The sequence below is a fragment of the Apium graveolens genome, chromosome 3 (genome assembly GCF_009905375.1).
Source record: "Apium graveolens cultivar Ventura chromosome 3, ASM990537v1, whole genome shotgun sequence".
NCBI lineage: Eukaryota > Viridiplantae > Streptophyta > Magnoliopsida > Apiales > Apiaceae > Apium > Apium graveolens.
The window spans coordinates 95,900,168-95,972,256 of record NC_133649.1 but is presented as its reverse complement, the minus strand read 5'-3'; the positions used below and the strand labels follow the sequence as shown (position 1 = coordinate 95,972,256).

The following is a 72,089-nucleotide window of genomic DNA, read 5'->3' as shown; positions in this document are numbered from 1 at the left end:
TTCTTTCCTTTAGGCTTGGGTACCAGCTTCCATACTTTATTCCTTTCAAATTGGTTTAGCTCCTCCTGCATAGCTAAAATCCAATCAGGATCTAATAAGGCTTCTTCTACCTTCTTTGGTTCTTCCTTAGACAGGAAGCTGCTGTATAGACATTCTTCTTGAGTTGCTCTCCTGGTTTGAACTCTGGAAGAAACATCACCAATAATCAGTTCAAAGGGGTGATCTTTTGTCCATTTTCTTGGTTGAGGTAGATTAGCCCTAGATGAAGAGACCTCAATGTTATCTTGATGTGTGATTGAGTTTTGATTGCTAGAAACTCCCCCTGAGTTTGTGGATCTTTGATTTGAAATTGGGGTGCTTTCCATGGGTGATCTGCCTTGACTTCCTGCTCCTTTTGATAACCCGACGGATGGTGAATTTTGAGTACCGACGGATGAGGCAGGTTGTCTTCCGACAGATAATACAGATTGCCTTCCGACTGATGAAGCATTATGTAGCTCGACGGATGTTGAGTTTTGTGCTTCATTTATAGTAAATTTGTCTGCATTATCCTTAGACACTATTTCTTGATCACTTTCATCATCACTTTCTTCACTGACCATCTCAACATTGTCGAATTTGAGGCTCTCATGGTAATCTCCATCTTTTAGTCCTTCAATCTTTTTATCATCAAACACAACATGTATAGATTCAACAACAATGTTGGTTCTTAGATTGTAGACTCTATATGCTTTACCAACAGCATATCCAACAAAAATTCCTTCATCTGCTTTAGCATCAAACTTCCCATTTTGATCAGTTTGATTTCTCAGAATATAGCATTTACAGCCAAAGACATGAAGAAAGTTCAGAGTTGGCTTCTTGTTCTTGAACAATTGATAAGGTGTCTTGCATTTTGCTTGATTAATCAGAGAGATGTTCTGAGTGTAGCATGCAGTGTTGACAGCTTCAGCCCAGAAATATGTTGGTAATTTTGATTCTTCAAGCATTGTCCTTGCAGCTTCAATAAGAGATCTATTCTTTCTTCCCACTACTCCATTCTGTTGTGGAGTCCTTGCTGCTGAAAACTCATGCAGGATCCCATTTTCCTCACAGAATGCTCTCATGACATAGTTCTTGAACTCAGTTCCATTGTCACTCCTGATTCTTCTAACTTTGAAATCAGGATGATTGTTAACTTGCCTTATGTGATTGATGATGATTTCACTAGCTTCATCTTTGGACTTTAGGAAATAGGTCCAAGAGAACTTTGAGAAATCATCTACAATTACTAGGCAAAATCTTTTATTTGAGATTGACAAAACATTGACTGGTCCAAACAAATCCATGTGAAGCAGTTGCAGAAGTTCTTCAATTGCTGAATCAAGTTTCTTCCTGAATGATGCTTTAATTTGCTTCCCTTTTTGGAAGGCATCACACAGTCCATCCTTTACCAGCTCATTCATGGTCTTGAAGTTCAAATGGGATAGCTTCTTGTGCCATAGCCAACTTTCATCTTGACTTGCTTTACTGAGAAGACAAGTTACAGATTCTGTTTTATTTGAGTTGAAGTCAGCTAGATACACATTTCCTCTTCTCACACCAGTGAGAACCACTTTGTTGTTTTGATTATTAATCACAACACAGGTTTCTTTGTTGAAGGTTACTGAGTTGCCTTTATCACAAAGCTGGCTGATACTCAACAGATTGTGTTTGAGACCATCCACTAAGGCAACCTCTTCAATGATGACATTGTCCTTTGAAATCAAGCCATATCCCACAGTATAACCTTTGCTGTCATCTCCAAAAGTGATACTTGGGCCAGCTCTCTCTTTAAACTCTGTGAGCAGGGTAGAATCACCATTCATGTGTCTTGAACAACCACTATCCAAGTACCAAAGATTCCTTCTGTTTCCCTGCACACGTCAAAATCAGATCAAGTTGATTTTGGTACCCAAGTTTCCTCGGGTCCTGCCTTGTTAGCTTTCTTCTTCTGTTTCTTAGGTTTTAACTCATTTGACTTAGGAATTTCAGATTCTTCCTTAGTCATTTGGGTTGGGCCTTTGAAACCACTAGATGCTACAGAATTATTATGCATGTTATGGCTAACAGGAAATGGCATGCTTGGTGCAAACATGTTATTCCAGTAAGGCATGCTAAATGGCATTTGAGGCATATTGTATGCAGCATAATATGGATTAGGTGCAAATGGCATATTAACATACTGTGCATTCATGTTCTGTGTAGGCATAGCATTAACAGGCATAGGAGGCATGGCATTCATGTTAGAGAATTGAGGCTGAACAGACATGGGAGTAGGCATGGCAGATTTGCAATTAACAGACAAATGATTTACACTACCACATTTGACACAGATTTTTCTAGGAGCATATTTGTCAGGTGTGTAGTTATGTTTGTTAATCCCTACTTTACCATTCCTATTGTTTTTCCTTTTAGTTTCTTTTTTTACCTCTATCTTCTCAAGTCTGTCACTCAACTGTTTGACAGTCATGTGACCAACATTAGCCTTCTTCCATTTCTTGGCTTGACTTGACTCCCCTGAAACAAAGTTCTTGGAAACAGACCCATACTTTTCATTTAGCTTGGTTAATTTGGCTTTACTAATGGGTTTGTTCACAGCCGACGGATGAGGATTTTTATCATTCGACGGATAACACATTTTGTTGTCTGACGGATAGTCCTCATCATCCGTCGAGTCTACATCTGTCAGCAATCCATCTACCAAAATAGGTTCTAGTTTCTCCTTATTCTTTTTCCAGGCTTCATCACAAAAGGACTCAATTCCTTGAACCTTGGTGATTTGAGCATGAACATCTCTCGATGTTTTCCATGCTTTAATCACCTCCTGTTCACGATCGAGCTGCTTCTTTAAAATTTCTTCCTTTTTCAAGGACTCAGTTAATTCCTCCTTAGCAATTCTACACTCAATTTTTAGTTTCTCAAACTCAACAAACTGAGACTCAAGCACATTATTCCTCTCACTCAAAAACAAGTTGTTTTCTTTGATTTTAGCATTTTCTTTAGTGAGGGACTTAAGTGTAACACGCAAATGATACAATTCTGTAGACATGTCATTTATTGCATCATTACACTCAGCTTTAGATAAATGTGCAAGGTTTGTAGTAATTACCTGATTGCTAGGTGCTCATCAATGTCCTCCATGTCATCTTGACTCAAAGAATCTTCACTTTCTGCAGCTAGCCCTTCACCCTTGCTTTCATAGGCTTTTGAAGTTGATTCCACAGCTTCCATCTTCACTTCCTTCTCCTTTTCCAGTTCAGCAACTAGTGCAATGGATCCTCCTTTCTTCTTTCCTCTCTCCATTCTTTCATCATGCTCTATTTCAAGCTCATAGGTCTTCAGAATGCCATACAGTCTCTCCAAAGTAAACTCCTTATAATCTTGTGAGTTTCTCAATGAGACTATCATTGGTTTCCATTCCTTTGGAAGAGATCTGAGAAATTTCAGATTGGAGTCTTTAGTCTGATAGATTCTTCCATGCAATTTAAGAGCATTTAGTAGCTTTTGGAATCTACTAAAAATGTCAGTGAGTGACTCACTTTCTTCATTGTGAAAATGCTCATATTGCTGAATCAGGAGCTGCATTTTATTTTCTCTTGCTCAGTACCATCACAGATTATCTGTATTGTGTCCCAAACTTCCTTGGCAGTCTTGCAGTTGATGATGTTATCAAACATATCTGCATTAACACCATTGAACAAAATGTTCATGGCCTTTTTATCTTTCCTGACTTGTTCAAGATCAGGATCAGACCATTCATGCCTTGGCTTTGGAACTGATGGTTCATTTCCTGTTTCAGCTCTCATTGGAACATGAGGGCCTCTTTCTATGCAGTCCACATAGGCCTCATCTTGAGAAAGCATATGAAGTTGCATCTTTACCTTCCAATGATGGTAATTATCTTTATCCAGAAAAGGAATCTTGATTCCAACATCTTTCTTGTTCATCTTGCTGAATTGTTTTGATCTTTAAACTCTTTGTAGATTAAGAGCTTGCTCTGATACCAATTGTTAGTCCCTTAACAATATAACAAGAATTACAGAAGGGGGGTTGAATGGAATTCTTTATCTTTTTCTTGAAATAAAAATGTTCAACTCGATTATAGATATATCTGTTTTGATTACCACAATGCGAAATATAAACTTTAATGAATCGAAACACGAGTAATTAAAAACAAGAGTCTTTAAAAACTTTCTGGTGGATTTAAACAATTCCACCAGAGATATATATTAATATATCGAGAGAACTCTGTGTGCTGAAATGCTCACAACTGCTTTTACAAGATAGAACAACTAAGAACACAGGAAATGCTAAAGATAGTGCTTACAAAGATTTCTCTGTGTTTGTTTCTAAGCTAACTTAGTTTTCTTAGCTATTTTATATTTGCTACTCTCTTGGTTTATATATATTACCAAGATTACAAAGTCAAAAGAATTGAATAAATATAAAATCTAACAGTCTTGATCTTTGCTGCTTTTCGTCCTCTATGACCCAGTTAATAGGCTTCCACAGTGTTTGTATCCAATCTTGACGGCTGTGTGTCAGCTTTCACTGTTCAACTGATGTTTGAATCTTGATATTATCATCATTCGACTTTCAGATCATCCGTCGATGACTTACTTGATCATTCGTCGACTGCTATTTTGAACATCCGTTGAAAGTCATTTGATTATCCGTCGAAGCTTTGTTAAGCATCCGTTGATAGCTATTTTGGCACTTGACTTCATTTCACTTATACAGAATTACAAGACATTGCTTATGTACAGTTAATCAACCTATTCTGCATATCTAGTTAAAGTCAACATGACTTATATGCTACTACAAATTCTATATAAAGGTGCATACAACACTGTGCTACAAACTTATCATTATATAAGCTACTCACTCGATGGATAATAAATTACTCATCCGTCGGTACTCAAACTGAGTTATCCGTCGGGACTATAATTCTTATCCGTCGAGTGCTACATTATTTCACTAAGTAAAATCTACTTAGATGTTTTGTTTAGGTAATCATCAAGTGCACAACATATTCACAACATTTTTATGCGACATCATGTATCTTTTTTCTTTTTCCCTTGTTTTTGCTAAATGAAAATTGATTATTATAAACTCGGAAACAACGTACGTCTGTGATTCTTGTCATTTTGCAAAACATGTGTAGGTTGTCATTTTTAGTTAGCAATTTTGTCCTAAATTTTTATAAATTATTTGTATTGAATAACAACTAGGGGTGTTATGCTAGATCCTTTCGGTAGTTTGAACAGGCTTCGGCTGCCTTGAAGGTGACTTCGGCCGTACCTGAAAGTGAAGAGAATGCGAGGGTTTGTACCCCCGATTCACCTCTGGTGTGGGAATCAGAATCTGGCTGTAAAGGTAGGGCAATAATACAAGAAAAGCAGAGTGTTTACGAGAATGTGTGTATGTTTTATCTTACTTTACAAGGGTTTTTATACCCAATTCCCTCTTGAATGTCCAGCCGTTACCAATCATTAAGGAGGGAGTGAAAATGGGGCGTTATGTCCCTTGTTTTGTCCAACGGTCTACAATTAGTGGGCCTCGGCCTGGGCTTCCGTGAGCCTTCGTTATGCGGTCCTAGAGGTCCTTCGTCTCAGTAGCTTAACCGCTTACTGGGCCTTCGTTCGATGGGCCTTGTTGGGCCTATAACCAACATGTCCCTGTCCTTCGGCTGGGCCTTCGGGCCGGCCGACGGACACCGGTCTCGGCCCATATTGGGGTGAAGAAACCCTAGGGCGATCGCTTCAGTTCCGCCTCGATCTCCGGTCGTACACGTGGCAAGCTTGTGGAGACTTGCAGTGCATTAATGTGACAGCTGTTGGCACGTCGTTCCATGGCTCAATCTCAGTCGTTGAATATCAACCATTTTAATCTGGGACGTCTATTTCAAAAACCCCCAAACGTCGCTTTTCTGAATTCATTTTAGGCGCCTATATAAGCCCATTTGTGCATTTTCTTTTCTTTTCATCACTTTTAGTTCCTCCATACACAATGACAAATTGCGGTGAATCTTCTAATCACGGGTAACAGCAACTCCGTCTTCCCAGATCTTCCCATTTCAATCCAAGAACATTTCCAGATAAGTAAGTCCCTTTTCTTGCTTTTCAGTTTTAAATTTGCATGCCAGTTTTCTGTGTTTTAGGATGTTTGCATGTGGACTTAGTGGTTTTGTTCTGGGTTCATGGGGTTTTTCTGGGTTTTGTGCGTGTGCCATTGTGTTTTTTGTGGTTTTTGGGCATTTCCGGGTAGGTAATAGAAGTTTCTCTGGGTTTTACCAATTTTAGGGGGCCCCATGGGTTTAAAGATGGCATGCGAGGCGTTTTCTGACCAAGAATGTTCTTCGGGACTTCTTGGTTTTAGAACGTCTTTCGGGAGCCGACCCAGGGCGTAAATATTCGGTCCGGAGTTTGAGATGTTTGCGAAAGGTTCTGTAGGCAAGAACATCCTTCGGGCTGGCTTGCCCCAGGAGCAACCTTCGGAAACCGCCTCCGGGTTTTTGGTTCGTTCGGTCCTGGGATGTGTACTCGGTTTTTTATTTTTTCTTTCCTGTCTGCTAATCCGAGTACATGGACTAATGTCTCTCTGTTCCTGATATAGGGACATGGACCGAGCAAACCGCCCCCCAGATTCTTGGGACCCTTTGTCGAACATCTTGGCGGGAACGTCTTCCATTCGCCTCGAGCGGACGGGACGGGCCCTTTTTGGTTCGGCTGCGGACTATCCCTCATCCAATAATCGATCAGAACTGTCGAAGGGACGCGTTGTGGCGCCCTCCAAACCCGGGTCAGAAGTTTGGGGTCCACACACACACCTTAATTATAACCTGCTTATAACAATAATAAAGATAATAATAATATATGCAATGACCCTACTTACCAACCACCACGGACCGCAACAGGTTAAAGTATGCACACAAGCCAAACACACTAATATATTATAAACCGTTCAAATCCCAACTATTTCAAATTCAAACTGAGTATTAAACATTATTACAAACTTTTACAAACTTAAATTATTCCAAAAGAAGCCTACTAGCTCAGCTTTCTCAACCTGAACCCCTAGCTCTCGCACTGGACTGGGGATCCTCTTTACCAACTGGTTCCTTTTTAACTGGAAAGAATATAAACAACATCGCACAAATGAGCTAACTAGCTCAGCAAGTCACAATGACAAAAATGAGAATAATGATCATCAGGTGAATATGGTTATGATATCAAGTGAACAATGGATTATGATTTAGAATTGGATATTATACTTTTAATTTAAAACCAAGGTTAGGTTGCTGATCAGTCACGCACTAACCCCGAGCAAGGCACACAACATTGCTCTAACTACTGGATCCAAGGCACACATTGGCCTAACTTGACCATTATATGGTCTGACCACGAATCTGGTCCACAATTTTATAAAAACAATCCAATTCTAACATAATAACAGAATATGCAATAATAAACAATAACCGAAATCATTAACAACAATAAATGTTTAACAATGAAAGGGTTTCAATCCTTGTAAGGATCAACAAGGTACTTTCAAAGCTTGAATGCTGGGTAATGAAAGAATTGGATAACAAAGGAAACAACGTTTCAGGGTTTCAAGGATTTGGTCTTTCAAAGCATAAGATATCATGGATTGAGTATATAATAATTCAGTTCAGTGTCTGGTATTTAGTTTGTAAGTATTTATGGAGTAGTATCGTAGATTTGTGGTTCGTGTTTGGGTATACAATAATCAATGGCTTAGAAAGAATATGGTTCATAGCTCAAGAATAATAACTGAAATCAGGATTTAGGTTTCCGTGCTTCAAAGCACTTGCAATGTCAACAACACTATCAAGAATTACAATATCTCGAGAAAGTTCAGAACACTTGCCTGATATTAGCTTACTATCCTGCACTTGCTTTCAATCACAATCGTCTTACTCCTCAACTACCTGTTTCCCTTTCCTATGCCTTGCCTCTTCTGATCACATATCATAAGCATCTATCAATCATCAACTCACAGGATTCTATTCAACACATACTTCTATCTACCCTTCGTTTTACCCAAATCCGATTAACGGATTGAAATCTATGCAATAACCAAGTAAACACCGAATATATAGACCGATAGTCAAACAACAGGTCACGTATAACACATAATACATCACGTAATCAATGACATATCATCTATAAAGAAGTCTCGGGTCATAAATATGCTTTCGGGTATTTAAAATGATTTTTAAAACATTTTTCGGAATTAAAACGGGTCGTTGAATCAATTTCGGGTTAATAAACAGGGTTCGGTTGGCCCATTCTGGCTCCGAAATAATTTTAGAATAATTATCGAGCCTTGGAAATAATTTAGAATAATATTTTAAAGCTCGAAACTATTTTTCAAAATTTTTAAATCATTTTTAAATAATTAAATCTAATTAAATAACTAATTAAAATCAATTAATAATTAATTAAATCAATTAATCAATTAATTTTCGAATTAATTGACTAATTAATCAATTAAAAATTAACTGAAATTAATTAACTAATTAATTCAGATTTATTTGTGAATTAAAAATAATTTTCGGAATTAAAATAATAATTTTTAGAATTTTCAGAAATTAAAAATGAATTTTTATAATAAAAATAAATAGGAAATATGATTTTTAAACATTTTTAAAACAGAAATCCAATTTTTGCAAAGTCTGGAAACTACAGGGACCAAACTGCATCGTTTTCAAAACTATAGGTACTAAACTGTAATTTTCCAGGGGGTCGCTGGAAAACAGTCGGGGATGGCCGGAGAACACGTTCCAGGGATGCTCAGGCCACCATCACCTCCAGATCACATCTATACAACACCAGGAACACAACCATGCAATCAATTCATCCTAACAATCCCTGAGTTGGCCGGAATTTGGCCGTGAAATTTTCCAGTTTCCGGCGAACATCGGAAAACTTCAAAACACAACTCCCTTCTCTACAGACCTCGTTGGTTCATGAAATTTATACAACTAGATTGCAAATTTCACAGAGAACACAACCCACTATAACACAACATCAATCTATCACAGAATAAGAAACCCCCAAATTTCAATTAAGAACATTCATACGGGTTATAAACCCTAATTTTGAAATTCGAAAATTAAACTCAAATTTGAACATGTTATTGAACTCCAAATCAGACGTATGACATATGAAAATCATCAGGAAAACAAGCTCTACAACATGCAATCATCAAATCATACAAACAATCATCCGAACAAAAATTCATATTTTTAATAAATTAAATTCGAAAATAAATAAATTTTTAGAAAAATAACCTTGATTTCTGCAGTGAAATAAAGCTCAGAATCTGATAGAACACCTCAAATCCTTCGTTTTGGTTACTCAAGCTTAAAAAACAGAGATCGGTAACGCCTTCGTTTTGCTGTTTGATTCTTAGAACAGTTTATGTAATTAGGGTTTTTCTCTGAAAATTATATAATTAACTATCTGCAAATGATTTTGATACGAAATAAAATACGGTAAAAGGCTATTTATAATTACGGAAAATTTGTATCCCGTTGGATCATTCCGGATATAAAACAGTACGTTTATCTGTAAAAACTGATCCAAACGGTATCGGTTTTCGGGATAATTATCCAAATCAGTACAATTTGTACTGCGGTCTTGGTCTCAGCGCCTGGTTACACGTATTACGAAGTGATAATTGGGATAGTTTAATAAAAAGCTCCCGTTTATCGAAAATACGGGTTTTATTGATTTACCGAAACGAATATTGTATCGAAAATGTTGCGTCGGGACCCGCGCAGAACAAACCGTAAGCCGGATCGAAAAAGTCGAAACATGAAAAATACTAGGAATATTACAATTAGGTTAGGAAGGAGTTCTCGGAAGAGTTTCGGGTTCCAAAAACGTAACAACGGTTGACGTCGGTTGGTTCCCGTTTTTATAAAATAGATTTTAATTACCCGGAAAAAGATTTTAGAAATTTCATATGATTCTTATAAATCCATAAATCAACATAAAAATAATTAGGAAGATATGACAATTATCTATATTTTATTTTGGACATATAAAAAATTAAAATACTCAATTAATATTATTTTTGAATATTCAAGTACGGATAACACTTACAATTAACTCACAGAATAGATACTGGGCACACATAATAATATCAAAAATAATTACACGATATATCCCGGATATTACATCCTTCCCCTCTTAAAAGGATTCTGTCCTCAGAATCTCCTAAGAAAACAAATGAGGGTATTTTTCTCTCATATCATTTTCTAACTCCCAGGTTGACTCTTCAACCTTTGGGTTTCTCCACAATACTCTTACTAACTTTACCACTTTATTTCTCAATACTTTCTCTCTTGCCTCTAGAATCTCTATCGGACTCTCTACATATGATAAATCTGCCTGAAGCTCTATTGGCTCATATTCTATTACATGCCTGGAGTCTGGATTATATTTCTTGAGCATCGATACATGAAAAACATTGTGAATGTGCTTCATGTGCGGAGGTAACGCCAATTCGTAAGCTACTTTGCCAACACACTTTAGGATCTCAAAAGGTCCGACATATCTTGGGCTTAGCTTCCCTTTCTTTCCAAACCTCGTTAGTCCTTTCCATGGTGATACTTTCAGTAATACCAAGCTTCCTTCTTCAAATTCCATGTCTTTCCTTGATTGGTCTGCATATTTCCTCTGACGATTTTGAGCGGCTATTAATCTTTTCTGGATAAGTTCAACAACTTCCTTTGTCTGCTGTACCAGTTCAGGTCCAAGTATCTTGCGTTCTCCTACTTCGTCCCAATATATAGGAGATCTACATTTGCGTCCATAAAGGGCTTCATAGGGTGGCATTCCAATGCTGGCATGATAACTGTTGTTGTAAGCAAACTCTACCAGAGGTAAATGTTTGTCCCAACTTCCTTTGAAATCAATAGCACAAACACGTAACATATCCTCGATTGTCTTGATCGTTCTTTCACTTTGGCCATCCGTTTGGGGGTGATAAGCTGTACTCATATTCAGTCTTGTTCCCAAACATTCTTGAAAACTCTTCCAGAATCTTGAATTAAACCTTGGATCTCGATTAGATACGATAGACACTGGAACTCCATGACGAACTACAATTTCTTTTAGGTACATATGGACCAACTTGTCGAGCGAAAATCTTTCATTTATAGGCAGAAAATGAGCTGACTTGGTAAGTCTATCCACTATAACCCAAATGGCATCATGATTAGCCCTTGTCCTTGGTAATCCAACTATGAAATCCATGGTAATATGTTCCCACTTCCACTCTGGAATCTCCAATGGCTGTAGCAATCCGCTTGGTCTTTGATGCTCTGCTTTAACTCTCTGACAGGTATAACATTTTCTAATCCATTCCGCAATTTCCCTCTTCATATCTGGCCACCAATAATTTTTCTTTAAATCTCTGTACATTTTGGTACTCACTGGATGGATGGAATATCTTGAACTGTGTGCTTCTTGTAAAATTTCATTCTTTAACTCCGTCACTGGTGGAATCCAGATTCTAGATGAAAATCTCAAAATGCCTTGTTCATCCTTCTGCGTGCATAATTCTTCACCTACCAAATGATTTATATCTTGATCCATTACATCTTTCTGACATTTCTTTATTTTCTCCAACAACTCTGGCCGGAAAGTCATACTGTACACTTTCGCTTCCTCAGGTTCGCAAACTCTAATTTCCAATTCCAATTTCTGAAATTCCTTATATATATCTTCAGGTACTGATAACTCATTTAACTTTTCCTTCCGACTTAATGCGTCTGCCACCACGTTCGCCTTACCGGGATGATAATTAATCGAGCAATCATAATCCTTGATCAATTCTAACCATCTCCTTTGCCTCATATTAAGTTCCTTCTGGGTAAATATATATTTCAAACTTTTGTGATCCGTGAAAATCTCACACTTTTCTCCATACAAATAATGTCTCCAAATCTTCAAAGCAAAAACTATAGCTGCTAGCTCCAAGTCATGAGTAGGATACTTTTGTTCGTGTGGTTTCAATTGCCTTAACGCATACGCAATCACCTTTTCATGCTGCATTAAAAAACATCCTAATCCTTTATGAGAAGCATCACTATAAATTACGAAATTCCCTTGATCGTCTGGAAGTGACAAAACAGGTGCCGTGATTAATCTCCTCTTCAACTCCTGGAAACTTTCTTCGCACTTGTCGTTCCATATAAACTTTTCATTCTTTCGTGTAAGCTTTGTTAATGGTGTGGCAATCCTTGAGAAATTCTGAACGAATCGTCGATAATATCCTGCCAATCCCAAGAAACTTCTTACCTCAGTGGGTGTTCTCGGTCTCTCCCAATTCGTAATTGCTTCGATCTTTGTCGGGTCCACTTTGATCCCTTCGTTACTGACTATGTGTCCTAAGAACTGAACTTCTTGTAGCCAAAACTCACACTTCGACAATTTAGCATATAACTTCTTTTTCCTTAAAATCTTCAAAGTTGTCCTTAAATGTTCCGCATGATCCTCCTCCGTCTTTGAATAGATCAAAATATTGTCTATAAATACTATAACGAACTTGTCCAAATATTCCTTGAAAATTCTGTTCATCAGGTCCATAAACGTTGCTGGGGCGTTGGTCAATCCAAAAGACATCACTAAAAACTTGTAATGTTCATACCTTGTTCTGAAAGCTGTCTTTGGTATATCTTCTGGTTTGATCTTCAGTTGATGATATCCCGATCTTAAATCGATCTTGGAGAAATACTTGGCTCCCTTCAATTGGTCAAACAAATCATCAATTCTGGGTAACGGATACTTATTCTTGATTGTCAACTTGTTGAGCTCCCTATAGTCGATGCACAGTCTCATGTTTCCATCTTTCTTCTTGACAAATAATACTGGGGCTCCCCACGGGGATACGCTGGGTCTGATTACTCCTTTCTCTAACAATTCCTGCAATTGCTTTGCTAGCTCTTTCATCTCAACAGGCGCCATTCTGTACGGGGCTTTGGATACTGGTTCTGTTCCAGGTGCTAAGTCGATCGCAAATTCAATTTCTCTATCTGGAGGAAGTCCTGGCAATTCGTCGGGAAATACGTCTGGAAATTCATTCACTACTGGGATATCTTCAAGTTTTGCTGGCTCCTGACTTTTGTCAATCACGTATGCTACGAAATGCTCGCATCCTTGCCGTAGTAACTTCTTGGCTTGAATCATCGTTAAGAACTTCTTTACTTATTTCTGACCTTTGAACGTTACTATTCTTTCGTCTGGCGTTTTCACCATTACTTTCTTATTTCGACAATCTATCTGAGCATCATGCTTAGATAACCAATCCATCCCTAATATCACATCAAATTCTCCTAACTTAAATGGTATCAAATCTACACAAAACTTACTACCAGAAATCCCAATCTCACAATTTCCACAAACTTGGTTCACAGTTACACGTTCTTGATTTGCTAATTCCACAGTCATTATTTCATTTAAGCACTCAACTGGACAGTTTAATTTACTAACAAAATCTTGTGAAACAAACGATCGAGTTGCTCCCGAGTCTATTAACACTTTGGCACATAAAGAATTCACATTAAGCGTACCTGCCACGACATCCGTATCCTGGATAGCATCCTTCACTGACATGTCGAAAACTCTAGCCCTTGGAGTCTCATTTACTGCTGGGGTAGATCTCATAATTCTCAATGCATTACTAACTGGGGCTGGTGTCTTGCAATCCCTGGCCATATGTCCTGGCTTTCCACATTTAAAGCATGTAAATCCAATGGCTAGAACCTTTACTGCTAGATTCCGGATAGGCTGATCCTTATTTGCTGGCTCTCTTGCTGGCTGATTTTGGCACTCCCTCGAGTAGTGCCCTTTCTGGTTGAATTTAAAACATACCACATTCAACTTGTTACAAACTCCTCCATGCTTCTTTCCACATACGTGACAATCTGGAAAAGTTAATCTCAACTGATTCGGCTGATTCACATTAGCTGGACGATTGCCCTGGCCTCCGTCTCCTGCATTTTGTCTCTTGAAATTAAAATTTCTCCCTGGCTGAAACTTGCCCTTCTTAAAATTTGGAAACTTCCCTGTTTGTGACTGACCCTCACTTCCCTCAACTTTTCTTTTCTTGCTTTCCTTTTCTTTCTGGAACATCTCACTCTCTGTCTCTGCGATCATAGCTTTCTGTACAACCCCGACATAGGTATCCAATTCAAAAATAGCTACCTTCCCCCTGATCCATGGCTTCAAGCCTTGCTGGAATCTCTTAGCTTTCTTTCTATCAGTATCAACATACGACGGCACATACCTTGACAATTCCTCAAACTTCCCCTCATAATCTGTTACCGACATGTTCCCTTGCTTTAATTCTAAAAACTTCAGCTCCATTTAATCCTGAACAAACTGAGGAAAATACTTTTCTAAAAAGAATTCCTTAAACCTTTCCCAAGTAATAATATCTGTGCTTTCCAATGTCTTCACCATCTCCCACCAATAGGTGGCCTCATTCTTCAGATAGTAACTTGCAAATTCAACCTTCTGCTCCTCTTTCACTTTTACCAAGGCAAATGCCTTTTCTATTTCCTTTAACCACATATTTGCTTCAATTGGCTCTAAGGAACCCTTGAATTCTGGTGGGTTTATTGCCTGAAAAGTTTTGAAAGTTATCTGGGGATTGGTCTGTCTCTGCTGTTGTTGTGCCAGGTGAACTATTTGTTGGGCCAAGATTTGAAGAATCTGGGCTATTGCTGGGTCCATGGGTCCTGGGTTCACATTCTGGTTTGTATCATCTTGGTTGTTATTGTTGTTGTTGTTGGTTTCTTCATTCTGGGTGTTGGTGCGGGTATTTCTTCTTGGAGGCATTTTCTGTAAAGAATCAATCAATTTATTTAGCTTTTGAATCAAATCTTTTACATAAAAGAATAGTTTTGCAAAACAGAAATATTTCTTTTTGAAAACAGTTGTGACTAAATAAATTGCATGCTTCTTTACAGAATATAAACAGTTATGGAAAATAGGGCACATGGTATCACAGGGTATACTGGTGCAATAAATAAGGTAAAGTAAAACAGGTGCGATAAAGTAAATGACAGTGTTGGAAAGGAAAAAGGTACTGATATATATAGATCAAAAGTTTTAGGGTAGTACAAGCGTAAAGACGCTTCGAAAGTAAAAGCAAAAGGGTACAATAACCTACTCACTAGTTAACATCGCTAGTCTATAAATACAACTCAAAAGTCTATTGATACACACTACACACTACTATACATACTACATAATCATAACAACACTGCTCAGCATCTCCATCTCAGAATCTCTGGCTCATGGCAAATCTGGACCTCCTATCTCCTCAAGCTCCTCTAGAACCCACTTAGCCCACTCCACTAGGAAATCAGGGGTGATGTCCTCATGTGTAGCCTCAGCAATCCTCACAACAGCTGCTCTACGAAACGCCTGGAGCCTCTCCCTAAGTCGCCTCTCACCACTCCCCATCTCTCTGGTACGCATGATATGCAATAACTCCTGGATCTGACCCTGTAGGAATCGCTGCTCCATAAGGCAAGCCTCAAACTGATGATATGGGACAGGATAGGAAGAGAACTGGAAAGGTACTCCTGTGACTGAATGACTAGTAAAGCCTGAATCAGCAGGTGGGGGTCCTCTGACAGATGGCCTCATGCCTGGAGGTGGAATAGCCTGCAATGGTACGGGCTGCAATACCGGTGGAGGTAGAATAGCCAATACTGGTGGAATCACAGGACGTGGATCCGATGCTGGTGCTCCAACTGAAGGCTCTGAGTGATCAGCTGATACGGGAATAAAATAGTCGGCCATCTCTGCTATCTGAAATCATATCATAATATAAGAATCTCGTACCATAACGCAATTTACACTAATACCTGATATACCGAAACACTCAACCTCTCAACATTCTATCATCCTATGCCTTACTTATAATCCTAACCCTCTACCCATTCCCGTTAACCTAGGCTTGTGTCAGTGACTTATAACCTGTAGCTCTGATACCAAACCTGTGGCGCCCTCCAAACCCGGGTCAGAAGTTTGGGGTCCACACACACACCTTAATTATAACCTGCTTATAACAATAATAAAGATAATAATAATATATGCAATGACCCTACTTACCAACCACCACGGACCGCAACAGGTTAAAGTATGCACACAAGCCAAACACACTAATATATTATAAACCGTTCAAATCCCAACTATTTCAAATTCAAACTGAGTATTAAACATTATTACAAACTTTTACAAACTTAAATTATTCCAAAAGAAGCCTACTAGCTCAGCTTTCTCAACCTGAACCCCTAGCTCTCGCGCTGGACTGGGGATCCTCTTTACCAACTGGTTCCTTTTTAACTGGAAAGAATATAAACAACATCGCACAAATGAGCTAACTAGCTCAGCAAGTCACAATGACAAAACTGAGAATAATAATCATCAGGTGAATATGGTTATGATATCAAGTGAACAATGGATTATGATTTAGAATTGGATATTATACTTTTAATTTAAAACAAAGGTTAGGCTGCTGATCAGTCACGCACTAACCCCGAGCAAGGCACACAGCATTGCTCTAACTACTGGGTCCAAGGCACACATTGGCCTAACTTGACCATTATATGGTCTGACCACGAATCTGGTCCACAATTTTATAAAAACAATCCAATTCTAACATAATAACAGAATATGCAATAATAAACAATAACCGAAATCATTAACAACAATAAATGTTTAACAATGAAAGGGTTTCAATCCTTGTAAGGATCAACAAGGTACTTTCAAAGCTTGAATGCTGGGTAATGAAAGAATTGGATAACAAAGGAAACAACGTTTCAGGGTTTCAAGGATTTGGTCTTTCAAAGCATAAGATATCATGGATTGAGTATATAATAATTCAGTTCAGTGTCTGGTATTTAGTTTGTAAGTATTTATGGAGTAGTATCGTAGATTTGTGGTTCGTGTTTGGGTATACAATAATCAATGGCTTAGAAAGAATATGGTTCATAGCTCAAGAATAATAACTGAAATCAGGATTTAGGTTTCCGTGCTTCAAAGCACTTGCAATGTCAACAACACTATCAAGAATTACAATATCTCGAGAAAGTTCAGAACACTTGCCTGATATTAGCTTACTATCCTGCACTTGCTTTCAATCACAATCGTCTTACTCCTCAACTACCTGTTTCCCTTTCCTATGCCTTGCCTCTTCTGATCACATATCATAAGCATCTATCAATCATCAACTCACAGGATTCTATTCAACACATACTTCTATCTACCCTTCGTTTTACCCAAATCCGATTAACGGATTGAAATCTATGCAATAACCAAGTAAACACCGAATATATAGACCGATAGTCAAACAACAGGTCACGTATAACACATAATACATCACGTAATCAATGACATATCATCTATAAAGAAGTCTCGGGTCATAAATATGCTTTCGGGTATTTAAAATGATTTTTAAAACATTTTTCGGAATTAAAACGGGTCGTTGAATCAATTTCGGGTTAATAAACAGGGTTCGGTTGGCCCATTCTGGCTCCGAAATAATTTTAGAATAATTATCGAGCCTTGGAAATAATTTAGAATAATATTTTAAAGCTCGAAACTATTTTTCAAAATTTTTAAATCATTTTTAAATAATTAAATCTAATTAAATAACTAATTAAAATCAATTAATAATTAATTAAATCAATTAATCAATTAATTTTCGAATTAATTGACTAATTAATCAATTAAAAATTAACTGAAATTAATTAACTAATTAATTCAGATTTATTTGTGAATTAAAAATAATTTTCGGAATTAAAATAATAATTTTTAGAATTTTCAGAAATTAAAAATGAATTTTTATAATAAAAATAAATAGGAAATATGATTTTTAAACATTTTTAAAACAGAAATCCAATTTTTGCAAAGTCTGGAAACTACAGGGACCAAACTGCATCGTTTTCAAAACTATAGGTACTAAACTGTAATTTTCCAGGGGGTCGCTGGAAAACAGTCGTGGATGGCCGGAGAACACGTTCCAGGGATGCTCAGACCACCATCACCTCCAGATCACATCTATACAACACCAGGAACACAACCATGCAATCAATTCATCCTAACAATCCCTGAGTTGGCCGGAATTTGGCCGTGAAATTTTCCAGTTTCCGGCGAACATCGGAAAACTTCAAAACACAACTCCCTTCTCTACAGACCTCGTTGGTTCATGAAATTTATACAACTAGATTGCAAATTTCACAGAGAACACAACCCACTATAACACAACATCAATCTATCACAGAATAAGAAACCCCCAAATTTCAATTAAGAACATTCATACGGGTTATAAACCCTAATTTTGAAATTCGAAAATTAAACTCAAATTTGAACATGTTATTGAACTCCAAATCAGACGTATGACATATGAAAATCATCAGGAAAACAAGCTCTACAACATGCAATCATCAAATCATACAAACAATCATCCGAACAAAAATTCATATTTTTAATAAATTAAATTCGAAAATAAATAAATTTTTAGAAAAATAACCTTGATTTCTGCAGTGAAATAAAGCTCAGAATCTGATAGAACACCTCAAATCCTTCGTTTTGGTTACTCAAGCTTAAAAAACAGAGATCGGTAACGCCTTCGTTTTGCTGTTTGATTCTTAGAACAGTTTATGTAATTAGGGTTTTTCTCTGAAAATTATATAATTAACTATCTGCAAATGATTTTGATACGAAATAAAATACGGTAAAAGGCTATTTATAATTACGGAAAATTTGTATCCCGTTGGATCATTCCGGATATAAAACAGTACGTTTATCTGTAAAAACTGATCCAAACGGTATCGGTTTTCGGGATAATTATCCAAATCAGTACAATTTGTACTGCGGTCTTGGTCTCAGCGCCTGGTTACACGTATTACGAAGTGATAATTGGGATAGTTTAATAAAAAGCTCCCGTTTATCGAAAATACGGGTTTTATTGATTTACCGAAACGAATATTGTATCGAAAATGTTGCGTCGGGACCCGCGCAGAACAAACCGTAAGCCGGATCGAAAAAGTCGAAACATGAAAAATACTAGGAATATTACAATTAGGTTAGGAAGGAGTTCTCGGAAGAGTTTCGGGTTCCAAAAACGTAACAACGGTTGACGTCGGTTGGTTCCCGTTTTTATAAAATAGATTTTAATTACCCGGAAAAAGATTTTAGAAATTTCATATGATTCTTATAAATCCATAAATCAACATAAAAATAATTAGGAAGATATGACAATTATCTATATTTTATTTTGGACATATAAAAAATTAAAATACTCAATTAATATTATTTTTGAATATTCAAGTACGGATAACACTTACAATTAACTCACAGAATAGATACTGGGCACACATAATAATATCAAAAATAATTACACGATATATCCCGGATATTACATCCTTCCCCTCTTAAAAGGATTCTGTCCTCAGAATCTCCTAAGAAAACAAATGAGGGTATTTTTCTCTCATATCATTTTCTAACTCCCAGGTTGACTCTTCAACCTTTGGGTTTCTCCACAATACTCTTACTAACTTTACCACTTTATTTCTCAATACTTTCTCTCTTGCCTCTAGAATCTCTATCGGACTCTCTACATATGATAAATCTGCCTGAAGCTCTATTGGCTCATATTCTATTACATGCCTGGAGTCTGGATTATATTTCTTGAGCATCGATACATGAAAAACATTGTGAATGTGCTTCATGTGCGGAGGTAACGCCAATTCGTAAGCTACTTTGCCAACACACTTTAGGATCTCAAAAGGTCCGACATATCTTGGGCTTAGCTTCCCTTTCTTTCCAAACCTCGTTAGTCCTTTCCATGGTGATACTTTCAGTAATACCAAGCTTCCTTCTTCAAATTCCATGTCTTTCCTTGATTGGTCTGCATATTTCCTCTGACGATTTTGAGCGGCTATTAATCTTTTCTGGATAAGTTCAACAACTTCCTTTGTCTGCTGTACCAGTTCAGGTCCAAGTATCTTGCGTTCTCCTACTTCGTCCCAATATATGGGAGATCTACATTTGCGTCCATAAAGGGCTTCATAGGGTGGCATTCCAATGCTGGCATGATAACTGTTGTTGTAAGCAAACTCTACCAGAGGTAAATGTTTGTCCCAACTTCCTTTGAAATCAATAGCACAAACACGTAACATATCCTCGATTGTCTTGATCGTTCTTTCACTTTGGCCATCCGTTTGGGGGTGATAAGCTGTACTCATATTCAGTCTTGTTCCCAAACATTCTTGAAAACTCTTCCAGAATCTTGAATTAAACCTTGGATCTCGATTAGATACGATAGACACTGGAACTCCATGACGAACTACAATTTCTTTTAGGTACATATGGACCAACTTGTCGAGCGAAAATCTTTCATTTATAGGCAGAAAATGAGCTGACTTGGTAAGTCTATCCACTATAACCCAAATGGCATCATGATTAGCCCTTGTCCTTGGTAATCCAACTATGAAATCCATGGTAATATGTTCCCACTTCCACTCTGGAATCTCCAATGGCTGTAGCAATCCGCTTGGTCTTTGATGCTCTGCTTTAACTCTCTGACAGGTATAACATTTGCTAATCCATTCCGCAATTTCCCTCTTCATATCTGGCCACCAATAATTTTTCTTTAAATCTCTGTACATTTTGGTACTCCCTGGATGGATGGAATATCTTGAACTGTGTGCTTCTTGTAAAATTTAATTCTTTAACTCCGTCACTGGTGGAATCCAGATTCTAGATGAAAATCTCAAAATGCCTTGTTCATCCTTCTGCGTGCATAATTCTTCACCTACCAAATGATTTATATCTTGATCCATTACATCTTTCTGACATTTCTTTATTTTCTCCAACAACTCTGGCCGGAAAGTCATACTGTACACTTTCGCTTCCTCAGGTTCGCAAACTCTAATTTCCAATTCCAATTTCTGAAATTCCTTATATATATCTTCAGGTACTGATAACTCATTTAACTTTTCCTTCCGACTTAATGCGTCTGCCACCACGTTCGCCTTACCGGGATGATAATTAATCGAGCAATCATAATCCTTGATCAATTCTAACCATCTCCTTTGCCTCATATTAAGTTCCTTCTGGGTAAATATATATTTCAAACTTTTGTGATCCGTGAAAATCTCACACTTTTCTCCATACAAATAATGTCTCCAAATCTTCAAAGCAAAAACTATAGCTGCTAGCTCCAAGTCATGAGTAGGATACTTTTGTTCGTGTGGTTTCAATTGCCTTAACGCATACGCAATCACCTTTTCATGCTGCATTAAAAAACATCCTAATCCTTTATGAGAAGCATCACTATAAATTACGAAATTCCCTTGATCGTCTGGAAGTGACAAAACAGGTGCCGTGATTAATCTCCTCTTCAACTCCTGGAAACTTTCTTCGCACTTGTCGTTCCATATAAACTTTTCATTCTTTCGTGTAAGCTTTGTTAATGGTGTGGCAATCCTTGAGAAATTCTGAACGAATCGTCGATAATATCCTGCCAATCCCAAGAAACTTCTTACCTCAGTGGGTGTTCTCGGTCTCTCCCAATTCGTAATTGCTTCGATCTTTGTCGGGTCCACTTTGATCCCTTCGTTACTGACTATGTGTCCTAAGAACTGAACTTCTTGTAGCCAAAACTCACACTTCGACAATTTAGCATATAACTTCTTTTTCCTTAAAATCTTCAAAGTTGTCCTTAAATGTTCCGCATGATCCTCCTCCGTCTTTGAATAGATCAAAATATTGTCTATAAATACTATAACGAACTTGTCCAAATATTCCTTGAAAATTCTGTTCATCAGGTCCATAAACGTTGCTGGGGCGTTGGTCAATCCAAAAGACATCACTAAAAACTTGTAATGTTCATACCTTGTTCTGAAAGCTGTCTTTGGTATATCTTCTGGTTTGATCTTCAGTTGATGATATCCCGATCTTAAATCGATCTTGGAGAAATACTTGGCTCCCTTCAATTGGTCAAACAAATCATCAATTCTGGGTAACGGATACTTATTCTTGATTGTCAACTTGTTGAGCTCCCTATAGTCGATGCACAGTCTCATGTTTCCATCTTTCTTCTTGACAAATAATACTGGGGCTCCCCACGGGGATACGCTGGGTCTGATTACTCCTTTCTCTAACAATTCCTGCAATTGCTTTGCTAGCTCTTTCATCTCAACAGGCGCCATTCTGTACGGGGCTTTGGATACTGGTTCTGTTCCAGGTGCTAAGTCGATCGCAAATTCAATTTCTCTATCTGGAGGAAGTCCTGGCAATTCGTCGGGAAATACGTCTGGAAATTCATTCACTACTGGGATATCTTCAAGTTTTGCTGGCTCCTGACTTTTGTCAATCACGTATGCTACGAAATGCTCGCATCCTTGCCGTAGTAACTTCTTGGCTTGAATCATCGTTAAGAACTTCTTTACTTATTTCTGACCTTTGAACGTTACTATTCTTTCGTCTGGCGTTTTCACCATTACTTTCTTATTTCGACAATCTATCTGAGCATCATGCTTAGATAACCAATCCATCCCTAATATCACATCAAATTCTCCTAACTTAAATGGTATCAAATCTACACAAAACTTACTACCAGAAATCCCAATCTCACAATTTCCACAAACTTGGTTCACAGTTACACGTTCTTGATTTGCTAATTCCACAGTCATTATTTCATTTAAGCACTCAACTGGACAGTTTAATTTACTAACAAAATCTTGTGAAACAAACGATCGAGTTGCTCCCGAGTCTATTAACACTTTGGCACATAAAGAATTCACATTAAGCGTACCTGCCACGACATCCGTATCCTGGATAGCATCCTTCACTGACATGTCGAAAACTCTAGCCCTTGGAGTCTCATTTACTGCTGGGGTAGATCTCATAATTCTCAATGCATTACTAACTGGGGCTGGTGTCTTGCAATCCCTGGCCATATGTCCTGGCTTTCCACATTTAAAGCATGTAAATCCAATGGCTAGAACCTTTACTGCTAGATTCCGGATAGGCTGATCCTTATTTGCTGGCTCTCTTGCTGGCTGATTTTGGCACTCCCTCGAGTAGTGCCCTTTCTGGTTGAATTTAAAACATACCACATTCAACTTGTTACAAACTCCTCCATGCTTCTTTCCACATACGTGACAATCTGGAAAAGTTAATCTCAACTGATTCGGCTGATTCACATTAGCTGGACGATTGCCCTGGCCTCCGTCTCCTGCATTTTGTCTCTTGAAATTAAAATTTCTCCCTGGCTGAAACTTGCCCTTCTTAAAATTTGGAAACTTCCCTGTTTGTGACTGACCCTCACTTCCCTCAACTTTTCTTTTCTTGCTTTCCTTTTCTTTCTGGAACATCTCACTCTCTGTCTCTGCGATCATAGCTTTCTGTACAACCCCGACATAGGTATCCAATTCAAAAATAGCTACCTTCCCCCTGATCCATGGCTTCAAGCCTTGCTGGAATCTCTTAGCTTTCTTTCTATCAGTATCAACATACGACGGCACATACCTTGACAATTCCTCAAACTTCCCCTCATAATCTGTTACCGACATGTTCCCTTGCTTTAATTCTAAAAACTTCAGCTCCATTTAATCCTGAACAAACTGAGGAAAATACTTTTCTAAAAAGAATTCCTTAAACCTTTCCCAAGTAATAATATCTGTGCTTTCCAATGTCTTCACCATCTCCCACCAATAGGTGGCCTCATTCTTCAGATAGTAACTTGCAAATTCAACCTTCTGCTCCTCTTTCACTTTTACCAAGGCAAATGCCTTTTCTATTTCCTTTAACCACATATTTGCTTCAATTGGCTCTAAGGAACCCTTGAATTCTGGTGGGTTTATTGCCTGAAAAGTTTTGAAAGTTATCTGGGGATTGGTCTGTCTCTGCTGTTGTTGTGCCAGGTGAACTATTTGTTGGGCCAAGATTTGAAGAATCTGGGCTATTGCTGGGTCCATGGGTCCTGGGTTCACATTCTGGTTTGTATCATCTTGGTTGTTATTGTTGTTGTTGTTGGTTTCTTCATTCTGGGTGTTGGTGCGGGTATTTCTTCTTGGAGGCATTTTCTGTAAAGAATCAATCAATTTATTTAGCTTTTGAATCAAATCTTTTACATAAAAGAATAGTTTTGCAAAACAGAAATATTTCTTTTTGAAAACAGTTGTGACTAAATAAATTGCATGCTTCTTTACAGAATATAAACAGTTATGGAAAATAGGGCACATGGTATCACAGGGTATACTGGTGCAATAAATAAGGTAAAGTAAAACAGGTGCGATAAAGTAAATGACAGTGTTGGAAAGGAAAAAGGTACTGATATATATAGATCAAAAGTTTTAGGGTAGTACAAGCGTAAAGACGCTTCGAAAGTAAAAGCAAAAGGGTACAATAACCTACTCACTAGTTAACATCGCTAGTCTATAAATACAACTCAAAAGTCTATTGATACACACTACACACTACTATACATACTACATAATCATAACAACACTGCTCAGCATCTCCATCTCAGAATCTCTGGCTCATGGCAAATCTGGACCTCCTATCTCCTCAAGCTCCTCTAGAACCCACTTAGCCCACTCCACTAGGAAATCAGGGGTGATGTCCTCATGTGTAGCCTCAGCAATCCTCACAACAGCTGCTCTACGAAACGCCTGGAGCCTCTCCCTAAGTCGCCTCTCACCACTCCCCATCTCTCTGGTACGCATGATATGCAATAACTCCTGGATCTGACCCTGTAGGAATCGCTGCTCCATAAGGCAAGCCTCAAACTGATGATATGGGACAGGATAGGAAGAGAACTGGAAAGGTACTCCTGTGACTGAATGACTAGTAAAGCCTGAATCAGCAGGTGGGGGTCCTCTGACAGATGGCCTCATGCCTGGAGGTGGAATAGCCTGCAATGGTACGGGCTGCAATACCGGTGGAGGTAGAATAGCCAATACTGGTGGAATCACAGGACGTGGATCCGATGCTGGTGCTCCAACTGAAGGCTCTGAGTGATCAGCTGATACGGGAATAAAATAGTCGGCCATCTCTGCTATCTGAAATCATATCGTAATATAAGAATCTCGTACCATAACGCAATTTACACTAATACCTGATATACCGAAACACTCAACCTCTCAACATTCTATCATCCTATGCCTTACTTATAATCCTAACCCTCTACCCATTCCCGTTAACCTAGGCTTGTGTCAGTGACTTATAACCTGTAGCTCTGATACCAAACCTGTGGCGCCCTCCAAACCCGGGTCAGAAGTTTGGGGTCCACACACACACCTTAATTATAACCTGCTTATAACAATAATAAAGATAATAATAATATATGCAATGACCCTACTTACCAACCACCACGGACCGCAACAGGTTAAAGTATGCACACAAGCCAAACACACTAATATATTATAAACCGTTCAAATCCCAACTATTTCAAATTCAAACTGAGTATTAAACATTATTACAAACTTTTACAAACTTAAATTATTCCAAAAGAAGCCTACTAGCTCAGCTTTCTCAACCTGAACCCCTAGCTCTCGCGCTGGACTGGGGATCCTCTTTACCAACTGGTTCCTTTTTAACTGGAAAGAATATAAACAACATCGCACAAATGAGCTAACTAGCTCAGCAAGTCACAATGACAAAACTGAGAATAATAATCATCAGGTGAATATGGTTATGATATCAAGTGAACAATGGATTATGATTTAGAATTGGATATTATACTTTTAATTTAAAACAAAGGTTAGGCTGCTGATCAGTCACGCACTAACCCCGAGCAAGGCACACAGCATTGCTCTAACTACTGGGTCCAAGGCACACATTGGCCTAACTTGACCATTATATGGTCTGACCACGAATCTGGTCCATAATTTTATAAAAACAATCCAATTCTAACATAATAACAGAATATGCAATAATAAACAATAACCGAAATCATTAACAACAATAAATGTTTAACAATGAAAGGGTTTCAATCCTTGTAAGGATCAACAAGGTACTTTCAAAGCTTGAATGCTGGGTAATGAAAGAATTGGATAACAAAGGAAACAACGTTTCAGGGTTTCAAGGATTTGGTCTTTCAAAGCATAAGATATCATGGATTGAGTATATAATAATTCAGTTCAGTGTCTGGTATTTAGTTCGTATGTATTTGTGGAGTAGTATCGTAGATTTGTGGTTCGTGTTTGGGTATACAATAATCAATGGCTTAGAAAGAATATGGTTCATAGCTCAAGCATAATAACTGAAATCAGGATTTAGGTTTCCGTGCTTCAAAGCACTTGCAATGTCAACAAGACTATCAAGAATTACAATATCTCGAGAAAGTTCAGAACACTTGCCTGATATTAGCTTACTATCCTGCACTTGCTTTCAATCACAATCGTCTTACTCCTCAACTACCTATTTCCCTTTCCTACGCCTTGCCTCTTCTGCTCACATATCATAAGCATCTATCAATCATCAACTCACAGGATTCTATTCAACACATACTTCTATCTACCCTTCGTTTTACCCAAATCCGATTAACGGATTGAAATCTATGCAATAACCAAGTAAACACCGAATATATAGACCGATAGTCAAACAACAGCTCACGTATAACACATAATATATCACGTAATCAATGACATATCATCTATAAAGAAGTCTCGGGTCATAAATATGCTTCCGGGTATTTAAAATGATTTTTAAAACATTTTTCGAAATTAAAACGGGTCGTTGGATCAATTTCGGGTTAATAAACAGGGTTCGGTTGGCCCATTCTGGCTCCGAAATAATTTTAGAATAATTATCAAGCCTTGGAAATAATTTAGAATAATATTTTAAAGCTCGAAACTATTTTTCAGAATTTTTAAATCATTTTTAAATAATTAAATCTAATTAAATAACTAATTAAAATCAATTAATAATTAATTAAATCAATTAATCAATTAATTTTCGAATTAATTGACTAATTAATCAATTAAAAATTAACTGAAATTAATTAACTAATTAATTCAGATTTATTTGTGAATTAAAAATAATTTTCGGAATTAAAATAATAATTTTTAGAATTTTCAGAAATTAAAAACGAATTTTTATAATAAAAATAAATAGGAAATATGATTTTTAAACATTTTTAAAACAGAAATCCAATTTTTGCAAAGTCTGGAAACTACAGGGACCAAACTGCATCGTTTTCAAAACTATAGGTACTAAACTGTAATTTTCCACGGGGTCGCCGGAAAACAGTCGGGGATGGCCGGAGAACACGTTCCAGGGATGCTCAGGCCACCATCACCTCCAGATCACATCTACACAACACCAGGAACACAACCAAGCAATCAATTCATCCTAACAATCCCTGAGTTGGCCGGAATTTGGCCGTAAAAATTTTCCAGTTTCCGGCGAACATCGGAAAACTTCAAAACACAACTCCCTTCTCTACAGACCTCGTTGGTTCATGAAACTTATACGACTAGATTGCAAATTTCACAGAGAACACAACCCACTATAACACAACATCAATCTATCACAGAATAAGAAACCCCCAAATTTCAATTAAGAACATTCATACGGGTTATAAACCCTAATTTTGAAATTCGAAAATTAAACTCAAATTTGAACATGTTATTGAACTCCAAATCAGACGTATGACATATGAAAATCATCAGGAAAACAAGCTCTACAACATGCAATCATCAAATCATACAAACAATCATCCGAACAAAAATTCATATTTTTAATAAAATAAATTCAAAAATAAATAAATTTTTAGAAAAATAACCTTGATTTCTGCAGTGAAATAAAGCTCAGAATCTGATAGAACACCTCAAATCCTTCGTTTTGGTTACTCAAGCTTTAAAAACAGAGATCGGTAACGCCTTCGTTTTGCTGTTTGATTCTTAGAACGGTTTATGTAATTAGGGTTTTTCTCTGAAAATTATATAATTAACTATCTGCAAATGATTTTGATACGAAATAAAATACGGTAAAAGGCTATTTATAATTACGGAAAATTTGTATCCCGTTGGATCATTCCGGATATAAAACAGTACGTTTATCTGTAAAAACTGATCCAAACGGTATCGGTTTTCGGGATAATTACCCAAATCAGTATAATTTGTACTGCGGTCTTGGTCTCAGCGCCTGGTTACACGTATTACGAAGTGATAATTGGGATAGTTTAATAAAAAGCTCCCGTTTATCGAAAATACGGGTTTTATTGATTTACCGAAACGAATATTGTATCGAAAATGTTGCGCCGGGACCCGCGCAGGACAAACCGTAAGCCGGATCGAAAAAGTCGAAACATGAAAAATACTCGAAATATTACAATTAGGTTAGGAAGGAGTTCTCGGAAGAGTTTCGGGTTCCAAAAACGTAACAACGGTTGACGTCGGTTGGTTCCCGTTTTTATAAAATAGATTTTAATTACCCGGAAAAAGATTTTAGAAATTTCATATGATTCTTATAAATCCATAAATCAACATAAAAATAATTAGGAAGATATGACAATTATCTATATTTTATTTTGGACATATAAAAAATTAAAATACTCAATTAATATTATTTTTGAATATTCAAGTACAGATAACACTTACAATTAACTCACAGAATAGATACTGGGCACACATAATAATATCAAAAATAATTACACGATATATCCCGGATATTACACGCGTGGTTCAGATGTACGATGGATATTCCGTCCCTCGAGGGTTCTGTTGGTTGTATGCGCCGAGGGAGGGCGAAAGGATCTATGATACCCCCGGGGTGCCGGATGGATACGGAGGCTGCGCCGTAGGGGTTTCGGAAGCGGCCTTTAAGTGTGGCTTAAGGGTGCCTCCGTTGAAGTTAATCAAGCATCTTTTCTTCCAGATGGGCATCGCCCTCGGACAGATAGACCCGAATGGGTTCATCCATATTAACTGTTTCCAGAACAGATGTCTTCACGCCGGGATCGCACCCAACACTCGCATATTCTGGTACCATTATGACTTTCGGAAGAACCCGAAGAGTCCCGGTTTTTACACCATCGCCCGTCGAGCAGGGCGACCTGATTGGACGGCGACCAACTCAAACAACAAATCCACTCACACTCATTGGTATTATGTGAGCGGTCCACGGTTGGCCGCCATGTCGGTTTGGCGAGATGTGAATCCCTCGCTGCTTCTTATGCCGATCTTGACCTTGGAGGAGAAGGCGAATTATACGGCGTTAGTGGACGTCAATGTGAAGAACTTGGGTCCCGGAGAGTTTCGGGACAAAGACTGGCTCTTCAGCTTGTGGGGTGGGGGTAACAAAACTTCTTCCTTTGTTTTTTCTTTCATTAGTTTTGTCCCATCATCGGTATATTTGTTTTTCCTTGTTATGCATTCGATTATATACGTTTGGACTGACTTGTTTCCCCTTTATATTTCAGTGTCTTCGAGAGAGGCTTTAATCGAGAGGAAAAAGGCCAGGGCGGCTGAGGAGGCGGTGAAGAAGGTCTCCGACCGGAGGGCTAGCCAGATCCTTCGGAGGGCACAGGCGAGAGGGCTCAGACCGAGAGGGCTTCGTCGCCCCGCCAATCTCTTGTGGCTTCTGAGGCCGAGGAAGGGGACGACCTGGAGTATATGGGAGAGGGAAACCCTTCCAAGCGGACCCGGAGCAAGGAGGGGATTGTGCGCTCTTATCTCCCAGGATGGGGCGTGCTCACATCCGACCACATTGTGTACCCGGCCCGGCAATCCACAAAGGAGGTGGCTTCGGACCTATGCCATGACCTCCAGCTTCCGGTCGATCTTCCGACCTTCGCTTCAGCTTCTACTACCGAGGCCTGCACGGAGCTTCTGTCCTTCCTGTCCCTGGTACATTTTTAAATCTCCCCTTTTTATCTTTCGCCCATCTTTTTCTCTTCGGCACCTTTTAGTAATGTTTTTTGTCTTCTTTTTGCAGGTTGCTCCTTGGGCCGCAGTCGTGGAGGATAAAGTTAAGGACATGGAGACTCGGATGGCCGAGGTGAAGGAGTTGGAGAGGAGGGCTATAGCGGCTGAGGAGGAACTCGTAAGGGTGAAATCCCAGAACGAGGTCGAGGCCACTGCGCTGAAGGAGGACAGATCCCGGCTGGAGAATGAATTGGAGAAGGTGAACCGGAGGATCTCCCACCAGAACGTCCAGCTGAAGAGGTCCCGAAAGGAGTTTCGGAAAAAGCAGAAGCAGCTGGACCGGACGGAGGAGCGCTGCTTCCAGTTCGGCGCTGACTATGTCCTGGAGAAGGCTCATGGCCTGAAATAGGATTATAAGCAGTTGCTGGACGACAGCCTGAAGGATCCTATCGGTCGGCCAGCAGTCGAAGTCCCTCTTGTCTCCTCCGGTGAAGATGAAGAGCTCTCGGATGAAGACCCTCAATCCTAAGCCTTTAGCACTGAGGTGCTTGACATGACGGAAGATGATCTTGTTGCGAAGTTTGTCGTTGGTGTTTCCATGGTCATACCCAACTCTTGCAGCGGCATTCTTCGTTCATCTTTATGACTTGTATTTTTATTTTTTATAATTAGTCCTGCCTTCGAGCTTTTGTAATTTAACTAGCCTTCGGGCTTTTATATTTTAATACATCTTTCATCTTTCATCAGCATTGTTTTATTTACTGCTTTTAATAGTTGTATCTTTGGCTTCATTCGCCTTAACAATTGAAAAGAATCGCCTCTTCGACATTATTGATACCTTAACGATTTTAATGAGATGAATCGTACCTTCGGCTTATTCATTCACCTTAACGATCTTTTTTAATAAAATGAATTGTATCTTTGGCTTCATTCGCCTTAACAATTTTAACAATTTTAATAAAATGAATCGTATCTTCGGCTTATTCATTCTCCTTAACGATCTTAATGAATTGTATCTTTGGCTTTGTCTGCCTCAACAATTTTAACAATTTTAATAAAATAAATCGTATCTTCGGCTTATTCATTCACCTTAACGATCTTAATGAATTGTTGCCTTACTACCCCCTATGGCCCCAAGGGTTAAAGGTCGAAGGTGACTTCGGGCTGTTAATTCTTTTTACTCAATTTAGGCGAAAGAAGAGGGATGCTGATCTTTCAGCGATTGTCCCTAGATCAGCATGTCATGGTTCATTCATCCAAGAGGAGTTCTTCATCGGAATTGCCCCTAGACCTAATTTTGGGTCCTTTTTTGAACACATGATTGAGGCGAAGGACCATGTTCTTTTGATTACCCCGGGACAGGGGTTCCTTCGGCCTTCCTGGTATCAAATGAATGAGGGGAGACGAATGACAGGGCGTTATTCTAGGATCGCTCCTTAAGGCCCTTAATTCGTGTGTACCATGCTTAATTTGAGTCATAATAGTGTAGTGAAGGATGTTCGAATTTTGGGCGATTGCCCCTTACGTCGTGTTCAATTAACAAACTAGACAAGGGCGGCGGCCGAGGGGTTTTATCTTCTTCGGGATCGCCCTCAAATAATACTCGGCGGCCGCAGCACGTGCAAATAAAGAAATTTGACATGAAATGCATCTTTATTTATAGTCCAATTGTTTACATTCTTCTCATATAATTCAAATACAAACTTTCAAGAAATTTCTTACTGATAAAATTTTTGAAGGCGACTGGCATGCCAAGTGTTTTTTATTGCTTCGCCTGACAATGTTTCGAGCTTGTATGTACCGGGACGAATGACCTCGATCACCTTATAGGGCCCTTCCCAGTTAGGCTGGAGTTTTCCTTGTTTGGCCGGCATGGATGCGGCCAACTTCCTTAGGACTAGGTCTCCTACTCCGAAGGACCTTTTCTTCATATTGGAGTCATAGTGTTGTGCCACTTGTAGTAAATACCTCATGTTCCTTTGATGTGCAGCTTCTCTTTCCTCCTCCAGTAAGTCTACGTTCGCCTTCAACCCGAAGCTATTAGTTTCCACATTGTAGGTCTCGATTCGGTACGATTCCAAGCCCACTTCGACAGGAACTAGGGCCTCAGTTCCATAGGCCATTCTGAAAGGAGTTTCTCCCGTTGATGTCCTAGGGGTGGTTCGGTAAGCCCATAAGATCCAAGGGAGTTCTTCCGCCCATCTTCCTTTGGACTCGCCCAACCTCTTTTTTATCCCTCGAAATATCACTTTGTTTGCCGCTTTGATTGCCCCATTTCCTTGTGGGTGGGCGACTGAGCTAAATTTCTATTCGATCCCGAAATGGTGCAGAAACTTGCGGAATTTGTTCCCAACAAACTGAGTTCCATTATCTGAGATGCACGTTTTCGAAATGCCAAATCGGAGAATGACCTGTTTGAGGAAGAACTTTTTCGCGGCTTCTTCGGTTATAGATGACAGAGGGCAGGCTTCGACCCACTTAGTTATGTAGTCAATGGCGATTATGCAGTACTTCGCTTGCTTCGTGCTAGTTGGTAGTATGCCGACTATGTCCACGGCCAATACTGCGAATGAAATAGGGCTTAATACAGAGGTCATTTCTTCTGGGGGTTATTTCGGGATAGTGGCAAATAGCTGGCACTGTACACACCTTTTTGCATAGTTGCTAGCGTCGGCTTTCAGAGTGGGCCAGAAGAATCCCTGTCGGAGAATTTTAAAGGCGAGCGACCGACCAGCCAGGTGTTCGCCGTAAATCTCTTCGTGCACTGCCTCTAGGGCTTGTTGCTGTTCTTCGTTGTTCAAACATTGTAGAAGGGGTTGACTGACCGACCTGCGATACATCCGTCCATTAATTATTGTGTAGTTTGATGCTCTGTATTTAATTTTCAGTGCTTCCTTTCGGTCGGGTGGTAGAATGCCTTTCTCCAGGAAGTTCCTGAGGGGGTCATCCAGTCGCTCCCCTGGTGGATTTCAAGACATTCTTTCTTCTCGATCGAAGGCGTCTTGTCTTCGGTGAGGTAAATAGAACCAGTTAAGTTCTGTGTCTCGGCCGAAGCTAGCCTGGAAAGGGCGTCTACCGTAGAATTGTTTTATCTGCCAATTTGACTTAGTTCAAAGGTTTCAAATGATAAGGAAGCATCACGTACCTTGGAAGCATAGGCTTTCGTACGGGGATCCCCTTGCTCATATTCCCCCATAAAGTGCTTTACAACCAGCATGGAGTCACTGAAGGCCCTTAGGTGCTTCGCCTTGAGGCTTCGGGCCAGCTTCATCCCTGTGAGGAGGGCCTCATATTCTGCCTCATTATTTGTCAAAGGGAAGTCGAATCTTATGGCTTGGCATATCTCGAATCCTTCGGGGCTGGAGAGGATCAAGCCGGCTCCACACTTTTTTCCGGCTACCGACCCATCGACAAAGAGTTTCCACTTCCCTGGGATCCGGATTAGTTGTTCGTCAAGTGAAAGATCCTTCGGGCCCGAGAATGTGCATCCAACCAAGAAGTCGGCCAAAGTCTGGGCCTTAATTGCTGTTCGGGGAACGTACTCGATATCAAATTCCCCAAGTTTGATGGACCATGCTACGACTCTTCCAGAGGCTTCGGGCCTAGTCAAAATCTTCTTCAGAGGTTGGCTGGTGACAACTTGGATCGTCCGGCCTTGGAAATAATGTCGCAATTTTCGGGAGGTCATAACCAACCCATATGCGAATTTTTCGGCGTTGGGGTACCTTGTCTCTGCATCCTTGAGGACATGGGACACGTAGAACACGGGATGTTGATTACCTTCGTAGTTTTTCACAAGGACGGCCCCCAGAGTTCTGTCGGACACGGCTAGATAAAGCTGAAGAGTTTCCTTCGGATCGGGCCTCATCAAGAGTGGTGCCTTTGTCAAATATTATTTTACTTCTTCGAACGCCTTTTGACATTCGGGCCCCCATCAAAATTCTTTGACCCTTTGAGCACGGCGAAGAAGGGAAGTGCCTTTTCGGCTAACCGGGAAATGAAACGTCGAAGAGCGGCGAGCCGGCCCGTCAATTTCTGGATGTCTCTGACGCATTTGGGAGGCTCCATATTAATAACTGCTTCGATCTTCTCTGGATTCGCCTCTATTCCCCGGGCGCTGACCATATACCCGAGAAACTTTCCACTAGAGACTCCGAAGGTACATTTGTTCGGATTGATCCTCATGTTGTTTTTTTGGAGCGTTTCAAAGCATTCTTTTAGGTCTTCGGCATGGTCTTGGAATATTGATTTTACTATCATATCATCCACATATGCTTCCATGTTCCTTCCGATCTACTCTTTAAAGATCTTGTTCACCATTCGCTGGAATGTGGCTCCAGCGTTCTTCAGTCCGAAGGGCATTTTAATATAAGCATAAGTCCCCTTCGGAGTTATGAACGCTGTCTTGGGCACATCCCTGTCATTCATAGAAATTTGATGATAACCAGAAAAAGCGTCCAAAAAACTGAGTACCTCATATCCTGTCATCGCGTCTATCAGTTGGTCGATATTAGGCAAGGGGTAGTGATCCTTCGGACATGCTTTGTTGAGGTCCGTGTAATCCACGCACATCCTCCATTTCCCGTTTGACTTCTTGACAACTACCACGTTGGCTAACCAGTCGGGATACTGAATTTCCTCGATAAATTTGGCTTCTAACAATTTTTCCACTTCGGTCTCTATTACCTTCTGTCGTTCGACTGCAAATGTCCTCTTCCTTTGCTTTACCGTCTTGGCCTCGGGCTGCACATTCAAGCAGTGCATTGTTGTCTTAAGATCCAATCCGGGCATGTCTTCCGGCCCCCAGGCGAACACATCATGGTATTGCCGAATGACAGCTATTACCTTTGCCTTCAGATCCGCCCCCATATTTTTCCCAATCCGAACCATCTTTCCCGAATGGCCCGCGTACAATTCCACTTCTTCAGTCTCGGCTGCGGGTTCGGCAATTGGGCTCGAGAGATCGGCCCCAAACTTTTCCAACTCGATGTTTAATGTTTCCCGGCTTCCGCTAGGTTCAGACTCTGCCCGCTTCCTCTTCCCGGTTCCATCCGGCCCTTCGTATTCCTGATCCCTCTCAAGGTCTTCGAGCATTATGATTCGGGCGGTTTTCTGATCGCCTCTCATTTCTCCTACCCCTTTCTCAGTGGGGAACTTAAGTTTAAGGTGGGGTATAGACTCCACTGCTTCAAAGGCCGATAGGAAGGGCCTGCCGAATATGGCATTGTACGGGCTTTCGATCCGAACTACATAGAACTTCACCAGCTTTTCAACGGTATACGGCAACTTGCCAAGGAGGACTAGTAGAGTAATCGTTCCTTCGAACTGAATGGGATGCCCTCCGATGGCATAAAGGGGAGCCTCGTTGCAAGGCTCTAGTTGCTCTCCAGTCAAGTTCATTTTGCAGTAGGTTTTGTGGAACAGTATGTCGGCCGAACTGCCTGTATCCACCATTACTTTCCATATTTTATTCTGCCTGATAATAGGATTGATGATTAGAGGATCCTCGTGCGGGAGAATGACATCCTCGTAGTCTTCGGTGCTGAAGGTCATGGGCATATGGGGCTTGGCTTGTCCGAACTGATACAGGTTGTACACCTGTCGGGCATACTTCTTTTTTGCTGTCTTACTATCCTTATCCAGGATGCTCCCCCGGATATAGTTTTTACTTTGCCCCTTATCATGTCCCTTCGCTCTGGCTTATCGGCCTCTATTTCCTCCTCTGGGTTCTCCTTTGGGCCCAACCTATCTCTCAGATCTCGGACGAACTGATTAAGCTCGCCATCTTTGATCATGCGCTCAATGAGCTTTTTGAGATGATAACACTCATCGGTGTTATGCCCCTTGTCTCTGTGATAGTCGCAGTACTTATCGGGGTTTTTCTTGTGGTTCGGGACCTTCATCTTGGCGGGGCGAACGAACCCTGGCTTGCCCTTTATTTCATGGAGAATCTTGGAGATCGGCGCATTCAAAGGAGTGAACACGGCCGAATCTCTATCTCGACGCCGTTCGGCCCCACGATCTACTTCTTTCCTTCCTTCTTTCTTGCTATCCCTCCGGTCAGATCCTGATCTTGAGCCCTCATATCTGTCGGCTCGCTTTGATCGGTCATCCCTCCTTGACTCTTTATACCCCCCAATACTTTCCATCTTTCGGCGAATATTCTCGCCTCTCACATATATATCATTCAAGGATTTTGGGGGGAAATCGTAAAGAGATGAGCGAAGTTTTTTACCTTTATAGGGGTCTAGCCCCGCCGTTAAGAAGCCCATTGCTTTAATCTTGTCCAGGTTAGTGACCATCCCCGCTTCTTCCTTGAACCGAGCGAGATAATCCCCCAGCTCTTCATTCGCCCTCTGTCAGCAGTGGACCAGGGCTTCAGTATCCTTCGCCTTTCGGCATAGGTGCGAGTAATACTTCAAGAACTTTCTCTTCAACTGCTCGTAGGACCCGATGGATCGAGGTTTTAGGGACTTATACCACATCGAAGCAGACCCTTTGAGATAAGTTTTGAACATTTTGCATAACATAATATCATTGTGGCCCATCCCAGCCATCAGGAGTTCATACTTTTCACAGTGGTCCTCGGGGTCTCCTTTCCCGTTGAACTCGCTCATCTTAGGGAATTGTCTCTCTTCGCCCGGAGGGGGTCAGTATAGCTCAATCTCTTGTGTCACAACAGGTTCTCGATCGGGCCTCCTATCACCGAACAGGGCCTTCTCTAAGCGATTGAGCCTGAGGCGGGATCCATCGGGCTCCTCATCTGAATCAGAAGAAAAGGGTTGTTTGGTCCTTTTCCTTCGGGGATGCGAATCAGAGTCAGACTCATCTTCTTCGTCATACGCCCTACGTTTCCTTCTATCTTTATGCGCTCTGCCGGTCTCGTCGGCCCGCATCGTCTCCCTCAAGGTTCGCTCTTGCAGTTCAATTTCCTCCATCTGCAGTTGCAGGGCTTTCAACCGGAGCGCATCAGCTTCTCTTTTCTTGGCTCACGCTTCCGCTTCTTTGTCACTCTGATCAACTTTGGTCTTACCCTTCTCCGCGGCCTTTTCCGCCCGGATCTTTAGGAGTAAGGCCTCTTCTTCAGGGGTTAGTGTAATAACCCCGTCCTCGTCGATTAGGGAGGATGGTTGTCCTTTGTCGGTGAAACCAGACGGCGGTGAATGTTCATGAATTATTTCTGTCATAGTCTCGCTCTCAGCTTGTAATTCTTGTATTTCCCACAGACGGCGCCAATGTTGCGCCCACGTCCTTTCGGTAGTTTGAACAGGCTTCGGCTGCCTTGAAGGTGACTTCGGCCGTACCTGAAAGTGAAGAGAATGCGAGGGTTTGTACCCCCGATTCACCTCCGGTGTGAGAATCAGAATCTGGCTGTAAAGGTAGGAAAATAATACAAGAAAAGCAGAGTGTTTACGAGAATGTGTGTATGTTTTGTCTTACTTTACAAGGGTTTTTATACCCAATTCCCTCTTGAATGTCCAGCTGTTACCAATCATTAAGGAGGGAGTGAAAAGGGGGCGTTATGTCCCTTGTTCTGTTCAACGGTCTGCGAGTAGTGGGTCTCGGCCTGGGCTTCCGTGGGCCTTCGTTATGCGGGCCTGGAGGTCCTTCGGCCCAGTAGCTTAACCGCTTACTGGGCCTTCGTTCGATGGGCCTTGTTGGACCTATAACCAACAAGGGGAGAGCACAGTTCGGTATCATCAGTTTCGGTTTCTGTTTTAAAAATCGCGGTTCGGTTTTAATTTTTCGGTTTCGATTTTAAAATCGACAAAAAAAATTATTAAAACTTCCATAAAAATAGTTTGCTTGAATAAAAAAATCAACAACATTATATCAATTTTCACAAGTATTGAAATAAAAAGTGATATATTATAAAATAACATTGTCTGGAAACCAAAAGAAGTGCAATTAAATTCATTATACATGATCTATTTCCTGCATTCTCTCTCCTCCCCTCTCTGGCTCTGTCCTTTGCATTCACCACGAAGCATGACCTACTTGGAAATATAGCACTTGAATTCAAAATATTAAATTGGACAATATACACATAATACAAACTTATCTACTAATTTAAGTATTAATATAGCCCCTGTTGTTTCATTCGGACTAATCATGAGTTCAACCATTATATTTTTAGCAATATAGTTCCAACAACAGACATAGTCTTTGCACCATATTAAAACAGGGAGGCAAGAGTGGTAATACAAAACGAAAATTACCACCACCAGCATTTCTATTTCTCATAAGCAATTTATAAACCCTGCAATCTGCAATCTGAGATAATATATATACTGGCCCAAATTAAAAATTCTTAAAATATATATTAATATCTTTTTAATTTATATATCTACAATTATATATATTTATATTAATATATAAATTATTTTATTAATCTATTATAATTATCAGTTTCGGCTTCATTTCATTGAAATTTTTTTTGTTCCATGCTCTTTCGTCGAGTGCGCGATCATGACAGGACTCGAGGAAGAAGCCCGGCTGTTTTTTCAGTTCGGTTTAACTCTAAAACCGGAACCGAGCTTCTAGTAACTGTTCGATTTTTCAGTTTCAATTCGGTTCGATTTTATTCGGCTCAATTTTAATCGGTTTCGGTTCGGTTTCAGTTTCATTCAATTTTTCTGCTCAGCCCTAATAACAACCGCTCGAGGTACCAGCGGAAAGCTCATATTATTTTACTATATTGTCATCTTCAGTAAGATATTATAAAATCAATACAATCTGAGATATAACGAGACCTCTGATTTCCAACTATCATTATTCATTTGTAATTTCAGAGTTTTAATTTATTCCTTTGAAAACCTTTTTGTCCAATTCTTATTTTTTCAAGAATAACCTCGAACAAATATATATAATCCTAAGTAATCCAAAAACTCACTAAAACATTATTCATAATTTACATAACCACACGTACACAACATCAAGGCATCAAAAAAAAATAAAGAATTCAGCAGCTTCTTTTCTCATCTACCACATAGAACCTTCTAGATTTTCGGTACGCTCCTCTACCAGAAGATCCAATTCGCGTCAACTCCATTCCTTCTCCTATAGGCAATGTCACCACAGATGCAAGTACTGATCTATTCCCCTTAACAACTTCACCAAAAGTTCTCTTACAAAGTTTACTATTCACTACCACAACTGACCCTTTTAAATTCATTTCTATACATTTAAACACTCTCGTATGATCTTCAAACTTTCCGTCTATTACAGCAAAATCAATTTTCTTGTATTGTTTAATCACTTCACATGGATCTCCGATCACAAATCTCATCACTTTCTTTATATCAACAATTATGTTGTCATAGTTTTTAAGTTGATTTTCTATGATTTTTTCGGTGTTTTCGCGGCGAGGCACAATGCAAATCACCCTGCCTCCTGTTTGATTTGCAGCCACCGCGAGCGCGATTGTGAGGGAGGAAATGCCTGTTGTAGTGATTTCTACTATTAGTTTGGCCTTGTTTCCGGCTGCTAAGGCTGATATCAATTCCATGCATTCGGGTTCAATGAGTGGTTGTGTGTTTTCAAGACTGCGCTTCTGATTCTTCTCCTTACACTGCAAATACATAAACAAAAATCAATTAGGAAATAAAATCTACGCCGAGAGAGAATAAGGTATAGATAATTTTGAAATTCTGGTTCCGCAACTGTATACGTGTAAAGTAAGACTTACGAGGTGAAGAGTGTTCAGGTAAGCGTTGGTAGCATCTTGAGCAGACCACTCCATGGGACAAGGAATTGATACGAAGGGATGTTATTATGTAATTTGTTGTAAGCAAGTTGATTTATACAAAGAGAGACTGCAAAAATAAGGATGTTATGAGGTTTAGATTTGTAGGTGGGCAAAGGGAGATGGAGAATATATATGTATATAGGAAATTGTGTATAGTTAAGAGGATGACGCATGATCAATTGATACGTGGCGTTATATTTGCATGTTGGTGAGGATTCGTGGCAGTCTAAAAAGAGTTGCATGTGAGACGGTGTTAATTTTATTTATTATTTTACACAAGACGGGGGAGATGTTCGTTTTTATGTTAACTTTTTTGGGATGCGGTCCTCCAGGAAAGGGACAGCTCCTGCTCCTGCTCCTGCAATGTCTTGATTTTTGTTTTCACCAAAAAATCAACTTTTAATCATATGCAACTGAATGCAGAGCCAAAGACATTAATCAAAATTCAATCAACACTACAAGCTGCATCAGAAGGTTCAACTTTTAATTATAGCGTGCGGCCATGCACACATGTTTAGACCGGAAAAGTGAAATTATAGTTTTGCCGGTTTCTAGTAGTAATTATAAACAAATTAGTCCATCTTATTTGGATTTGGGTGTAATGACTTCAAGCCCACCCATAAAAGGCCTTAATGGGTCAGGAATAATAACAGATCCATCTTCCTGCTGGTAGTTCTCCAGCAAACACACTATCATTCTTGGAACTGCACATGCTGTGGCATTTAGGGTGTGCACAAACTGCGTTGGAGCATTTTTCCCTTTCCCCTTACTAGGACTTGTCGGTTCCGGACGGTACCGGATCCCAAGGCGTCGGCTTTGATAGTCCGTGCAATTGGATGCACTTGATATCTGTTAGAAATGCGTAGAAAAACAAAAGTAAAATAGCCAAAATTGCTTTGACGCCACAGTGAATAGGCTTCAAATATCAGTCCTTATTGTTCTTATTCCACAATCTACATACCTCTCCATATCGTCCAAGGCCTGGCATCCATGCTTCTATATCAAATTTGCGGTAAGCAGGTGCACCTAAATCCCATGAAGCCATGTCCAAAGTTCTGTCAAGAGATTTAACATTGTTTTAAGTTGAGATAAGCATGAGAATATGAAAAAGCAAACATGGTGAAAAATAACCCACTTGAAATGAAGCCCCAGTGATGAGTAGAGGTCCTCCTCAATTCCAATTAGCTCTTCATGGTAAGAATTGCTTTCCTCTGGTCGACACAGTATGAACATCTCCAACTTGCTAAACTGGTGGACACGATATAGACCCCTGTACCCCATAAGTACCGCCAGTTATTCTCAAGATTTTAACTAGTTCTTACTCCATTTCAAAGGTAAAAGTAACATTTTGTGTGCGAAACTATGAAATACAAGATGGAGGATGCAGCATATGTTACTGTCAAATAATCTTTTCAAAGAACTAATACTTTTTTCTTGAAATTTAATTCAAACAGATCACACAAAATGCAGAAAAGTTGGAGCTCTGTTTGGAGTAATTAAGTGCCAATAAGCTATTTTGTGGTGCTATAGCAGCTGTGACATTACACTCGTTTGCAGTTGTCAATTCTGAACAGATAATAGTTACTAATAAATGTGCACAAAATCATCTTGCAATCAGTCACCAACAATAAAACTCTGCAAACTGAGCCTTCAAGCTTACTATTTAGAAGAATCTAAATAAAACTGCATAACATTACTTCGTTTTCTCATGGTGTCAAACTTCATTATTCATTAATGACTTTTAAGCAAAATTTAGATACCATATACTTTTACAATCAAGTTACCTTGTTGCGGCGCCAGCTGCACCAGCTTCTGTACGAAAACAATGGGAAAAGGCAACATACTTCAAAGGTAAAGACGAGTCATTAAGAATGGATTCCATATGCATTCCCCCAACCGGGATCTCTGCAGTGCCGATAAGGCATTGATCGGTACCCTCAATAGAGTAAACCTGCACAATTAATAACAATTAGTGAAGTAGTGAAAGTCTTGTACTAGTGTCTACTTATACATCTTACATGAACCCCAATTAACATCATGGAAAACCATAACCCGAAAAGAATAGCAACTATCACCCAAATATTGAGGCAAAATTTAGGTATCATGTGTTTTACATCTCATTTTCCATGACAGCGAAACCACATAATAAAAAACAGAAGTTCAAGGATGTCTCACAAGCTTCATACCGGGACTCTTCAATTTGGTGCCAGTCATGCCGTGGGATACAACATGACATGGATGTTGATGTCAGATTCGAGTACAAAACATTATTATGCAATCTTATAGTTTACCCTCAACAAGTCCAATTTGAATAGAATTAAGGCCCCTCTAAGTTTAATTTGTTAGAAGTGATACCTGTAGATGACTTCTCTTCTAATTAACCTCTTAATTCGTGTTATGCACATCAAAAAAAGAAAAGTGCAACAACAATTATTTGTATGTAATATACACTAATTAAACAAATACATGATACTTGTGTGCCGAGTGGCCCAGGTCCCCACATACGTGTCCAATTTTATACATGTTCAAGGGTTGTCATTTTGAAATTGATAAAATGACACTTGAATCAGTCCCCCGTGCCCAACTCTCACAGCCAATGATCCACACTTGTTTACAACCCTCCAGCCGAGTTTGTGTAACATAGAACTTAGAATAGTAGGTATAAGGGGATCATGGAAGACTAAACATAGGCTCAAAATAAAGAACCCACAATAAGTCAATGCACAATCAAGTCCCAAACAAAAAAATTGAGCTAAATTGCCTCCAAGACAATGAAAAACAAAAAGAAAAACTATTCTTATCATATTAATTATGACAACAGGAATAAGGGTATTTATATAGTACAGTGGATTGTAAAAGAATTCTCTTTCTGATCATGACTATCACATTCTTAGAACATTGATCCAAGAAGTCTAATATGCAAGTCAACCACTAACCAGTAACTACAATAATTAAACTCCGATAAGAAACAAGCATAACAATTTATGTTCTTACAAGCCATTTTTACTGCCCCATGTCATTCTCAACAGCTTACACCATTTGGAAAACAAGTGCATAGCTTTTTAATAGTTAGGAAACCCAAAACTATTAAGGTGAAGCCTAACTCTATATCAAAGAAACTATTCATATACTAAACTTTGTACTTTAACAAATTTTATTCAATTAATAGATTATGTAAAAACATTCTTGCTAATTAAAATCGTCATGACGCCCAAACCAACAATATTTATGGTGATCCGGGTTAGGAAACTCGTGAGGGCTAACAAGTTTAGAACGTGCATTAATCAAGAGAACTACATCTATTTACCTGGGTATTTGTTCCACGAGGTTGAAAACCACATTTTTCAACAACTGATGATCTCGCGATTTCAGGGGTTGTAAGTGGCGTGAACCCCTTTTTCATGACCTCAGATAGTGTCCAGTTTATGAGTGCCATCTCTAGCAAAACTGCTTCATTCTTTAGGTAAAAGAATTTTGACCCACTAACCTGACCAGTCAAACACAGTACAAAACAGTATATGAGTTTACAATAGGCGTCATAAACATACTGATTAGAGCTTTCACTGACCTGATAAAGTACATTAAATCAAAAAAGAAAGGAAAAGGAGAAAAGAGGGAAACTGAAGATAAATATACTAGAGATGCTTGATACTTTCAAATTCAAAAAATTACCTCAGCAGCAGAATCAAAATCAAACAGATCTAGATCTTTCCCAAGTTGTACATGATCCTTTATTGGAAAGCTAAACTCACGAACATTACCGACCTACAAACGAACAAAGAGAATTTAAAATAAAGAAACACAGTTTATTGACAATTTTGAAAGGAGTACAATAAATATAGAGAGAGGCACGGACCATTTTTCTCAATGTTGAACAATCTTCACCTCCTATTGGAACATCCGGATGTGTCAAATTTGGTATACATTGTGCCGCCAACTGGAGCTCATCAGTCAGCTTAAGTAGGTCTTCATCCATTGTAATTAGACCTTCCTTTATAATTTTTCCTGAATTTTTTAAATTATGAAACTTCTGGTGAGATACTAAAAACAGAAAGCTACAAGCACAAGGCATACAAGTTTAAACCTTCTTCTATTAGTTTTTGACGCTCGGAAATTTCAAGCTTTCCTTTCATTTTGTTTGCAACTGCATTCCTCTCGGCACGTAGCCGTTCGACTTCCTGCTATCTGCGAGTAACAATTAGCAACAGACAAAAAAATAAAAGAAAGAAAAACACTAGTTCCTCTCAACCTGTGTGGAATTACTTGTATTGGAATATTACCAAAAATTCACTGTTAGAATCCATAACTAATGTATAGAATACCTACCACAAAAGCACTTATTCAGTTTAATGACATCATCATTAAAAAAGATAACGATCAGGTCTTTTGTTAAGAATGAAAGGGTTTCAAGCAAAACAAAAACACAAACTTTGCAGTAGCAGTATTATTTCTAAAGTAAAGCTAGCGCTTCTCACAATAATGATTATCATCTATCCAGAGAGTTCATCAGACTTTCCCTTATTTTTTCTCCTTGTATGTATACCGGTGGTTTTTATCTCCAATGGCCCCTACTGAATTTAATATCTGATACCACTTCCACCTCCTCCTTCCCCTTCCACACAAACAGATGTATAATATAAACCAAACATGCTTCAAAAACTCCGATTTTCATAGCAAAGCCCGAATGCCCTCAACCTTCGCGAAATATAACTATTGAACTTATGAAGGTCTCTGGTGCTATTACATCGGGTTGAAGATGCTGATCTGTCACCTTGCATCCACTACAATAAACACATACACTTCTCTAAGGCCTCTATAATTCTCATCACGACATTAAAAAGTCCGCTTCGGCACACCTAAATCCCCGCTTGGTGAACATTGATATTAATCTGTGAGGTACTGAATATCAATTTATCAGTACTATTCAATACAGAAAAAGATATACTAAAATGCCTCCCCAAAAAATAAGTCGATACAAGAAACGAAGCCCTCTTATTTTGAATATTGCTCTTTTGGAATTTGAGTAACTGTTAAATGCAACTCCCGCACAGATGCACCAAATTTACAGAAAATTAAGCCCTTTCTGGAGGGAAATTTTTTCAAACATAAGTTAGCATGCCCCTCTGTTTGTGGCTTCCTATGGAAACCCGACAATTCTGCAGTACTATCTTATTTTTACTTACGGAGCTCGTGGCACATCAAGTGAGTAGGTCAGCTTTAGTGCAAAGTTTAACCAATCTACTACTAAGCAGGCCCATGCAAAAAGTTTGACTTATATGGTCAAGCACTAAGTACTACAAATTGCTTATCATTTCAGTTTGGATAAAAAAATTATACCAACAACTCCCTTACGGACTACATATTAGTATAATACATAACATTAGGTCCGGGAAATTTCAAATGAAGTACATCCCACAAATAATGATGACCAAAATTTACACAGTAAACTTACGTTATTTGGCAATAAATAGTTAGAAATCAATCACGACCTTTGGCATAATAAAGCACAACACTTGGTTTCAACAAATTAAAAAAGAAGTTACCAATGTAGCAGAAGTACCCTAACCTTTTGAAGATTCAACATTCTCTCATACAGCTCAAGGACCAGATCCAAGTTCGCAACCGAGTTCCGATGCCTGATATTTTGAGCTACGTCAGCCTTATTATCTCGAATCCATTTCAAATCAATCGCCGCCTTCCATTGAGGCCTTGCAACTACATTTAACAAAGAAAAACTCAATACAAAAATTTCAAACTTTTCGAAATTGAACCAATAAACATATTCATTTCTCTATAAATTACAAAAACCTCTGCTTTCCCGGGCAGCTACATTAACATCGGCTTGGATAGCCGGGGATGCGAGAGCCCTAGTAAGCAACAAAAAAGGAGGCTTTTGGGTGAGTGACTTAGACACCATAGGTCTGAAAAATGCTGCCAATGTCAAGGTCTTAAGTGTCGTACCACACAAGCAATTAGCCATTTGCACTCGTCGAAAACTGCATTCAAATTATAATATATTTCACATTTGCAGATTACTAACTACCAAAGCAACTAACAAAATAGATAAAACTCAAAAAGAAAAAGAAAATGTTCATTTAGACATTTATCAAACAGATAGTGTGCATCCGCAAAAATAACACCAGTTTACAAGAACATGAAGAAAAATGGAGCAGGTATGAAACTGTAAGAAACGAAGCCAGGAGTATACATACATGGGTGCGTGTATATATATGTCTTGGAATTTCAAGTGAAAAATGTGCGTTGACAGTGGTCTGCTTCTGAGGCGTGACTTGAATAGATATTGAATTAGGATGATAAGAACGAAAATCAATAAACAATTGGGCTGGTCTTTGTTGGGCTGGGGTGCAATATGCTGCACAGTTGCTTATGTTGGACCCAATCCAAAGGTATTTCCCTTTTTTCTTTCTTCTTTTTTTTTGACAAATACGACTTATATAACATTATAAATGAGTATATGTTCTAACTTTTTGTCTTCTTTTTTATTTTCATGGTTACATAAAGGAAAAATAAATTGAACCCTCACTCAACTATTGTTATTTTATTGGTTGAGTATCTAAACTAAAGATTCCATATTTTCTGTCATTTAATTTTAAAAATTTCCCGATTAAATCCATCCATTCAAAAGATGTTGACGGCCGTTAGAATCTTACTCGGAAAAATTCGGTCATCGGAAAATTATAACTAGAAAAAATCCGGGAAAGTCTAAAACAACTCAAAAAAATCATATTTAAAAATCATTAGGTGCACAAAATTAACAATTCTACACATCTGTATCAACGAAATCCAAGCAATAGCTCAATTTAAGGTTTTTCCGGTCAAAACTCAAAAAATCTGGTGAACGATATAGTTTGGCCACCAGAAATTTATAATTACACCAATCGTAAAATCTGTGGTTAGAAATAGGAAGAGCTTGATTTGTGTTTCAGATTGGTTATTAGAACATGTGATTTTGAACTCACTAATACTTTTTGTGACGCCCTCAATCTCGGGGTTAGAAAATGAGGTCTCGCAAACACAATAAACTAATATAATAACAACATAATAATAATAAACCACGAAACTAACATGATCTAAATAGATAAAGTATGAGATAAAAGCCACAGAGCTCGAATACTTAAGCAGGATCTATGATGGTCCTCATAAACCAATGAAGGTAGCTGTTTCAGTTGCAGGAGAATCAGAGAAGATGATAGACAAAGATAGGAAGGACTACACTCCTGAAGATATCTCGTCAATCATGAAGGATGCTAAGGTTAGACATATCCTGCACAATAGTCTTGATAGTGTTATGTACAATAGAGTCATTGGATATAAAATAACAAAAAAGATATGGGATGCTTTAGAAGTAAAGTGCCAAGATACAACTCTATCAAGAAGAACATGAGGACAGTGCTTACTCAAGAATATGAGCACTTTGACTCAAGGGACAATGAATCCCTAACTGAGATCTATGATAGATTTCAGAAGTTCCTGAATGACTTATCCCTTGTCAATAAAGAATATGATTTGGAAGACTCAAACTTGAAGTTCCTACTTGCTCCTCCTGAAAAGTGGGACTTTAAAGTCGCATCGATTAGGGATAACTATCAACTCGACATCACACCTCTAGATGAGATCTATGGAGTTCTGAAAACTCATGAACTAGAGATGGAGCAAAGGAGCAAGAGGAAATGATCACAATCTAGACCAGTTGCACTTAAAGTTGAAGAGAAGCCGAGGGATAAAGCTAGGAGGAAAAGCTACTCCAAAGGGAAAGCCAGGATTGCTAAGTCAGATACTGAATCATCAAATTCCGATGATGACTCAAATCCTGATACTGATAGTGATCATAACAGAAATAAATATATGGATCAAATAGCTGCCCTACTAGTTAAAAGTTTCAAGAAGATGGTCTACATAAACTTCAAGAAAGGGAGAAGATTTTCCAGAAAAGGTTCCAATTCCTCAAACTCTGATAAGAGGAACAACAGAAGAGATACTGATTGAAAGGAAGCTAAATCTGGAAAACCTGACAAGTCAAATGAGAGATGTTATAACTGTGATGGACTTGGACACTTTGCAGCTGACTGCAGAAAACCCAGAGCTGAGAAGAAACAAGCTTTGATCTCAAAGAAGAGAAACTGGGATGATTCATCAGACTCAGATGATGGGACCAATTATGCTCTCATGGCAAATGCTAATGCTGAGACCAACACTCCTGAATTAAAGGTACCTTAGTCTACTCTTACATTTGATACTGATGATATCTGTGAATTTAAATTATTTCTTAAGACTCTACATGTTAGTTTTAGGGATCAAACCTTAGAAAATAATAGGATCAAGAGTGAAAACTCTGTGCTTAAGAAAATGAATGATTACCCAGAAACTGAGTTGCTTTCCATGCTAAGATTTCAAAAAGAAAGAGATAATATTGTTTATGTTAAAAAATTGTTTGAAAAACATGCTGATCTATAAACGGAGTTAGCTAAAGAGAGAGAAGTCATTAAACTTTGGACTAACTCAGGAAAGACAACTCAGGAGATCTTAGAAAAGGATTGTTGGGGATCAGGATTAGGATATTCAGTTAGATATAATTCTGATAAGAAAAGTGGAGAAGAAACTGAGAAAACCGAACCAATAAAGAATGATAGTAAGGTCAAATTGAACAAGGTTCAAGTAAAGACCATTAAGTTTAATCCAAGTGCTAATAATGTTAAATCTATTCATGAGAAAGGTACTACCTCAGCACCTAGATCAAACTTAATTGCTGAAAAGAGTGAACAAGTTCACACCAACTCTGTAAATATTAGTTCAATGACTCAGAAACAGCTTAAGCAAAAGCTGAAGGATTTACACATGAAAGACAAGAAGAAAAGGTCTAGGAAAAATAGGAATGACAATATATGTGTTAATAAGAATGGAAACTATATAACCCCACCTAATGCACCTAGAAAGATCTGTTCAAACTGTGGTAGCACTAATCATCTTGCTAATTCTTGCAGAAAAAATAAAGAGCTAAAATTTGTTCCTTCTAAATCAGAGTTTAGGAATAGAAAAGCTAGATATAAACCACAGAATCCTTGTTTTCATTGTGTAAGTGTTTGGCATTCTATTTATATATGTAAAGAGTATCACAGTTTGTATTATGATTTTTATAAACAGAAACCCTCTTTAGTTAAAGCAAAATCTGTTTAAGCATGTATAAATACTGATAGTAAGAATGTTAACATAAACTCTGATTTGAAGTCTTCTGCTGCATATGTTAACAAACTTAAAAGGCCAAAGGATTCAAGCAATCTGGGTCCTTAAAAACACTAACTGATTCAAATTACTAATTGTAGGGTGACAGGAGGAATGCTCTAGTCTTGGATAGTGGATGCTCTAGACATATGACTGGTTATAAATCCTTGCTATCAAGATTTTAAGGAGAAGGCTGGTCCAAGCATTTCTTATGAAGATGGAAACTTAGAGAAAATCTTGGGATATGGCAAAATTAAAGTTAGAAATGTCATCATTGAAAATGTAGCTCTAGTTGTAGGACTCAAGCATAATCTGATCAGTGTGAGTCAAATCTGTGACATAGATCACCATGTCAATTTTAATAAGGAGCATTGTGAGATTGTCAGTAAGTCTAATGGCAAGATCACATTGACTGGTGTGAGATATGGTAGTTTGTATGAAGCCAGGGTCTCCACAAAAACTGATAACTCAGAAGTTTGTCTACTAAGTAGAGCATCTGTGGAAGACAGCTGGAACTGGCATAAAAGACCTTCTCACCTCAACTTCAACAATATCAATGATCTTGTGAGGAAAGATCTTGTAAGAGGATTGCCCAATGCAGTATTTACTCCTGATGGCTTAAGTGATTTGTTATGGATTGAAAACTAGGGTATATTAATTGTTGTATTTATTACTAGGGTCCGTGAGCTTCGAGGATCGATTTGACTGCTCTTGTGTCTCGTGACTCGAACCTTGCTGATTGCCTAGTTAAAATCAAAAAATGTAGTTCTGATTTGTGGGGTGAGGCCCCTTATATAAATATTGGGAATCCTTGAATTGAACCAGAGTTAGGAGACTTGGTGGGCAAGTCTCTGAATTAGAATGGACTTTGGAGTCCTAGGAAGTAGGAAACTGATTCCTTATCCAATTAGGTCCCTTGGAAGCTAATCTACAAGGACTTATATCCTCATTAGAACTTATCTTAATAGCTGATTTTTCCCATATTTATCAACTACGAAAATAATAAATATTCAGGGCTATTTGGGCCTTCTTTGTTCCATCAAGCCTGATCTGGTCCATCAGGCCTGATCAATGTGTTGACCTTCTTGGTCTGAATGTCATACATCTTCTTAATGGTCCTTGTAGCCCAAACCATGTATAATTATTACAATAAAGTCAAGGTTTATTTTATCCCTATCATTTGCCCCCCAACTTCTGGGAAATCGTATTAGATTTCGCTAAAGTTAAGTTCATTTGATCCTTTATAAGGTATCATTTTTTCGTAAAATGTGGAGCGACCTACACATTCACAACGATTTTTGCCCTTAGAATTCATTCATTCAGGCTTCCCTAATTTTCTGGGATTTTTTGTGTACCTTTTGGTATTTTTAATAATTTTTCCTTAATTTACATGAATTTTCCCTTAATTTATGGGATTTTTTCCTAAATTTTTAGGAATTTCCAGTAATTTTTTCATAATTTCTGGATATTATTCCTTGATTTTCAGGAATTCTCAGTAATTTTTCATAATTTATGGGAAATTTTTAAGGAATTTACAAGATTTATTCCTAATTTCAAGAAAATATTCATAATTTCTGGAATTTTCCAAGGAATTTACAGGATTTATTCCCTTAATTTCCAGAAAATATTCATAATTTCTGGAATTTTCCAAGGAATTTCCATTTTTCTAGAAAATATTCTTAATTTTCCAGAAAATATTTATGATTTTCCCTTTTTTCTTTTTTCTTTTCTTTTCTTTTCTCTTTTTTTTAAGACAATTTTGACCAGGAATCCTTTCGGCCAGGATCCTGGTCGAATAAGCCTCCCGTTAGTCCTGGTCGACAGTCATTTCGGTCAGGATGGTTCGACCAGGATTCCTGACCTATTTCGGTCAGGATTTCACCCAAGATCTTCTCAGTTCTGACCGAATTAAGCCCTCTTTTCTTCCTGGTCGTGGGGAATTTCAATCAGGAGTTTTCGACTGGAATTCCTGACCTATTTCAGTTAGGATTTTTTTTGCCTCTGACTTTTCTGATAGAATTAAGGTCCCTGTGGCTCTGGTCGTGTTTTTTTCGACCACATGGATTCGACCAGAAATTCAATGAAAATCCTGATCGAATGGGGTCAGGATTTTTTTGATGATAATTATTTTCTACGGATTTTGGGCCTTCCTATTGGGCTTGTCATCCTTTAGTCCTGCTTATTTTGTTTGGGAAATTCTAGACCTAGGCCCGGATACTGGGCTTGCAATATTCTTTAGGCCCAAAAATATTTGGGCTTTCTATGTTGGGTCACCTTTTATGGGGTTTAAAGCCCATGTTCCAGATAATTCTAGAAATATCTCAACACTTCTGAATTTATTTATATAATTCAATATATATATATATATATATATTTCCTCTAGAATTCTCTGGATATTTCTAGAATGTTCCAAGTTTGGGCCCAATTGGGCTTCTGACCGACTAAACTTCCCTTTCTACCAACCCAATGACCGGCTGGGAGTAGTATATATATGTAGGAGGGGAGTGTGATTTCTTCACACTTCTCATTCACTCCATTTCCCATTTCTCATTTTATCTCTCAAAGCTCTCCTCTCTCTTAGTCTTTAAGAATTTTTCGGCCTTCTTATCCTCCTTCCAAGGTTTTCAAGCTCTTCTCCTCCATCAATGGCAGACAAAAGTTCTGAGAGAGTGGCTAAGATCACTGCTGCTTCAAAACGAGGTAATGATATCGAAATCCGCTCTTCTTATATGTCCTTATTTAGACATGATAAATACTATGGGGGATGAATACCCGTCTAATGCCCATCTAGATTTGTTTGATTAATGTAATAAGTGGTACAAAATATATTTTGATGAGCTTAACACACTTTATAATGTCCGTCCCCCTCATTGGCCAGTTCCCGCTGAAGGTGGTGATCACACATGCCACTAGAAGCCCGACACTCTTTTTATTTATGCAGACGCCCTTACCGCTGGGCTTAGGTTTATTTTTCATGATTTCATTCCTGTCTTACTAGCAGACTTACAAATTAGCCCTTGTCAGCTTCCCCCTAATGCTTAGATAAACATTTTCTGTTTTATGGTCTTGTGTCTTAGGAGCGGTTTCCCTTTGTCAGTAGCGGTCTTTAGGAAAATCTTTCAGTGTTACAATACTTCTCAAAATACTTGTGGTTGGGTCTATATTAGAAAAAGGCCCAAATTCAAACACATCTTTAATAGTGCTTCCATCCCTGACAATAACCAACACTGGAGGAGCAGTTTTGTCGGGCTCAGGTGGGAGAATGGAGACTAGGGCACCCTCTTCAGATCTTCCTTCAGGAAGGTCAGTGATGGTAGCCTCAAATCCATTCACCTAACCCCCGAGGAGGCTATTATTTATAATGAGCTCACCCATGATGAAGGTGCCACCCCCAACTGGACTTTATTAGAGGAGTTTTCTCTGATCCATGTGGGGTTTCCCTAAGTTTCTGCACAGGGTATTTTTCTTCCCTTCTTGTTTTTACTTTCTTTCATGCATTATTCACACCACTTACTTTTGTTTCTATTTGGTTTTTGCAGCCGCTAAAGAAATTAATGAAGATAATGTGTCTGTCGTTGATAAGACAACAAGGATGAAAAAGGCCCGGCTCGCAGGGTTGGATACTCGGGGGAAGGCTTTGGAGCCTAGCTTCTTGAGGAAGCACAATGAGCCTATGGTGAAGGCTTTCTCAGGGGGAACTGAAGTCCCAACTACTCCTAATTCTGTTGTTGCTCCTGCTTCTATTGCCACTGGAGCTTTCCGACCTCTTTGGGGATTTCATCGAGGGGACACCATGGTCGAATCCACGAAGCATGCCTGGGACTGGTCCTACCACGGTGTGACCCCTTAGGACTTTAATAATATCGTGGTTGGTCCGGATTTGGAGAGGATAAAGCTCATGGGTACTCAGTCTCTGGCCTCGGTATGATCCTTTCTTAAACTCCTTTTTCTCATATACTTGTAGCATTCTCTTGCCTTACATTTTTTTTTATTATTTTGTTCCAGTCTAATGCTTATTTTGAAGGGGCTGTGAGGCAATCCGGGTCATGGAAGAAGGCTTCAGATAATGCTGACAACGCCCTCAGGAAGCAGCAGAGAAAGTACGCTTCTCTAGAGAGAAAGATGAGTTGGTCGTTCTGAGGGTCGAGAAGGATAGAGCGATCGATTCTTATCTGGACTCGGAGGAGTTTACTCATTCCATGAGAGTGAGGGACAACACGGTGTTCCCTGGTTTTTTTAGGACTGGCTGGGACACGACCCTTGGGACTGTGAACGAGGCTTGTCCCGATATTAACCCGGCGGACTATGTGTGCCCTGATGCCGAGGCTCTACTACAGAGGTTTCACACCCATGTAGTTGTCTCGGATCGTATCCCTCAGGACCCACTTCTTCCTCCTCCCAAGTCATCTTCTAGGCCTTCAACAGATGATCACAACTCTTCTTCCTCCGAGACCGGGACTGCTGAGACATCCAGCGAGAGCGGAGGGGATGATGACATGGATGCCGAGGGCACTTCCGCTTCTTAGAGTTTTACTAGCTCTGCGTGGCTTATTTATCTTTATTTTATCTTTGAGACTATCTTAGTTTATTGAACTTTGTATCTCTTATTTAAACTTGATTTATTTATCAGACTTTACGCTTTTATTGGAATTCATGCATTTAGTTCATTTTTCATGCCATAGGGATTTTAACCATATTTAGGAAACTTTATAAACCTTTAGGACTCATCCCTTACATAAGTCTTAATAAACCTCAAACTTGAAAGAGTAGTCTTATAAAACTAAAACATGAAATCCTAAGTAAGCAAAGCTTCAAGGTGCTTTTCAACCTACTTGTCATTTTGACAAGTGAGAATCGTGCTCAACCATTTTACACATAGTAAATTTTCAGGTTACTGTGCATGCCAGGTTCTTGGGACTTCAAAACCATCCATAGTCTCCAGCTTGTTGGATCCTCTTCCTTGAACACTTTTGACCTTGTATGGCCCTTCCCAATTTGGGGCAAGTTTTCCCTTCTTCCCAACGCCGAAAGCTTCCACCTTCCTCGGAAGCAAGTCTCCTTGCTTGAAAAACCTTTCTTTTACCCTTAAGTTGTAGTAAAAAGAAGCCTTTTTCTGATATTCCACTATCTTGGCATGTGCCTCATCTTGTACCTCGTCAATTAGATCCAGGGCTAGCCTTTGTCCTTCCTCATTTTCTTTAGTGTTGTATGCTTGGATCCTGGGAGACGAGTGTGATAGAACAACTGCTTCTGCCCCATATGCTAACATGAAGGGAGTTGCTCCAGTAGTGACTCTACAAGTAGTTCTATAAGCCCACAATATTGGGAGTATATCATCCACCCAGTTATTCCTTGATTTCTCGATCCTCTTCCTCAGTCCATCCAAGATTATATGATTCGCCACTTCCTCTTGGCCATTGGCTTGCGGGTGAGCTACGGAGGTAAACCATAACTCAATCTCATTCTCCTTGCAATACTTCTTGAATTCCTCATTGTTGAACTGTGTTCCATTATCGGTAATCAGGATATGGGGAATTCCATATCAGCACATGATATCTTCGCACAGGAATTGTGCAACTTGCTTAGTTGTGATCTTAGCCAGAGGTTTGGCTTCAATCCACTTAGTGAAATAATCTATGGCTATAATCAAGAACTTCCTTTGAGCTGTTGTGGCGCCCCAAAAACCGGGGTCAGGAGTCTCGGAAGCCATGCTATCTAAACTCACACAACTCACACTACAATATGTAAATACTCACGCTTCACGACCCCACACTTAACACACACACACTACAGGTTATTGTCTTGGAAACGAACCATCATTACTAGAGAAATTTTATTACAACCCAAATGTAATTAGTCTTACCGGGGGTGACCTTTAAGTAAGGTTAATCCGCCGGCCGAATATACACTTCTTATTTCTTATGTTACATAAACCATACTTATAAATAAGCCGAACTATAAACAACTGAAAACTAATTCAGCTTATTCTGACTACCTGAGGTACTGCACCAAACAATCTACGGAACAGCTGGCCATTTCCTACCCGTTTCCTGGTTGTGGTTCTCATGGCAGGCATCTTGATTCACTGTTGTGTTGTGTCAATTTAAGAAAATAAGTGTGAGCTAAGATGCTCAGCATAATAATGTACAGTATGAAAATGACTGTATAATAACATCATATATTATATATATGTTTTATTTAAAAGTAGATTTCTCGGTGTCCCACACCTTCTTATGAGAATAATTCTTTTAAGGGGTTTTTATAACCTGCGAATACCTTAATAGTAATCTCAGCACCTAGGCTTGGGTTACAGTATTGCCTATCAATTCCAATTGGAAGATTTTGGACATCTCACAGGAGCCACCGCATACGATGATCAGTCGTCCTACGGAAAGTAACCTTCTTTACTAGTAAAAGGACTAATACCGTCATCTCTCGGGTATCACCCTGGCCGCATTCGGGCTACGTGTCCCATTTTCGGGTATACACATACTTCACAAGTTCCTGAGTACACAAAGTACCTTCACATGCGATACCTTTGGTAGCCCATCTAGCACACGTAGTACCAGAGTCTACCCCTCCATTGTCCTTCAACAGAATTCTATCCATCCCGGGAACTTGAACCACATCGAAGTTCCCCAAGCGTTTTACTTGTTGATAGAGATTATTTATCTTTTTAGAATATAAGTGTATATATATGTACATACGTACTTCCGAGAATTTCGGAGGAAGTACTAGGGATGTGAGTTGACCGTTGTCAACAGATAATTAATAAGGGGAAAAGTTTCTTCTTGAAACTATATTCAATATAATAATAAGTCGGGATAATATTCACCGACGATCTGAAATTATTCGAATGATACTACTAAATCAGAAGGTATATCAGGATCTATGATCTTTAAATCAATAACAATCCTTAAATAAATAATCATTAATTAAATAGTAGTCTATAAATAATTAAATGATAATTGATATTCATAATACCTCGAATGAGTTATTCTTTTAAAAGATTTATTTAAATAGTGTTCCTCAACTAGTTTGTGTTTACATAATTAATAATCTATAATGATTAATCGGGTTTGAAATAAATAAACGTTGAAGTATACTACTCCTATAATAAAGGAATACGTATAGAATATTTAATATCTGAATCAATAAAATATAGTTGAGGGAATATGCTCATTGGGAAATCGTTTTAAAAGTTCGAGGTGTTTTAATGTTTCGTAAGTGGACGATGAGTCCTTTTAAAACGTACTATTATGGACTTATATCCGTCCTATAATATCTCCGGAATGATTCCCGGGTTTTATCTTAAATCCCGACCGACCCTCGGTCTTCTATCATACATTACGCTTAAAGCGAAATAACATTTCACGATATATACTTATCGTACAACATCGCTATATCATGCGAAAATTCAAAACTACGTATCATGGCAAACATGGTATTTATGCGATGATAGTAAAACAATCTTTTCACAACACAACAGTAAAATGGAGTTAGGTTTGTAAACTTGCTTGGGTATCTCGAGGTGGAGGATGCTCTAGGTTCCGCTCGGAAATCTATAACCATAAACACTTTTCATTTCGTTAGGTTCCGTCCTAATTCACGGTAATTCGCACTCATGCGCTACTCATTATACACCCTCTCAACTCATACTACCCTTAACATTTCTTTTAAGTCATAAACACTTTATGGTCACTTCATTTTCCTAAGTATCTTGAGTTCATTCTCATTATCGTTGTCGGCTCCGCTTAAGGATTCTTACGGTTTCTACTCGCGCGGTCTCGGCTCCGACATTTTTATAAAATTGAGAAATTATTATTTTCACTTGAAAGTTTTATGACAGTTAGGAAACTCCACATTCTACTCTCTGTAAAAATTTCATGATTTATGAATACTTTTAAGTCTATCCTTTATATTTTCAAAGTTCGTGATTTGTAGCAGTTTTTGTCGCGTAAAACACTTTTACTAAAACGGTCATAACTTTTGATCCGTAAATCGGAATTAAGCGATTCAAGTGCCTAAAAGATCCTTATAACATTTTCTATCTTAAACAAAGGTTATTTATCAAGAATATATAGTTTAAAACTTCGAGACTTTCTGCAGAAACTTAAAATTACGGTTTGTTGTTTTTAACGAAGTTACGTTTACGAACGGGGTTTCGTTTACGCCTTAACTATCAACACAACCACCAACAATCATCATATCATCATCAAAACACAAACTCCTCTCAAGAACATCATGTTCTTGAGGCAACAACAACCAACCTTAAATCTACTTAACTTAATCATCAAGATTTCATAAACAACACTTAGTAAGCTAGGTTTACTAACACCCACTAAATGGATCTTAACATGAACCTTAAATAAAGTTAGGTCAAAGATTTTTACCTTTATTGAAAGCTTGAGATGTGTTCTTGAGGATGGTGGAGGCTTGGAAGTGCTTGGTATGATTTTTGGAACCTAAAACCACCATTAAAATCAAGAAACCAAAGAGAGGTTACTATTCACACTATTCACTAGTGAGTTTCTTGAATTTATTCCACCCATCAAACCTTGATAAAAAGAGATGAAAGATTTTTCTTACCTTAGTTTAGTTTCTAGGAGGCTTGGGAAATAATTGTGGGATTTTACAAGAACTAGAGCTTGGAGTTTTGAATTGCAAATTCTTCTTTTTTCTTCAAATAACCGAATGGAGCTAAATGGGGGTGGGGGGTATTTATAGCACTTGGTTGCTTCTCTTGGATTATTTCTAGGTTGCTTCTTGGAAGGTGACTTGATATTTGTAAGTTGATCTTTATTCTTCCTAGGATAGCTTAGGTTTATTCCTTGTCTCCAAATCCATGGACAAATCTTTGTAGCTTGCTAGCTTACAAGCTAAACTACAAGGTTAGCTCCTTAGCATACTATTTGCTAGCTAGGTTGGTCATCCTAGGGTTAGCTTACTATTTGATGAAGTAACCATGGTTACTTCCTTACCATGGTTTAGTTAGTGCGTTACGTTTAATTAATCGTTTATGCGTTCGCTCGGTTACTTAAACGTTCTCCGTAATACTTATTCGTAAATGGTTCGCAATGTAATTCTTTTTGTTTCTATTCCTTATATTTTTATTTATCCTAATTGAATATAAATCCGTAGGATTTTAATCTTGTAATTATATTGTGATTCCCGTAGTCCTTGATAAGTCGTAATTACGATCATTTTTCAAAGTTCGTTTTCTTCGAAAACTAATAGCGTTTATATACACTTATTTGGTACGTATAGTCGTAATATCTATTCCGAAACTCATTTTCTTATGCACTATATAGTGTGGGCTCAAAAGTTTTCCCGTCTATCAGGGTTACTATTCAAGTTTTCCCTCATTGTTGAACTGTGTTCCATTATCGGTAACCAGGATATGGGGAATTCCATATCAGCACATGATATTTTCCCATAGGAATTGTGCAACTTGCTTAGTTGTGATCTTAGCCAGAGGTTTGGCTTCAATCCACTTGGTGAAATAATCTATGGCTATAATCAAGAACTTCCTTTGAGCTGTGGCCATGGGAAAAGGCCCAAGTATATCCATTCCCCACATAGCAAAATGGATGGGAGAATTGATGGAAGTTAGCATCTCAGGTGGTTTTCGAACAACTGGTGCATGCTTCTGACAACGTTCACACTTCTTCACATAGTCCTTGGCATTGGCCATCATTTCTGGCTAATAAAAGCCTAAACGGGTTATCTTATGAGCCAGTGCTCTACCCCCCAGGTGTTGCCCATTGATACCTTCGTGTACTTCTTCAAGAGCCAAATGTGTCTCATCGGGTCTGAGACATTTTAAGTAAGGAACCACATAAGATCTTTTGTACAAAATCCCATCGATCAAGGAGTATCTCAACGCTCGAACAGTCAATTTTTGTGCTTCAGTCACATCATTTGGTAGCCAACCAGTTTGAATATGGACCTTAATAGGATCTATCCATGATGTCCCCAGCCCTATAGGGGCTACAAGCTTAATACCAATGCTCCGTGTTTTTAAAACACAGAAGTATAGGCTTCCTAAATTTTTCTTTATCTCTGATGAAGCGAACTTAGACAATGCATCCGCCTTAGCATTTTCCTCCCTTGGAATGTGCTCAATGTGGCATTCATCGAACTGAGTCATTACAGCCCTTACTAAGCGGACATACTTAGCCATTGTATCATCTATTACCTCAAACTCTCCCTTGACCTGGGATATGACCAGCTTCGAATCCCCACAGACTTTTAAGTTCCTGACCTTCAGTATTCCTGCTAAGCCGAGGCCAGCTATCAGAGCTTCATATTCTGCTTCATTATTTGTAGTTGGGAAGTCTAACTTCATAGCGTATTCAATTAAGAACTCATCTGGGCTTTGTAAAACTAGCCCTGCTCCACTTGAATTTGTTTTTGATGCTCCATCAAAATAGAGAACCCAATATTCCTTCTCCTTAATGTCCTTTTCTTTGTCTCCTTTATCATCTTCTGTGTCTGTGTCTTGAGGTATAGTATCTTCCTGCCCCCGACTTCTTGGTTGGGTATGGTACATTCCACCACGAAGTCAGCCAACTTCCGGGCTTTTATTTCCGTTCATGGCTTGTACTTGATGTCAAATTCTCCCAATTCTATTGCCCATTTAATCAGCCTCCTGCTAGCTTTGGGACTATGAATAATGTTTCTCAATGGCTGATTTGTTAGCACTTCAATTTTATGAGCCTGAAAGTAAGGACGCAACTTCCGTGAAGCCATCACCAAGGCTAAAGCAAACTTCTCAATATTTGAATAATTTAACTCAGCTCCATGCAGAATTTTACTAACATAGTATATGGGTTTCTGGACTTTAAGCTCCTCCTTAACCAATACAGCGCTCAAGGCATTTTCTGAAACGGCCAAGTATAAATACATGGTTTCATTCAGAGCTTGCTTGGCCAACAACGGGGCATGAACCATATATTTATTTAATCCTTCAAATGCCTCCTGGCTTTCCTCAGTCCATACAAAATCTTTAACCTTCTTTAGGGATTTAAAGAAGGGCAAACACTTATCTCCGGATTTGGAGATGAAACGTCCTAGAGCTGCAACTCTTCCAATGAGTTTCTGAACGTCCTTTATGGAATGTGGTGGTTCCATATCTAGGATAGCCTTTATTTTATCAGGATTGGCCTCGATTCCCCTCTTGGAGACCATCAGACCTAAAAACTTTTCAGATCCCACTCTGAAAGCACACTTTGCAGGATTTAGCATCATTTTATGATATCTCAACACCTCAAAAGCTTCCCTCAAATGGATTATGTGATTAGCACTTAACAAACTCTTGACTAACATGTCATCAACATAAACTTCCATAGTTTTTCCAATAAGGTCCTTGAAAATCTTATTTACCAACCTTTGATAGGTAGCTCCTGCATTCTTGAGACCAAATGCCATAACAAGATAACAAAATACACCAAAGTCAGTGAAGAATGATACCTTAGAGATGTCATCCTTATGCATCTTGATCTGGTTGTATCCACTAAATCCGTCCATGAAGCTCAGCATCACATGACCAGCAGTAGCACCTATCAATGTATCTATCCTCGAAAGTGGGAAACAATCCTTTGGGCATGCATCATATAGATTAGTGAAGTCCACGCACATTTTCCACTTTCCATTAGCCTTCTTCAACATTACAGGGTTTGCTAACCATTCCGGAAACTATATCTCTTCAATGAAACCAACCTCTTAGAGCTTCTCTACTTCTTGCTTAATACCTTCTTGCCTCTCTGGAGCAAATCTTCTTTTCTTTTGCTTCACAATCTTTCGATTTGGATCCACATTCAGCTTGTGAGTGATCAGTTTCGGGTCTATGCTTGGCATATCAACTGTCGACCATGCAAACACATCACTATTCTCTTGTAAAAACTTCACCAACTTCCCTTTAAGGGGCTCCTCTAGTGATGCTCCAGTGAAAGTTACTTTCTCAGGATCCTCGGGAGCCAAAGGAATCAGAACCAAGTCTTCTACTGGCTACCCTTTTTCTCATCATTTACACGGATATCCAGATCTTCAATAGGCAGAACCTGCCCCCAACTCCATCAGCCCTAAGAGAGGCCACATAACAACTCCTTGCCATCTTTTGATCATCACTAAATGGTAGGAAGAAGGGACTGCCTTGAAAACATATATTCCCGTTCTTCTCATGATTGCATTGTAAGTCGATCCATCCTTTACAACTACAAAGTCCCACATCTATGTTGCTTATCTTGGTTCCTGACCTATGGTCATTGGAAACTTGATTATTCCTTCCACGGGGAACTCCACTCCTGCGAATCCATATATCGACATATCGGTCGGGGTTAATTGAGAATCATTGTAACCCATTCTTAAAAAGGTATCATGAAGCAAAATGTCCACCAATGCATCATTATCTACAAGGACCCTTTTCACCAGGCTGTTCCCCTTTATCAGTGTTATAACCAATGGATAGTTAGGAATATGTTGTGAACTTGATGATAAGTTAAACAAAACACCTTATTAGATTTAACTTAGTGAATTTTGTAGCACTCGACGGATGATCTAATATAGTCCCGACGGATGACAGATTAACATCCATAGAATGAGTAGCTTATGTAACAAATAAGTTCTATAGCACATTTCTGCAAGCAACATTGCGTAGATTCTGTAGGAGTATATGAGTCATGTTGACTACTAGTGGATGTACAAAATAGGGTGACTAATTGTAAATATAAGATGTCTTGTAATTCTGTATAAATGAAATGGAGTCAAGTGACAGAAAAGGCTCCCGACGGATGGTTCACAAAGACTCCCGACGGATGATCAACAAAAGCTCCCAACGGATGATCAACAAAAGCTCCCGACGGATAATCAAATTCAAATAGTTGTTGACAGTGACAACATAGTCATATGCGTTGGGTGTTTGCAAAAGGAAGTGGCAGCCTGTTAAGCAGGATTTCGAGAACAAAGAAGCATTACCATTTCCATGCAATTGTGAAGATATTCAAAGATGATGGAATAGAGTAGTGAAGCAGCATGGAGTTATACTAGATATGTTTTGTTTTATTATCTTGTCTTATTGTCATGTAAACTTGGTGATATATAAACCAAGTGAAATAAGTAGAACAATTAACTAAGCAAGCTTATTTTCAGAGAAACATATCAAGTTGTATTCTGTAAGCATTTCTCTGTAGTTTAGTTTTTCAAACTTGCAAGCAGCTGTGAGCTATACAAAGCTTCACAGAGTTCTCAATTTGATATATATATATATATATATATCTGGTGGATACTTTCAAATCCACCAGAAAGTTTTAAAAGCTTGTGTTTTTATTACTTAGTGTTTTGATTTCTATCACTCTTTTATTCTGCACCATTGCTAATCAAACACTGTTATATTTATCAAGTTAGAATATTCTTTAAATTTGAAAAAGTAGCCAGAATTACATTCAACCCCCTTCTGTAATTCTTGTTGTATTGTTAGGGAATAACAATTGGTATCAGAGCAAGCTCTTGAAGAACACAGAGTATAAAGATCACAACAAACAACAAGATGAACAAAAGGATGTTGGAGTAAAGATCCCATTTCTGGACGAAGATAATTATCACCACTGGAAGGTGAAGATGCACCTACATCTTCTTTCTCAAGATGAGGCCTATGTGGACTGCATAGAGAGAGGTCCTCATATACCAATGTGAGCTACAACTGGTAATGAACCATCTGTTCCAAAACCTAGGCATGAATGGTCAGATCCTGACATTGAACAAGTCAGGAAGATAAGAAGGCCATATATATATTGTTCAATAGAGTTGATAGTGATATATTTGATAACATCATTAACTATAAAACAACCAAAGAGGTTTGGGACACAATCCAGATTATTTGTGATGGTACTGAGCAAGTAAGGGAGAATATGATGCAGCTATTGATTTAACAATATGAGCATTTCCACTGTGAAGAAAGTGAGTCTCTCACTGATATTTTTAGTAGATTTTAAAAGCTACTAAATGCTCTGAAGTTGCATGGAAAAGTCTATCAAACAAAAGACTCAAACCTCAAGTTCCTTAGATCTCTTCCAAAGGAGTGGAAGCCAATGACAGTCTCATTGAGAAATTCATAGGATTACAAGAAGTTCACCTTGGAGAGACTGTATGGCATCCTGAAAACCTAAGAGCTTGAAATAGAGCAAGATGAAAGGATAGAGAAAGGAAGGAAGAAAGGAGGGTCCATAGCACTGGTTGCTGAGTTAGAGAAGGAGAAAGAGATGAAGATGGAAGCTATTGAGTCTACATCAAAGGTCTGTGAAAGCAAGGGTAAAGGGCTGGTAGCTGAAAATGAAGATCAGATGAGCCAAGATGACATGGATGATATTGATGAACATCTAGCATTCTGTTATTCCCTAACAATACAACAAGAATTACAGAAGGGGGGTTGAATGTAATTCTGGCTACTTTTTCAAATTTAAAGAATGTTCTAACTTGATAAATATAGTAGTGTTTGATTTGCAATGGTGCGGAATAAAAAAAGTGATAATCAAAACACTAAGTAATAAAAACAAAAGTCTTTAAAACTTTCTGGTGGATTTGAAAGTATTCACTAGATATATATATATATATATATATTGAGAACTCTATGAAGCTTTGAATAGCTCATAGCTGCTTACAATTTTGAACAACTAAACTACAGAGAAATGCTTACAGAATACAACTTGAAAATGTTTCTCTGAAAATATGCTTGCTTAGTTAATTGTTCTACTTGCTACACTTGGTTTATATATTACCAAGTTTACATGATAATAAGACAAGATAATAAAACAAAACATATCTAGTCTAACTCCATGCTGCTTCACTACTCTATTCCAGCATCTTTGAATATCTTCACAATTTCATGGAAATGGTAATGCTTCTTTATTCTCGAAATCCTGCTTAACAGGCTGCCAAATTCCTTTTTCAAACACCCAACGCATGTGATTGTGTTGTCACTGTCAACAGCTATTTGAATTTGATCATCCGTCGGGACTATGCTTGTCATCTATTGGGAGCTTTGTTGATCATCCGTCGGGAGTCTTGTAGATCATCCGTCGGGAGTCTATTTGCCACTTGACTCTATTTCACCTATACATAATTACAAGACATCTCATATTTTTAATTAATCAACCTATTCTGCATATTAATCTAGTAGTCAACATGACTAACAGAACCTAAGCAATCTACTTGACTGATACATGTTGTTTGCAGAAATGTGCTACAGTTCTTATTTATTACATAAGCTACTCACTCGATGGATGTTAATCTGTCATCCATCGGGACTAAAAAGTTCATCCGTCGGGGCTATATTAGATCATCCGTCGAGTGCTACAAAATACACTAAGTTAAATCTACTAAGGTGTTTTGTTTAACTTATCATCAAGTTCACAACATATTCCTAACAACCTCCCCCAATTTATGTCTACTAGAATTGTAGCCATAAATTAAGAGAAACTTGATGATAGTAAAACACCCTAAAAATACAGATTAAAAAGTAGTAGATAAAACTGATAAGTGCTACAAGAATTTATTAAAAATTTGGACAAGACAAAGTGTACAAAGAGTTCTCACAGTCATTATCAGGGTGCTCCTCTAGTCTGAGCAGATAATTCTATTTCCTTGATTGTTTGGATTTCTTCCCAATCTTCTTGTTATTTTCTTCTATTTGATTCTGGAGTTGCCTGTGGAATTCAAATTCATCAGCTTCAGATAGATCCAGCATTTCTTGCATTTCCAATAGAGTCTCATTGCTAGAGATACTCAATTGGTCATCCAGTCTGAAGAATCTTCTAACTCCCTTATCATCCATGAATTCCATCAGCTAATAAGGCCTCAAATGCACTCTCTGTCCTGTGAAGGGGATTGTAAGAGTTCTTGGAAGTACATTCTTGGATTTATTACTCCTCAGTTCTTCAACCTTCTTTAGAACCAGTTTTCTTACAATTACATTGAACCCAAAGTTCTTCTTGAAGGATGAGAAGACTTTTATCTAACAGATTGGCTTTCTTGAAGAACCTTGTGAAGTGGCCATGTGATTTCTCTCCCTCTCTTGTACTTGAACACTAGTCTTTCAAAAAGATGTCTATGAGCATCAATCCCTCTTACTTCTTCCAATTCATCCAAGTAGAGGTTTATATCAGAGAACTCCTTGTTATCATATATGTATAAAAGATCTCCCTTGTTGACTGTGGGTTGAGATTTAGTTAGGGTCTTGGATCTAAGAATCACAGGCTTCACTTTCTTGATTGCTCTAGACTTTCTTTTCTTTGGCTTGTTGAAGATAGGTAAATTGAGTTCAGGAATTGACAAACTTTCCCAGTCTATTGGCTCATTTTTGGGAACTATGGGCTTACCATGAAAGTTCTTTGTAGGATCTACCTTGAATTCTTCATGTGCCACTGGTGGCTTGGATGGCTGAGTTGTAGTTGTAGACTTTTTGGGAATATAGTCTTCCATTTCCTCATCACTAAAGTCCAATTTTCTCTTGATTCTTTGCTTTTACCTTGATTTCTTTATCTGTTGGGGTGCATCTTGCACTTTCTGATCTTTAACTTCAGTAATCACGGATGGTTGTGCAGAAATTTCTGTTGTAGACTTCACAGCTTGAAGTTTGGCCAAGATAGGAGCTTGCTCCTTCTTTTGTTTGAGCTTCTTAGCATCTAAGGCATCGTTCTTATTTTCTTGCCTGATTCTTTCCTTTTCTTCCTTCTTAGCTTCCACAAACAGAGGGTGTCCAGCCACCACACAGATTTCCTTACCATTTCTGTAGATTTTGGAAATTCTTCTTTGAAGTACTAAATTAGTTGGATCCTTGAAAAATGCAATTGACCTAGCCAACAGCTTCTTCTCATATGGCCTAGGTGTCTCAAACACAATATCCATAGGATTTTTATCTGAGAACTTTGAGTAGTTTCTTTTAGGCTTCAAGATTAGATTTGCTTTTGGAGATTTGATGCATGATGTTTGGACTTTTTCCAAGTTGCCCAGACTCATTTCATGCACTGAGAGTTGTTTGACTTGAGAGTGGTGATGAAAAGTCTTGTCTGGCTGCTGTAGCTGACCAAATTTCTCCTGAAAAACTGCATCAATCTTCTTCCATTTCTCATCTAGTTCCTTCTCAATAGCTGCAATATCAAACATCTTTGGATTTGTCTTTGAATCAAGTTTAGCACCTACTATTTGGATCAGATCAATGCTGTCCAATATTGGTGGCTTTGACAGAGTAATTTCTGGGACAATTACTTGACTGATCTGAACATTTATCACATGCTCCCCCTCACTTGTTGTCTCTGCTTGACTGACTTGAGTTGTTAATTCTTTCTCCCCCTTTTTGTTATCATCAAGTAGAGTGGATATGGAGGTTTGTGCAGCCACTAGCTTTTGCAGCAACTGAGTTTGTTGTGCTTGATGAAGATGAATAGCTGTTAGAGATGCTTCCATTGTAGTCGGCCTTGTATCCAGGGAATCCACTTTAGTGGCAAGATCAGAATACTTACTTAGCTGTCTTTTAATGTCAAGCATTATTGCATCTGGAATTTTGGCATCCAATCTTTCAGAGACATCTTTCTTTACTTGGTCAATCTATGTCTTGATGGAAGTGACATCTTGGTTATGTTGAAGAACTTGGATTTGATGGAGTTGCAATGAGTTAAGATGTGCCTGTAGAAGCTTCTTGGTGCTAGCATTGGTAGTGGCTTGAAGAGCATTGTGTTTCTGTTGGATGATGTGAAAAAGGGTGGTCTTGAAATGATGCTCATCACACTCTTTAGAAAACACCCAAGAAGGAATGTTTGATCTAAAGCTAGGGCCTTCTTCTCCCCCTATGTCCATGAGCTCTTCACTATCACCATCATCTCCAAAGAAATCTGCAGACTCACTAATGCCATAGTCAACATCATCACCAGCTTTAGGTGGCATGGCTGTGATGGCATCCTTAGCTCTTTGCATTGACTGAGTAGTATGTACCAAGTTTAGCATCTTTTCTGCATTTTCATTGCCCTGTCCAGCCAAAAGTTGATATGCTGGAGCAGGATGAGTAAATGCCTCGGCATCCAAAGAGATGGAATATATGACAACTTGATCATGCTGAGATAGTTTCTCTCTGTCTACATCATTGGCATTCATTGACTCACTAACAATGATGTCCAACCTTATTTCTTCTATACCTGCATTTCTCTCATGATCTCTCTGTTCTTACATCAAGGGCTCCCCTTGGCTACCCACCCTCACACCCTCACCTCACCATCTAAGGTGGGACTCAACTCACTCACTTTTTCCAGACCTGAAGAAATGGTCTGCATTGGATCACTCGTTTCCTCTCATTTTTCCTGGGAGCAACCCAGCCTCTCACTCAATTCACTCCCTGCCCTCAGTCCTAAGAGTGATTGTACTATTACTAGATCATCTGCACTTGTGACAATTGTTGGGATTTGAAAATGTGCAAAGAGTACCGACGGATGAGGAACATCCATTGGGATAATAGTTTGGCTAGCCGACGGATGACTGCTATAAGGCACATCCATCGGGATACAATCACTACTCGACGGATGAATAATATCCACCGGGATAGAAGAAATAAATTAGTTTGGAGTGGAGACTATTGTAGACTCTATGCATATTGATAAAAATTTGGACACAGATGTCTCAATAGACTCAGAAAGAATTGGCAAGTGAGCCAACAAATCATCTAAAAGATTATGCTCACTTGCTTGGATTTTTGGCTTCTCCAATAGAGTTAAAGATGGAGAATTTGGAAGTGATGTATGAATTATGTCTACATCCAGTGAGTGTGTGGGTGAATTTGGTGTTTCAGGTGCTTCAATTATCAATGATTTTGGCTGTGACTCCACATTTATTCGAGCCATATCAAGCTGACTTTGAGATGGTGCAGTGATTGAGTTTTTAGCTCCAGTTTGCACTGTTTGTGTTCCCTGTGCATCCCAAGGGTTTTAGATCTTTTCTTTCTGGCATAAGTCTGTGGTGAACTTGTGTCCCTAACCCTCTTAGCTTGTGCTCCTGGTTGGGAGCTTGTTTCAATAGTAACATCCTTTTGGGAGGATAAAACTAGAATAAGCTGATTTCCTTATTAACAACAACAGTTTGTTGGGAAACTGTGGTGTGGCTAGGCTTGGATACACTAATCTCACCAGCCTTATCCTTAGGGTTTATTTGATTTTCACCCTGTCCCTCACCTAACTCACTCTCATTCACACTCCCCTCTTTGTGTTTGGTAGATTTTGCAACTGGTTTCTTTTGAGAGAAACCAGAGGGAGCTTTCTTAGCTTTGGATTTTGAAGTTGTTGTTTTGGTAGCTTGGGTAGGCATATGTTGGGTCATTGACACAGATGCCATAGCTACACTTGAAGGCAAAGAAATTTGTGAGGTTGGAAGAGCAGAGACAATGGTGCTTACCACACTTACCTGAGGTCCCCCCATGATTGGAAAGTAGAAGAGGGGGACCTCTTTGTGGTGACTTGCTATGTTGAGATCTGCAATGATTCTCTTTTCTTGAACCCAACAATTCAGTTTATTGGTTGGGTTCTCAACAACAATATTCTCAATAAGATGGTTGGCAAGAATCATAAAGAATCTAGCATAATAGACACTTTTACCTCTCTTATTAAGTTCCCCTAACTTATAACCTAACTCAAACATGATCATGTCACTGAAGTTAGAGTACTTATCAGTAACTAGCATATAAAGCATGTTAAGCATGACAATGTTAACATAATCAAAATTACTCACTTTACCAGATTATACCTTAGTTACCACATCACACAGATAGCTCCATTCCTTTCGAAGACCTAGCCTCCTAATCTCACTTAACTTAGAAGTAGAAAGTGCATAGCCCATAGAATTTAGCATAGTAACTAAATTAGCATCAGTGTGTGGAACAATAGTAGTGTTATCTGGAATTTTAAAGCATGTTTTGATAATGTCACTATTAATGCAGAACTGCTTACCTTTGAGAGTGAAAGTTATGGTCTTGTTAGTAGAATGATACACAGCTATTGTCCATATCTCCTCCACAACCGCACAGTAGATTGTGGGTGATTCCAGCATAGTATAACTGAGTTTGCATTCCTTCACAAAGTCCATCATTTTGTGAAAATCTCCAGATTGTGGAATCTCCTTATTCACAAGAGCTACGAAGTTGTTCTTTTCATAGATGAACCCAGACTGGGACATAATTTTGACTACTGGTACCTTTGTTAAAATATGGAAATTTGCAAAGAGAGTATTTGCTTTGGAGAAGAAATGAGTTAGAGCAATTGATTTGAGAATGATAAAAAAATAGAATAAAAATAAATTCTGCTTTTATACTATCTCAGAAATAAACTGTCAAAAATAATAAAGTTAAATAAAGTAACCAATCAAAATGGCCCAAAATAGTCGATTTTAATAAATAAACTGTCAAAATTCTGTCAATTATCCGTCGTGTTATACTTGCAAACTGTAAGTATACCCGATAGATACAGAGTTTTAATGGCTAAGACTGAGATAATTCGACGGATGAGAATAAAACAATTATCCGTCGGGTTATAAAATAATCCTGAAAAGTAATTGATTTTTATTAATAAATATTATTCCGACAGATTATCAAATCGATGGATAATGAGCATCCGCCGGGATGTAAATTTTGACATAGCCAAAATTTAATCCAAAATAGAAAAATCAATTAAGTTTCTGGCTGCATTATAACTTGCAAAAATATCTGAAATGATTCAAGAATAATTAAGCATACCTAACTCACTTACCAACCTTGAAAAGGTGGATTCATCAAGTGGCTTGGTAAAGATATCTGCAAGCTGCTTTTTATCTGGAACAAAATAAAGTTCCACAACACCATTCATCATATGTTCCCTAATGAAGTGGTACTTGATGTCTATGTGCTTTGTTCTTGAATGTTGTACTGGATTTTCAGTAATGGCAGTTGCACTTGTGTTATCACAACAAATGGGAATTATGTCCACTTGTAGACCATAGTCCAACAATTGGTTTTTCATTCACAAAATCTGTGCACATCAACTACCACCAGCAATATATTCAGCTTCAGCTGTAGATGTAGACATTGAATTTTGCTTTTTACTGAACCGGGACACAAGCTTGTTCCCTAGAAATTGACAGGTTCCTGTTGTACTTTTTCTGTCTATTTTACAACATGCATAATCTGCATCTGAATAACTGTTAGTCCCTTAACAATATAGCAAGAATTACAGAATGGGGGTTGAATGAAATTCTTGAACCTTTTTCTCGAAATAAAAATGTTCAACTCGAATATAGATATAAGTGTTTTGATTAACACAATGCGGAATAGAAACTTAATTGAATCAAAACATAAGTAATTAAAAACAAAAGTCTTTAAAAACTTTCTGGTGGATTTAAACAATTCCACCAGAGATATATATTATATATCGAGAGGACTCTGTGTGCAAGAATGCTCACAGCTGCTTACAAATTGAAATGCTGAGAATACAGGGAAATGCTAATGATCCTGCTTACAAAGATTTCTCTGTTTTTATTTCTCAACTACTTATTTTTCTATTTGCTACGTTCTTGGTTTATATATTACCAAGATTACAAAGTCAAAAAGACTGAATAAATATAAAAACTATCAGTCTTAAGCTTTGCTGCTTTTTGTCCTCTATTACCCAGTTAATGGGCTTCCACAGTAGATTTGTATACATCTCGACGGCTGTGCTCAACTTTCACTGTTCAACTGCTGTTTGAATTCTTTATATGATCATCCGTTGGATTTTATGAACATCCGTTGGATATATGATCATCCATCGACTTTCTAAACATCCGTTGATGGCTTCATTGATCATCCGTCGACTGCTATACTAAACATCCTTTGATAGTCATTTGATCATCCGTCGATGGCTTTGTTAATCATCCGTCGGTAGCTATTTTGGCACTTGACTTCATTTTACTTATGCAGAATTACAAGACATCATTTATATACAATTAATCAACCTATTCTGTATATCTAGTTAAAGTCAACATGACTTATAGGCTACTACAGAATCTATACAAAGATGTATACAGAACTGTGTTACAGACTTATTATTACATAAGCTACTCACTCGATGGATAATAAGTTAACATCCGTCGGGACTATAATGAGTTATCCGTCGAGACTAAAATTCTTATCCGTCGAGTGCTACATTATTTCACTAAGTAAAATCTACTTAGATGTTTTGTTTATGAAATCATCAAGTACACAACATATGCACAACAATCTCCCCCAATTTATGTCTACTGGAATTGTAGCCATAAATTAAGAGATACTTGATGATAACAAAACATCCTAAATATACAGCTTTAAAGATGAGCAGATAATACTGAAAGTGCTTCAAATAATCAAAATGTACAAGGTTTGGCTCACAGTCATTTTCAAGATGCTCCTCTAGCCTAGCAGATTTTTCTAGTTTCTTGAAAGTCTGGATCTTCTTCCAAGCTTTCTGTTGTTTTCATCAATCTGATTTTGGAGTTGCCTGTGGAATTCCAATTCATCAGATTATGAGAGATCTAGCATTTCTTGCATTTCCAAGAAAGTCTCATTGCTAGAGATACTCAATTGGTCTTCTAACCTGAAGAATCTTCTCACACCTTTGTCATCTATGAACTCCATCAGCCAGTAGGGCCTTAGATGCACTCTTCTCCCTGTGTATGGGATGATTAGAGTCTTTGGGAGTGCATCTTTATCTCTAATACTCCTTAGTTCTTCAATCTTCTTCAATACTAGTCTTCTTACAGTTACATTGAACCCAAAGTTCTTCTTGAAGGATGAATAAACTTTAATCAGCACAGCTTGGTTTTCTTGAAGAATCCTGTGAAGTGGCCACTGAATCTCCCTTCCTCCTTTGTACTTGAACACTAACCTTTCAGGTAGGTTCCTGTATGCATCAATTCACCTCACTTCATCTAGTTCATCCAGATAAAGATTTAGATCTGAAAATTCTGAAGATGTGCAGAGATACTCGACGGATAAGTGATATCCGTCGAGTGAGTGGTAATGCTATCCGACGGATAACTGCTGTTAGGATTATCCGTCGGGATACAATCACTACTCGATGGATGAGCAATATCCATCGAGAGAGTAGAAATGAATGAGGTGGGAAGAGA

The 72,089-nt window shown here is 38.6% G+C and overlaps 3 protein-coding genes across 5 annotated transcripts; all 3 read right to left on the bottom strand.

The window, feature by feature from the left end:
* Positions 1 to 32,665: 32,665 nt before the first annotated feature.
* Positions 32,666 to 33,821, bottom strand: LOC141714455 (uncharacterized). Its single transcript, XM_074517974.1, has 2 exons — positions 33,099 to 33,821; positions 32,666 to 32,782 (listed from the first exon to the last, which is right to left on the bottom strand). The coding sequence occupies exons 1-2, from the start codon at positions 33,819 to 33,821 to the stop codon at positions 32,666 to 32,668; spliced, it is 840 nt and encodes a 279-aa protein (XP_074374075.1).
* Positions 33,822 to 34,246: 425 nt separating this feature from the next.
* Positions 34,247 to 35,506, bottom strand: LOC141714454 (uncharacterized). The gene has a single exon (XM_074517973.1). It carries the CDS (start codon positions 35,504 to 35,506, stop codon positions 34,247 to 34,249), a length of 1,260 nt encoding a protein of 419 aa, XP_074374074.1.
* A 3,314-nt stretch (positions 35,507 to 38,820) lies between these two features.
* On the bottom strand, positions 38,821 to 46,050 carry LOC141712631 (serine--tRNA ligase, chloroplastic/mitochondrial). Of its 3 annotated transcripts, none has more exons than XM_074515640.1 (13): positions 45,914 to 45,984; positions 45,663 to 45,697; positions 45,510 to 45,568; positions 45,268 to 45,416; positions 43,786 to 43,886; positions 43,558 to 43,706; positions 43,374 to 43,466; positions 43,009 to 43,188; positions 41,486 to 41,652; positions 40,837 to 40,971; positions 40,663 to 40,756; positions 39,642 to 40,550; positions 38,821 to 39,524 (listed from the first exon to the last, which is right to left on the bottom strand). In XM_074515640.1, the coding sequence occupies exons 5-12, from the start codon at positions 43,832 to 43,834 to the stop codon at positions 40,284 to 40,286; spliced, it is 1,134 nt and encodes a 377-aa protein (XP_074371741.1). In that variant the 5' UTR covers positions 43,835 to 43,886; positions 45,268 to 45,416; positions 45,510 to 45,568; positions 45,663 to 45,697; positions 45,914 to 45,984; the 3' UTR covers positions 38,821 to 39,524; positions 39,642 to 40,283. The 3 variants fall into 3 exon arrangements, with proteins under 3 accessions (XP_074371741.1, XP_074371740.1, XP_074371739.1); XM_074515639.1 differs by having other exon boundaries at positions 43,786 to 43,879; positions 45,914 to 45,983; XM_074515638.1 differs by having other exon boundaries at positions 43,786 to 43,879; positions 45,510 to 45,697; positions 45,914 to 46,050.
* Positions 46,051 to 72,089: the final 26,039 nt, after the last annotated feature.

Excerpts from the sequence above, each read along its gene's own strand:
- LOC141714455 (XM_074517974.1), bottom strand. The coding sequence starts at position 33,821 with ATGAGGCCCGATCCGAAGGAAACTCTTCAGCTTTATCTAGCCGTGTCC. Across the intron at positions 32,783-33,098 it reads CGAAAGCCTATGCTTCCAAG|GTCGGTCAGTCAACCCCTTC; the intron begins GTACGTGATGCT and ends GATGTATCGCAG.
- LOC141714454 (XM_074517973.1), bottom strand. The coding sequence starts at position 35,506 with ATGACCTTCAGCACCGAAGACTACGAGGATGTCATTCTCCCGCACGAG.
- LOC141712631 (XM_074515638.1), bottom strand. The coding sequence starts at position 45,681 with ATGGCTAATTGCTTGTGTGGTACGACACTTAAGACCTTGACATTGGCA. Across the intron at positions 43,707-43,785 it reads TCAAAAACTAATAGAAGAAG|GAAAAATTATAAAGGAAGGT; the intron begins GTTTAAACTTGT and ends TAAAAAATTCAG. Across the intron at positions 40,551-40,662 it reads GCCTTGGACGATATGGAGAG|ATATCAAGTGCATCCAATTG; the intron begins GTATGTAGATTG and ends CATTTCTAACAG.